Raw genomic sequence first — 72,089 nt, 5'->3', positions numbered from 1 at the left:
AAAGGCTTAAGATTTGGTATGTCCGCATATTTAATGGATTCTAATTGTTCATATTCAATGCCTGGATTAGCGAGGGCAGCCACCTTCATTAGATCTTGGCAATCTTTGCTGTCACAATTAAACATTTAGTTGACCACATCCTTCTGTACATGAACAGGCGCTAGAAATCCACATTTACTTTTTGCCACAACAAAGATTCCCTGTTTAAAACCAGATGTCTTGGAAAACGATATGAATTTATGCAAATTATATTGTGTTTTCAACAAAGGGTTCAACTTCGGAATCCAAATTTTGAAAATTTGGGGGGGCATGGCCCCTTTCACCCCCCTGCCTTCGCCTATGGCTACATATAGCCTACCCCTATTGACATGTGCAAGGAATGTTAAAAAATTTTTGCACAAACTACCTTTTCTTGAAATGATGTGGTGTTCAAAGTTTCACAAGATTCTGGGTACTTTGAACGGGAACTAAATTCCTTTCTGTGTTCAATATTGTTTTGCGTATCACACTGCTTTGAACAGAAAATTGTATTTTAAACACACAAGTCAACGAATACCCAATATTTGTATGTCAACTACCGGTGTACCAAAAAGCAGTATTTTGTATATCACTGACTATTTAGGCTATTCAGCAAAACAGATTTTTCTTGCCCTTTTTCCTGCAAAAACTTTAATTTTAATAACTTTGACAAAGTTAACTTGTCTGGCTAACTTTGATTCTATGCTGAGCCTTGCTACACTATGCCCCCCCCCCCCCCCCCCCCGGACTGGAGAGTAACCAACTTTTATGATTTAATTTAGGGTGCTTTTGCACGTAAACCATTAAATCACCACTTTGGCCCCCTAATTTGTGCACAAGGCACTCAATTACCTTTCCGGAGCCTTTTGCTACATTGCCCCCCCCCCCCCCCCCCAGGAGTAAAGAATAACAACTTTTATGCTGGAATTTAGTCGTTTAGAATGGTTTTAACAAACATTTTTGCGCGTAAACTATAAAATCACAATTTCGGGCCCCCAACAATCACAGTCCTGGACCCTCAAGGGTATGCCGTATCCCCCTCTCATTGGCCTTGAATCCATGTACATCTGTGGTGGCCGGCAGTGGCGCAAAGTGGTAGTGTCAGTTGGGCAAATGGGTGGCAGGTGTCGCCCAAACAGGTGACAGGTGTCGCATAAATTGTGGCGGATGCCATGCCAACCGGTGGCAGGTGGCACTGCCACAAATTTGTCACAACCCCTATTGCTCAAGAATGTCCAGAAATATTTGGGTTTAAATGATAGTCTTTGTCTTCCATGGAGCCCCAACGACGGAATTTACACCAGCTTTCTTGATCATCTGTGCTAACAGGGCAGTACTGATGTCTCTACTGGTTATCAGGCATATTTATAGTGTGGTACAAAAAAGCGAGAACCCACTGCCTCATTTTTTCCACATCCTTTTTCACACTTTCAGCATATGTGATTGAAACCTGTTTGTTTTGCCAGATTGCGTTTTGGTAGAGCTCACGAGATATCACTTTTTTTGGTCCAGACGTCAGTCTTCCTTTCCCTCCACCAAACACACTTTCCATCCTTTAGTCTGCCTTTGTTTGAAGTTTCAACTTTTTCCGAGGGCTCTAAACGTGTGTTTTCCAACATGTCCAATGCAGTCCAATTTTTCTACTTGATAATGTGGTCCATATACATTGTGAACTTCTGTGAAACTTTTCCTGTCACTATCACATACCATTTGAGTATACCTGAGGTTGTGTTTAGTAGTAGATATAGACCACATAATCTTAATCGATAATCGATAGAGGCCTCTATTTCCATGCTTGGACAATGGACATGAACTGCTGTATTTTTTTTTTTTAATTTGTCTGGTGTGTATCCAACCAAGCTTTGTATTCCACAGAACGTTTTGTCAACAGAAGCATACTTAGCACAGCTCTTGCAAATTTTATGCAGAATACAAGTGTCCAGTACCGTACTTTTCTGGTGTTCATTGGCATAATAACGTCTACACTACACCATGAGGCTGTGAACCCCCGTTTAGACCATGTGCCATCAAATCATACAGTTATACTTGTGTGCTGGCCTCCATCATGCAATTTTTTGCCGCAACTGTCGGCCCGCAAAAAACATTTGCAATCAAAGTTCAAATCGACATTAAGATGTGCGAATTGTAGTATGACCACTCTTCTCATCATAAAGATTTTCAAGCCTTCTCAGTCATCTAACAGTTTTTGCGAAATTAACATTGTCTCCTTGAAATAGAACATTCAGTATTTCAAATTCAGACAGTATGGGTTTCAAAAAGGTTAAAGTTCGTTTGTATGGTCGGCATACATGCGATACAGTTTAAATGACAAGTATTTGTCACATAATGCTGGTGCATCCTGGAAGAGGGCTTTAAGACTGTGCCACTGGTCCAATACACGCTTAATCGAATTGTTTCTTGCCAGCCAGTGAGTTCCAAACAAGGGGATAAGCTAAAGTGGCTGTTTACCATCATTAATTAGTTTATACATGTCCAGATAACTCTGGCGTCTCAAAGAAGAGCGGTGAAACCAGCTATAAGTTTCCCGCAGCATATAATCTATGTCGGAGGGCAGCTCTTCTGAAGCATAAAAACATGCAAAATGGAATGAATGACATACACATCTAAACAGTAAGAGATGTGGTAAGTCTTTTCATTAGAGCATAAAGGGAATTATGCTTGCCACAAATGTTTGATGCACCGTTTTTGCCTATTGCAACGCAATTATGAATTTGAATACCAACAGACTGTAATTGTTTTTTAAGATGATTGTATAAAACGTCTGCTGTTTGGTTGTGAATTCCACTAAGCCACAGAACTGAGAAAAACTTTGCAGAGCTAACTGAAATAACGGACACAACTACATATGTGTTTTATGCAGGCAACTTCAGTTGATTCACAAACAATAATTGAGAATTGTACATCCTGCATATCCAATTATCCATTACAAGTTCTTTCAATAATTCAACAAAGTTTTCATATTGTTGTCTCCATTTCATTTTGAATAGGCTGTAAAAACTTTTGTCTAAAGATTGAAGAATATGCGTTGTGTGAGGAGGCAGTTTGAATAAAACCATTTTGTGCTCAGCACAAAGTTTGGAGGTTTTCCAGTCTACGTCCGGGCTATGTCCGTCCACCAAGAGTACAACATACCCATGGAAACAAGATTGTGGTAATGATGGAATAAAAAATTGTTCCAACCAGAAATGAAATACTTTTTTAGTTATCTAACCATTCTTTGTAGCATATGCCTTATACCTCTGTTTGTTGAGTGGCATGAACGATAAACACTTGTTCAGCAGCAGTGGTCAATAAAAGATTGACTTTTTGGCTTTGACTGGTTATATGGATTGCATTTACTGATTATTGTATAGTCATCGTCATTATCTATTGGCGCATACGCATACCCAATTACCCAGACACCATAAACATAGTTTCTCTACATCAAATTTCTCAGCTTATGTTAGTTGTAACCAGAGCTTTGGAGCAGGCATAAATGTTAATTTGCTCCAGCTCCAGGGTTCTCTTATCATAAATTAGCTCCTGCTCCGGAGCTCATTGATACCACTGCTCCGGCTCCATTACGTCTAAAACTGAGGTTTAAGGAAGAACGCTTAATTTAGAATATCTAGCGTTTCAAAATAATCACGAATAAAACAACATAATCAATGAACACATTCATTTTCCATTCTTTGAAAAATGACCCTGGTGTCAAATCTTAAGTTTGTAGTTTTTTGGTTGTAAGGAAAGGATAGTGAAGAAACTTTGCCAGCTATTGGATGTATGATACATTTGGATACATATGATACATTTGGATGTGTATTGTGCAATGTCTACCAAGACAAGTTTCAGTTCAAGAAGGCGTTCAAGCATAAGGTATGTAATTACCCCACCATGTAGCTTGGTCAAGAAAAGTCCCGTTTTTAGTTTTTCTTTTCAAAATTGCATCAGTTTTCGGTGATCTTGCAGCTATCACAACCTGGCGAATTTTGCTGATCGGTGAAGCGACATGTCTCACTTTCAAGCCATCACGGATATATAGACAGCACATCGCATATGCGACATGCTTTTAAACTCTGAATGGTATGTAAAAGCCAAGGTAGTTTAGTTATTTCATATAAAATTGGGGTGTTCTCTAGTTCAACATCATCTTCATTTTAAGTGTAAGAGCTATACCATTATCCACAACCAATGAAATGAGATGTCGTTTGAGTTTTTCTTTTGTCATTAACGTATTAATTTTTTCACTGTTGAAGTATTTCGAAAGCATTTGTTTACTTGTGCCGCTGTCTTGAATATCTTTCTTCTTTGGTTGCTCTTCTTCAAGAGCAGTTTTGAAAATATCAGGGTGATGCGACTCTATGTGACGTTTTAAATTGAACATTTTTAATCCCAATTTGCTTGCACAAATGTTTCCATTTTTTTTCAATTTGACAAATATGACCCTCTCCATCCACTCTGTCAAAATAACTGACAACGGCAGATTTCTTGCTTTTCTTACTCATATAGTTAGTATAGTATTAAAATCTTTTAGTGCCCTAAAATTTAGTCTGAAATACTGAAGTTTAGATTAGCACTGAGTAGAAAATCTAATCACAATATGTACCAGTAACCTACTAAAAATAAAAGCGTGGTAGGCTTCTGGGCTACAGTATAAACTAACAAAGGTAATGTCCACCACTTTCTTGCTGCATCACTGGCTACAGGAACTACAGTACTTATAAAGCATAACTTACACCATGTCAATTTAAATACCTGGGTGAAACTATCAAATGGGTCAAGTCAGTACTATCAGTTGTAGCTATGAACATGTGATTGCTCTGCTATCAAAATCCCTAGAAACTTTGTAAGTTAGAAAAGGTGACGCCAAAGAGGCAACAATTCTTAATTTTGAGAAGGGTTGCTGTTAAATTATGTAAATGCAGCCAATAGTAGTAGCATCTTATGAAACACATCGAAACCGCAGATATCATTCAAACAACTGAGCTCTACTTGAATTTTATCTAGAGATCCGGCTCCCTTGAAAATGCACGGCTCCGGCTCCAAAGCCCTAGTTATAACTGAAGGAAAAGCGACACAAATGCTATTTTCTAAAGAGCAAACATACTCATCATCGGCGTATGAGCATAACGAGGGCCTGATGTTTTGTGGTTAGATACTCAATGATGCTGAGCTTGCTGGTCGTAATGTCCCCAGTGTTCAGCTGCAGAACAGTGGGTTGTCGGTATTTTTCGACAAAGGAGCTGCCTCGCCCTGAGAAGGGTGTTTCGCTATCCACCCTGCGCTGAACCCTGGCCTGGTTTGCTCGGGTGAGACAAGCTTTGCTTCGCATGTCTCTTTTCTGTCTTGAAGATATGACACATGTACATACTGAATCAACATAACACATCAATTCATGTTCTTATGCAAAAAGTGAACAGTATTAGTCACGAAAAGGACAGAGAAAAAGTTGTTTGGGCTGTTTGATCACAATTTACATCAGATTGTTCCAGATAGTCATGCTGAAACTGATCTTTGCTTTCAATAAGAAAATTGCCACTGCTTTCTCTCAGACTTAAGATCTTGTTGACTGCAATTCTTTTTGTGCTTTCATCATCGTCACCTAACATTGCAAGAAGGATATTTTTTTAGTGTGCAAAGTATGCATTTCTTTGCAATGACACTTTTGCAATATCTTTCACATTTCTGTTTGGAAATATTACTACTCTTTGCACCATATTGAAAAAGTTTACTGCATCACTTGAAATAGTTGGATTTTGGTTGATGTCAAACCATGATGAAAAATATACTTTAACAAATTTGGCAATGAGTTGCAAATGTTGTGATGATTTTTCTAGTGATGTATAATATTTTCTTAAGATACGGCAGCCTAGTGTTGTAAGCCAACGAGAATGACATGGCTGTCCAGCTTCAAGTAACTCCAAATCTTTGTCAACATGCCCTAACATAACTGCTCAGCATATGCGGTAAGCATAGTATTGGTCAGTGCTTAAATCTTCAAGAACATTATTTTGGCAATGATGGAAAGTTTCTACAAGATATAGATTTAAAACGTGCTAGCCTACTGGCCATTCAGAAACCTGACCTGCTATGGATTTGCCAATTGAGCCTGAGAAGGTATCTGGACTGTTCATTTAAATGCATAAACACATGGCGAGGTGGCAACTCATTTGCATGCAACAGACATATTGCCCATTGCAGTGGTCTGTGAAGTTGTTGCTTTATTTTGTAAATCACACCATTGTGAGAACTAGTCATGGCTGCTGTTCCATCACTACCAAATAGCTTTAATTGATCTTCCAGGGTAGTTCCATGTACTTCGTTATATAGTGTGCTGCATATGGCAGCATCAGTTCCATTGTCTGGAGATGTGTGAGTCAGGTAGAAATTACCAAGCTCTCCTAAAACTACGTAGTGCTCTTCCAATTCAATAGATTTGTAGTATTTGGCATTGGCATGTTTCATAACAAGAGTAGTGTCTTTTCTGCCATCTACATAAAGTCATAAAGGCTATCAACCAAATCAAACAGGTGGTTATCTTGTTGTTTTAAAGTTTGCGTTGCTTAAGCGTTCTCGTCGTAGCTTATTTCTATCGATGGTAAGAGTGTCATTTTCATCACTGATTAGGACATGGTCCTTCAAAACACTGCTTGCAATTGCTGCACGTATCATACCTGTATATTCACTATCTGATAACAATAAATGGTATGGTGGTTTTTCATTTGCAATGCTGGCATTCTTGGCAACTGATGTTGATGGTTCCTGGACATTACGTTTGGAGATTGCAGTTTGTTTTTGAACAAATTTTAAATCGGATTCAGTAAGTCTCTCTGGTTTATTCAAGCGTTTTGTCTTTTGTGATTCTTTATGATCTTCAAAGAAATGAAAATCAATGTCTGTCAGAATGCGAAGTTGATGTTTTACTTCTAATGCTCTTCGTTTACTTGGATGATGACAAAATATATCAAACAACTTATCCATTTTTCTCATAAAAGTTTCCACATCTGCTAAATATTCATCCTTTCTTGCTTTTTTAGGGTAATTTGCTAATGTTTGAAATCTACAAATTAACTCAAAAACTTTGTCTGTTGTTGTCGCACTTGTCATAGTATAAACGTTACACCAGTTCGAATGATTAATCAGTTCCTCTGCTATTTTCTTAGAAGTGTGCTTTTTGATCCATTTTTTTTCATGCAACATGCGTTTTATTATGCTCCGGTTGGTAGGAAGTTGCCCATCTGGAAATTTCTCTTTACCAACAAACACATAGTCCTTATGCAGAGTTTTTCTAAATACTGTTTTCATACTGTACATATAACCTAATATGATCCTGCAAATATTAGTGTTACTTTAGTTATTATAATAGTTGCCAAACAAACATACAGTTCAGGGGTCGACCTTAACTTTTTTTCGCACTGGCCAACCGGACCAGTGGCTCACCATTTGCACTGGTCCGCACGAGATCGCACTGGTCCGTCCCGTTTACTGATAAAAACAAGATTGTCGTGGAAAGCACGAGGCCAACCCAGGGAATACCACCTTAAAACGACAATAATGAATGGTGGCAATAACATGGAAATATACAATGGCAATAACAGTAACAACAGTTTATCTAGGCAAGACATTCAATCTACGTTGACGTTGAGTCTTCAATCTACTTGGGGCTCTTCTTCAATCTCTGAATCCGATGATGGGTCATAATCGGAATCTGATGACGGGACGATCACGGGTCATAACTTCAGGATGTTTTCTACATATTGCACAAAACATGATGTTTTCATCTTCTTCATAGCACAACCATGGGAACTGTTGTTTCCATGCAAGGTTAAATTTTCTCGACCGCTTTGTTCGATCATATGCCTGATTGCGTTTTTTCTTCTTTTGTGGGTCTTGCTCCGAGTGTACTCCCTTCCTCTTCGCGTCTGGCTTTGGAACTGTACTACCCGTAGTCGGTGTCAACCACCGCAACATTTTCTTCGTTCAGTAAAGCAAAATTTTGTAATAAAGAAAACTTTATTGAACAGAACGCGAATTCTTTAAGCAATCTTGCATAAACCTTAAGTACGGTATTCTTATTCAATAGTACCTAATTCAATAATAACAGTCAACAATCATTATTAATTTAACCTATTTATTAAGTTAATTTGATGCCTCATCACTCACATGCTCTCTAAACTTTAGCACAATCTTAACATTTTTATGCATCAAATCTCTTGAGAGTACTGTACTAGGCTACCAGAGCTCACGTGTTGTTGCGATTCCCCTTTTTCTTTCGATTTAACATCGTCACGTGATGTTGCGATTGCTTTTTTCTTGTTTGAATAGAAGCGCAAACGAGAACCATGCACTCTAAACAATCAAACGACAGTCATAATACAATGATATTTTCGCACTGGACAGTCGGGGAACTTGCACTAGACATTGGCCAGAGGACCAGCGCTAAGATCGAACCCTGCAGTTGCCAAAAAAATTCAGTTCAGTTGTGCCCTTCAACCTCTTCATCTGGTAAAGCATCTGATGAATGATCAGAGAGATGTGGAAGCTAACCATCAAAAGTTTTACTCTCTGACCAAGACAAATTTCTTCAGACCCGTTCCTTTCTTATTTTGTTTTGGCTTGGAAGTCTGCGACTGCTTCAGTCTGGTAGTATTATTCTGTTTTTTGCTTCTTGATTTTTTTCTTTGCTTTGCTACACTTTTAAAATAGCTTATTTGTTGTGTATCAGTTGGTATCATACTGGAACCAGGTTGCCCTTGTCTTGAATTAATTCAGCATTCAGTGCAGCACCGTAGTAGGATTTAAAAGGTCTGTACACTGCAACATCCAAAGGCTGCAATCTATGACTATAAGGTGGATGTATTGTCAGCAAGTGTACTTTTCCTTTGCCAGGTCAATAATAGGAATTGACAAGTGCGGCGTATGGTTATCAAAAATGAGTAGCGCAAGATTGTTGTTTGACGCATAAGAATATTTAACAAAATGCTGCCTTATAGACCTCTGCTGTCATCCAACTGGTCCGTGTCGCCAAACCAAAATTTCTCTGTCCCTAATTTTGCAAGAGTTGGCTATGTGTGAATATGTTATAGCAACACCTAACACTACAACTATCTGTGGAAAATGCAATGACAAGTTAGGCACTAGTTTTAGTGTGCACTGTGAAGTAACCTACTGGAAATGAAGTCAAACCAAAAGTCAGCAAGTTATTGGTTGATACTTTTACATAAAGACAAATCATGTAGTGTGTAACTTTAGCCCACAGTAGGCTACTTATGGGCATAAACAATCAACTTACATTCTGCAGTGTAAGGGTAACCAGTCTTAGGTTAGCTCTTTAACCAACGAGTACGAGTCTAAGAGATTAGATGCAAGTTCAAGTCCGAAATGTCTACCGTACCTGAAACTGTAGCCAACTTGAGATGGAATCAAGTTCATAGGCTACTCGTACTTGAGTGTAACTTATGACAATAATATGAACCTGGCTTAATATCTTTATAAACTTTATGCAAGCAGGCTGTTTTATTTATGACTAACAAATATAACATGCTGGGGTGCATTGGAACATGTTCCAATTCTAATGCAGACAAACCTTTTTGTTCCAATCTACCCCAAAGCAATTTTTAAAAATGGTAGTAGGTCACTTGTTTTCTAACCGATTGAGAAAACTGTTTCACATAAGCTTGCTTGTATCCCAAGGATATCTAAAGTAGGGGATACGATGGCTTTTATTACGCCTGACTATAGAAGAGCTTCTGGAGCTCCAAATTTTGGCGCTGTAAGTTCCATTCTTTCCCATTATTATTGGGATATTATCTATTCCCATTCCCATTATCTATTCCCATTATTAGTGGGATAAATGAACAATACAAGCAAAAAACATGCTTAAGTATGTTTAGCACTGGCATTGCTATCAAGCTTGCGTGATTCAGCATTTTTGCAGTTCAACCGTTTTAGTTCATTCTTGGCAAAGCAATTGAATGCCGTCAGGGCAATAAGTTCAAAGTTGTCATGCTTTCTGAAGCAGTGCTGACTAAGGTCAGCAATCGATGTTGAAGCAAGGCGCAATAGCACTTGGGAAAGATGGTACGTTGGTCTACAGCGGTTAAAAGTCTCATCTTTATCTCTATCAGAAGACACAGTAGTGTATGACTGAACAGCTAGAGCTGTAATGTCATAACAAAGTTTTGTTGGAGCTGATAGCCCCTCTCTTTTTGCATCATCAAAAAGATTCATGAATTATTATGGCAAATGCTTTTCAATCCGAATCTCACTCTCCTTTTTAGCCAGCAACAAAATTTTGCATTCTGCGTACTTCCTCCGCCGACAAATACTGCGACCAATGTCCGATATATACAATTACAAAATAGGTCACATTAGCATCAACCAATGACAGTTCATTCAAATCTTCAACTTGATTTGTCAACAAAAAGGCATGGAGCCATTCAATGCCAGCTCTATTATTTGTAGTCGACAGCTCAAGTGCTATACTTTCAAACAAAAATTTGGATGTTTCAACGAGCATCTTTTCTTGAAGCAAGCTCAACATTCTAATTTTTATCTCAGCAAGCATCAGTTGTCTCACCGACATATAGAAGTTTCCTCCGTTAGCTTGCCGGTACCATCTAAATCTCCCCTCAATTGGATCGGACATAAACTTGCTTGGCAAAGTGTACCTGCAAAGTGATATCTTAAGATACTATTGCAACAGGATTGCGCCTAAACTTTTAGCATTAGAAAAGCATGAAGACATTATCAACTATGACATTTGTTATGACAACGTAATTCTAATGTTTTGTGATGGACAAAATATAGTTATCACTTTGTTTTGGGCAACTCGATGCACCATTACGTAGGATTTCTTACAGGTAAGAAGAGCAGGAATTACTAGATATTATTTTATAAACAAGAAGAGAGTTAATTAGAAAACTTCAAACAAGTTTAAAAGTTAGTGAATGGTAAGTTGTAACACCTGTTCTGGTCATAATAAATCATACTTTAAATTAAGTAGGGGAGAATGAGGTAAGTTGAGCCAGTTATCGTGTGAAGTTGATTTGTGTGGAGACCTCTTGCTTTTTAGCAAAATTGAAAATGGTTACACAAACTTCAAGTCTGTAGCTGTATTTCAAAACTAAAAGATTTGTTTTGTGAAATGAGAATGTTGAAAAACAAAAGTTTATATTTTTTTACTTTTAGCTCAACTTACCTGCCATGCTTGATAAGTTGAGCCAGGGTATGAGGTAAGTTGATCCACATTGATGTAAGTTGATCTATAAGATTTTTATGCTAACTTTCCCATTGACAGCGCATGATAAATCAATCCAATGTATATTTACACACTAGTAACCGCTTGTTTTCACTTGCTTGTATAAAACTTCATGCAAAATACTTGACTGTGTACTTGACAAAATACAAAAACAATCACAACAAACGAGGTTAAAGAACACTACAGTTTCAAAAAACAATTGTTTTGAAAAAGCGATATCATGGGTCTGTTCGATAAACCCAGCTCTTTCACTCGATGTCCCAGTCTTCAAGAAGCATGGAAACAAGAACTGTTGTTGCCTGCGAAGTGTTTCATCAATGGTTGATGGAGAAGGGAGTTTTCTATGATATCTTCCAGTGGAAATGTGCAATCAACATCGCTTTTGAAAATAAATGACTGTTCATTTTGTTTGCTCAGAACTCTTTTTAAAAATTTACCTTCCACCTCATCACCTTACATGCAGTCAATTCAACAAAGGCGATTTTTTCCAGAGAATCTTAAAATCACAAACTCTTCCTCTCGGTACACTTGTCCTGTTGCATTAGTGGCATTCGATTCAAGTTTTTCTTCAGAAATTTCTCAGTATTTATTGAAGAGTAGTCGCTACAGTCATCATCACTGAGCACTTTCAAAATGTAAAGCCTTCCTTCGTTTTTTTTTGTTGCCTTGATTGAGTTGCCTTTGTTGCCTTGATTTTGCTTTGTTTTTTAGAATCTTTTTCCAAACGTTCAAAAGATGTTTTTTTCCAATGCTTCTTTATCTGGAGTGTTTGTCAGTATAGTCGTTCGTCCACGCTTTCGTGCAAATTTTGTCTTTTCTTTCTGAGCAGAGGCCTTCGGAAAAGGTATCAGTATCGAAGGAGATGTGTATACATCATTGATTGCACTGTGGCTACAGCGTGGAAAATGACCTTGAGCACTATCATGGTGAGGCGAATCAGCTGCTAAATGTCTCACCTAATTTGTAGGCGAATATGGCGTGGGATGATAGTGACTGCCATCAGCCAAATCTTCTTTAATCTGAGATAAAGAAGTATCTGAATCTGTGCCAATCTCTGGCACAAACGTAGTTGCTTCAGGTAATACAAAAGTTATTGAATTCTTTATAAGGCAAGGCCTATCTGTCAAGAGAGATGGGGAAAATCGGCTTCCGGAAATACTTCAACATTTAATGGGCATATCCCGGTCGATAAAAACCCTGAAAAGATGTTGCCTTGGTTCATCGCTGATAGAAACGCAGAGTTCACCAAAGCTGGGATATCGTAGATCCTTAAAGTTGATCCAGGATTATTTCGCATCCAACAGTTCATTGCTCCATTATAGTAAGACTTGAAAGGCCCATAAACGGTTTTATCTAAGGGTTGAAGACGATGGGATGTGTAAGGGGAAATTGTCAAGAGAATAACGCCTTCAAAGAAACACGAGCTCTATGATTATCCATAATCAGAAGGACTTTTTTCTCTTTAGTGCATCTTACTTGTTGAACGAAATGCTCTAGATGTTTGGCAAACAAATCTTCATTTATCCACCCACTTCTTGTAGCTGCTCCTATCGATCCGGTTGGTGCACCATTAATAAAGTGGTCGCCCACTTGTTTCTGCCCTGTTTCGCACAAAACATGTTCTGGGACTTGCACAGTCGTCACGAAAGTTTCATCAACGTTATAAATATCAGCTGGGCAAAACTAGTATCTAAAATGAAATATATGACGATAAATATTATCCTTGGTTTGTTGACAAATTTTTTATACAACATTACTACAATTTGTCGATGACCGACAAATTGGTCTAAGCCTAGAACTCAACAAACAACTGTAAGCTATAAACATCTCACTTGTCAAATAATGAGGTTAAATTGTTGAAAAATTCCGAAAATACATGCTTATTGAAAGCTGAACTCCATGCCAGCGGTGTGGCTTCTGGTCTATCGGACGGGTGATGCAGTTTTTCAAATCCTTCAAGCCATTCTTTCCCTAAAGAAAAAATATGAATGTAATGTGGCTGTGCTAACTGTAAGTTTTGCAACATAAATTATTTTAGTTTTGTTAGTTAGTGTTTCTAGTTTTTTAATTTTGGTGACTTTACTTGTGTTACCAGAAGGTGGATGCGCAGTCCTTGGAAATCGTTTATCCAAATCATCCGAGCTAATCGTGTAAGCTGTTTTCGCAATGTAAATTTGACGACAAACTTTCACAAAATGGCCCCATTTTCCACGGTTCAAGCAAGTCTTAGTTCAAGCTGTGCATAAGTCTTCTGTGAAAAGATTTACCACAAAAATAGCACAGCTTAGCGCCAAAACGAGCTCTCAACTTCAAACCTGGTGGATGTTGCTAAAGAACTTGTTTCTTCATGGTTTTGTAAACATGGTGCATCAACATTCAGTGACGACGTTGTTGGTTGAGTAGCAGCAATCAAAGGAATAGAGATGTTGTTGCCCATCGAGTTAGACTGAATCTGTGCCTTCTCTAAACTGTCAGTCAGTTCTACAGCACGTCGAAGAGTAATTGCGTCATATTCTAGAAGACGCTGCCTGATAGAAGGAGAAGTGAGACCATTGATGAAAGCATCTCGGGTTTGCTCATCTCGGACGTTGCAGCAGAAACTTTTTGAAATGAACATTCCTTTGCCAGCAAGGTTAGAGCTTTGTAATAGTCCAGTACATTCTCAGAAGAAGCTGGATGACGGCTGATTAAAAATGCCTAGCGTACACATTGTTCTTCTTTTTGATATATAACTCTTCAAGTGTAGTAACGATAGTATCATTTTACAGCTTCTTTCACATGAGGATATAATTCTGGCTTTGTTAAGTGCAGGTGAATGTTCAGTTCGAAGCTCGTCTAAAGTAGTGACAATCTACTACTGGTTGAAGCCAGTACTTAAATGCTCTAGAAGAGTCTAGATGCCTCAATAGAATTTGGGTCGACACTGAGGTGGTTTGGTCGAGGGATATGCCTATCCAATCTTGACTCTAAGTTTATTAAATTGAACTGACCATAACAAGCCCAAGAAAAACATACATTAATTAGGTTTTAATAATCTTAGAATTGACATAACACAGTTCTGAAAATAAGAAACAGAGAGATAAGAATTATCATCATCATCAGCCGGTCACGCCACTGCTGGCAGATGGCCTCCACAGTCCACATATGTTTCCACACCCACCATTCTGTCTTTTGGTGTTCTCATCCAGGTGATGCCAATCTTTTCTTCTATGTCATCTCGCCATCTTCTTTTTGGTCTCCCTCTAGTTCTTCTTGCATATCTTGGTGTCCATTCTGTGGTTATCTTGGCCCGTCTGCTGTCTGTCATTCTCGCTACATGTCCGGCCCATTGCCACTTTAGGTTTGTTGCTGTTTCTATGACATCTTTGATACGAGTTTTGTTTCTGATGACTTCATTTCTAATCTTGTCTTTTCTATTTATGTTTAATATTATTCTTTCCATGTTCCTTTGCGCTGCTGCCAGTTTTTTTGTTTGTTCTTTTGTAAGTGACCATGTTTCTGCTCCGTATGTTAATGTTAGCAATATTACTGTGTCCATGATTTTTCGTTTTAGGCTAATTGGAATGTTCTTGCTCTTTATAAAAGTGCTATATTGACCAAATCTTCTCCAGCCTGATGTTATCCTTTAAGTGATCTCAGTTTCGATGTCGTTTCCTGGTGTTATCATTTTTTCTAGATATTTGTAATGATCAACCTCCTCTATCTTTTCTCCATCTATCAAAATACCCGTGCTTGGTTATTTCTCTGCTATCTTGTTATTTAAATTTCTTTTTCTTTTGAGGGACCTTCGGCTTCTGATTGTTATTGCCTTTTTGTTTTGTTTCTTTCTCAAGTCTACATTTTTCTGGAGACATAACGTCAGCGATACATTCATTCAACGTCGGTTCGAAACGCTGAAGTAAGCGTTCCTTTAATTGATCATAGTCTGCCCCGGCGCTAATTAAATCTTGTACGTTAACAATGATATCGTAAGGTAGACACGATACAAGTTTGTCTGTTTTCAGACGTTGGCAATCAATTTGATATGTGGTAAATCAAAAAGTGTCGCAAAACTTTTTGCCAGGAGAGATTTTTATTCGAGTTGAGGGTTTGCGATGTTCGCTTTCAGGTCGAGGTTTTCTTTGGACTATAATATAGATCGAAAAAGGCTAAAAACTACAAATATATTATGAGATACACAACAAGAGATATTGTGACAATTGTAATTACAGAAATAAGGAAAACAAGTACTGTACTTACCAATGTTCTGACGTTTTCTTTTGTAAAACCTACTTACGTGTGGGGTCACCAATGTGGTTATTTTATTTTACGTGTAAAAATAGTTTTAGCAGTGTTTTAAAATGTCAATTGGCTGTCTAATGAAATTCCGTCTGTCTAACGGATATTCTAACTAATTTTACTATCTGACTCCATTAACTATTCCCACACAATTATTACGTATTCAAATTATAATTTTTAGTTATCAGAAGGTGTTCATATTATATTGCAGGTTTATGACAAAATTGAAATTAAACATTACAGGATAGTCATTAGTGAAACTACAGGACAGTGAAACATGATTACGAGTTATTACATTTTAACATTCCTTCAAATTGTTACATAAAAGTACACAATCAATTTGGTGTTTTGTAAGCGGAGCTGAACTGGTCTGACTGAGTGTTCATAAGGCGAATGTGAACACTTTTATTTTCTGTTCTCTTTTTTCTGTTTAAAGTAAGTTTGCTTAGATAGAAAAATACAAAATCTTTGGAAGATGACGTGTGGGTTAAAATGGTTCACTTGTTAGGAAGGAAAACTTATCTGACGCAATAATGGATCGCAACACTAACACTTTCCTTGTAGCAGTTTCTAAAAAGACGCTTGACGCCACATCTTCACAAGCATCATTTTAATTCATCCATGCCTCTTCCAGCCACTGATTCTTCTGTCAGCTCTGCACAGCTTAAATCCAATTCTGTTGCTGAATCTACTGGTGGTCGATCTGTAATGGCAGATGGAGCAAAATCGTCATCCGTAAAAACATCTGGGTTCAGTGGGCAGATTCCAGTGCTTCGAAAACCAGGTTTGATATTTTTCGTAGTGAACGCAAGCTCAAACGCTTGTTTCACGAGTTGAGCAATGAGCAATGCCATAAATGGAAAATGTTGCCACAGGGTTCTTCCCTTTCAGTTGCCTTTCAGTTGTCTAGAGATGAATAATACCTTTTTAATGGCCCATAGACTGTACGATCTAAGGGTTGCAGCTTGTGCGATGTATGAGGATGGATTGTCACCATCACGATTCCGTGTTTTCTCCCCATCAACAAAGCCATGAGAGAACCATGTGATGCATGATTGTCCGTGATCAAAAGGACAGGATTTTCGATACTGCATGTAGTGAAATGGATGAAGTGCTCTGAGGGATGGATGAAGATATTTTGTAAAGATTTCTTCATTTATCCATCCACTTTTTGCAGCACTTCCAGCAGAACCCAGTGGCGCCCCTGCTAGCATAGATTCCTTTACGAAGCGTGCCCTTAGGAAAATAAAGTAAGGTGGGACTGTGTTTCCAATTGGCACTTATTGTTCCAATCATTGTAACGACACCGTACCAACTTGTTTAGCTCCTTTCAAGGCAATCACTTTAATTAGAGTTTGAGTCGTAAAACATCCTGTCTCATTCATATTGTAACTTATATGTTTTCTGGTGAAAAGTGATATCTCTTCATGACATCAGAGATGTTTTTAAAGAAAACACTAACGGTGGTGCGAATAAATGATGTTGCTCACGTCCAAGTTGTTACTTCAGGTGATCTTAATGCCAAATTATGGCGTTTCATAAATGACCACAACCACTCTCTTCCTGCCTTCTTGTTGTCAGACCAGTTTTTGGGAACGGTGACTTGGTTTTGCTCAGCAAATTCGTAAGCTAGCATTTTTATTTTATCTATAGATAGACCGTGAGGTTGCTTTGCCAAATTAATGCAGTGTTCCACCAAATCTTTCTCCATTTCATCAGTGAAATTTTTTTCTGTGATTTGCATATCCCATTTTACCTTGCCTGATGAGTCTTTGGAAACCTTTTTTAAATACTGCCGAAACGTTGTTTGGTCGATTCCAAACTGCTTTGCAGCATTCCGTCCAGATGTACCAGCACGTATAGCATTTGAAGCTTGTTCAAACACTTGTATTGGAATTTCTCTAGTAGCTTTGCGTATCTTCATTCCCATAATTGAGCAGCAATACAATAGGTTTATAGTATTAGAATTTAGATTTTGCTTACTCTAAAAAAAGTTCTCTGTAAGCTCAACACACTGATCTGCTATTATAAATGAATAAAAACTATTTAGCCTTTAATTCTCACAAAACAAGTATGCCATGTTCTTCTGTTGCCTGCTGTAGGGTTAATTGAGTCTTGGCGACCGCTTGGTCATAAGTCAACTAACCTTTCAGTGCCTTGATCAGAAAAAAATGTCCGCCACTAATTTTCTGCTGAGAAAAGAGCAATTAAGTTATGGAGAATGTGCGTCATACTTAAGCTAGGTATAGTATAACCTGTCAAAAATATTATTTCATACATTCATCGACATTACGAGATACAGTATAACCTTACGTACTACACCTATCAAATTTAACTTTGTTTAGTCAAAAACATACTTTCTGGCATAACTCGCCAACCTTGCAGTCAGACATGTGAACTTTTTATGGTTGTCACTAAATGATGTAATCAATGGAATAACTTTCGTGCTTTTACGCATGGCTGGTTAGATATCGGCGGTGAGTCAACTAACCTGACCTTCCCCTACACAAAAATGCAGAATTTTCATAATTACAACGACTGATGTGAGACTAATTTGTTCTCAAAGCAAAGACTTCCAGAGTTTCCATTTTTGTTTAAAATGCGTTGTCCAATTATACCCCAAGTCCAATTGTGCCCTACTCTCCCCTAGGTCGAAGTGAAGTTAGCCTAGTGCGAACATCTATGCAACTGTGTCGAGATCAACTTCCAGACTATAAAAACAGCAAGCAAAAAAGTTAAAATATTGCAACACTGAGGTTTGCAGGTTAACCCAAACGAGAAAATTTGCTGTGAACTGGCTAACGGTTGACGCCATACGCGTGAACTGTGAATCTTGCCTTGAGCAAACTAGTGCGTGCGCAATTTGTATGAGTTGTTGAATCAATTGTTGGCTTGTTTTCTATATTTTTCTGTTCTAGCATTTTGAAACCAAAGTATTTTTAGAAGAACTCGTACTTTATTTTTAAGTCCTATAAGGCCTACTGGGTGCTGAGTTGCCTTCGCTTATCTTAATTCTAGCGAAACACGCAGACCTAAATATCATACCAATGAAGCATAAAATGTTTTACGTCGCATTTTTGTTAAAGGGACTGCGACGGTGCTGAATTCATTTTACGAAGTAACGTTTCTCAAACACGTCTTAATGTGCACATTTTTTTTGTTTATATTCGTTTCTAGATTCCTCCTTTATTATAGCAAGTTTAGTTTTCATTCCATGACAAAAAATTAAATCACACTGAAACGCAACGTACGTTTTTTGTTTTGTCACATGTATGTATGTCTGCATTACTGCATTTACAATACATCCTATTTGCCAATGTCAAGTGGCCTAACCTTTTGTTGTATTTTTGACTTTTTGTTCCATGTTATTTGTGACAGGAAAAATACCATGTCCGCCCTGATAGCTCAGTTGGTTAGCGTGTAACTTCGTGAACGAAGAATCTTCAAGATTAAGCGGCGTTGGTTCGACTTTCTGGGTGTACGCTTGAGCAACGCATTCTCAAGACTGCTCTCCATTCGGTGGCACCTAAAAATGGATCGTATAATTCCCCGGCAACAACAATTCAACTACGTATCAGAAACTTTAGTCTGTTAATCTCGGTAACCGGCCCAGCGTCAAAAGCCTCTACAAGTAGGCTATGCGAAACTACCAGGAATAACCTATCAAACAGTAGGGTGTCCACTTTTAGGCGACTTTTCAGGAAAATTAGGTTTGGGTCAAATTCTGACTGGATTTTCGTCACTGACTTCAAACATAACGTTATTTTTTATTATGACGTCATCTTGATGTGCCAGCTAGCGGATTTTTGCTAATTTGGCCTAATCACAAATATGGCAAGAGCTAGAGAGTTGGAACTTACGCCAAAATGACCAGTTAGTTTTTCATATTGTATTGACAACAAATAGGAAACCGTCCCTTCTGGTCATTTTGGCGCAAGTTCCAACTCTCTAGCGCTTACCATATTCGTGATAAGACCAAAATAGCAAAAATCCGCTAGCTGACACATCAAGATGACGTCATAATGAAAAATAACGTCATTTTTAAAATCAATGACGAAAATCCAGTCAGAATTTGACCCGAACCTAAGTTTCCTGAAAAGTCGCCTAAAAGTGGGACACCCTACTATTAAGGCGTTGTTAGTCTGTGGCACGAAATAGCTTAATCCGTTTTCTGGATTTAGGATCGGTACCACAAACCTAAGTTTCTGGTAGAACACAAGGGTCGACTTGCCTTCGCTGAGCAACCCAACATCGAAGCTCTTGCATATAAGGCAACGTCGACCAAAGGGTGTGAGGACTAGTCTCCCTCCCCCGCACTGGTGACCCCGACGTTCCTTAACAACGAAGGGCACTTTGCGTGTTTCGTGCAAACCCAACCCTTAGACACTGGTAGCCTAGGGTATTATGTGGCACGACACAGCTTTAATCTGCTTTCGGGATTTTCTCTATTTTGGTACCACAAACCTATGTTGTTTCTGGTAGAACACAAGAGTCGACTTGCCTTCGCTGAGCAACCCAACATCCGGAGCTCTCGCATATAAGGCAACGTAAAAAAAAAAAATAAGGCAACGTTTGCGCGAGAAAAAAAAATAAGGCAACGTCGACCAAAGGGTGTGAGGACTAGTCACCCTCCCCCGCAAATCCGAGGATATAAAGAATGATTCCAATTTCCAACCATTAAAAATCGAGGTGGTGTGTTTTATTACTGGGATACAATTTTTTTCAAGGAGTGGCTCCGTGGGGATGGCCAGCCTCCAATTTACAATACCGAAGCCTAATCATTTGCATTTAGTTGAATGTGCCAAAGACATAGGCTACAAAACAGAAGAACTTTATCTGATGGGGACACAAGAACGTGTCGAAAACGTTCGAAAGTTTTGTTTAGTTATGTTGTATTTACTTTGTGTGATAAAAACAAAATATATTACACCCATTGAAGTTATTTTGTAGGCTACTATAGGCTATGCAGTGTTGTAGCCTACGCGTCAATGAAATAAATTGTCAGCGTCAGCGCGAATTGCCTAAAAACTTTACGGCGTAAAGTACTGCGTCAGCTCTTAAAAAAATTGTCAGTGTTCGCGCAAATTTCCAGCGCTATTTTAGCCAGGGTCTCACAAAACGGAAGTATTTTAACCAAGTGTAGGCTGACAATAGCTAGCCTATAAATAAAGAGAAGGTTTTATGTTTTGAGACTGTAGCTATTGTAATTAGCTTTAGCTTATTATAGTTGTTTCCTTGTAGAAACACAAGCATTTCAAAACGTTTGTCTGACAATCTGCTGCGTTTGGGACGCATAATGTCCATTCCAAGCGAAAACATGCGTTTCACAGCAGCGCTGGATGGTATTGGTGTGTTGTATTTCAAAAACAAGTCTTGAAAACGTTTACTCGGAAAGGTATCATTGTTCCCAGCGTGCTGTGATGGCTTAGCATAATTATATAAATCTTATTTTATTTGTAAATCTTATTTGTAACATTTTCTTTTTTTATTTTCCCTTTATATCTTAAATTTTTCTGAAGGTGTTGCGACCGTGCCAAATTTCTTGCAAATCAATAACTTACTTCGGTCTCAAGCACGTTTTAACGTTCGCGTTTTGTCGCTTCTATCCTTTTCTCGACCTTTGCTATGATGACGTGTATTGTTTTGATATGATGGTCAGAAATAAAAACAACTGAACTTAACGAGGTCTACTGCACCAACATCGCTCTTTTCAGGAGTTTAGAGCTCTTGAAATAAAGTATCTTCAACCTCTGCGATGACACTCATTGATTTTTCGCTTTCTGTCTCTGATTCCTTGTTCTTGATACTGTTCACGATATGAGTGATCACCCTTTGGCGAACTTCTTCCGCTTGTATTCCAGGTAGCCATTCCAACCAACGCGAAAGCGGGTAATTCGGATAAGTCGCGCTGGCCAGAATAGGCTACATTGTGAAACGAGATTTTCCATGAAAACAAAAAATGACGCTTAGCGCGTGACGCTTAAAATCGGCAAAATAATTGACGGCGCTATCACTTCCGTCAATTAAAAAATAAACTGACGGCGCTAGCCTCAGTGTCAACGTACAACACTGACTATATGTCTGTGGTACAACAAAGGGAACTCTCTACCAAGCCTTTAGTTCATGTGCTGATGTGATTTTGCAATTTTGTTGGCAAATTCTTGATTAGGCTAAACCTTGATGACAAATATCCTCAGACCTTTGTCGATCTATCTGGAGATTGTCATATCACATAAATTATAGCATTTTTGTTCAACGCAAATTAAATTAAAGAAATTTCGGTAGAAAGGTAAAGGTGAGTCCCATACTTGAATCCAAGCATCGGGGATGAGAAGATAAGTTCCTCATTATACTAAGCCATCGGCACTAACGAGAGTAGGGTCAGTGTTGGGCGCGATAACTCATTTTTCAGTTAAGCGATAATCGATAAACGAAAAATGCCTAAAGCGATAACGATAAATCAAAAAAAAGTTAAGCGATAACGATAAATTATCGCCGATAATGTCCGATAACGATAATTTTTTTTTTCTTGATTAGCGCTGCCCCATCCCATGCAGAACTGTTTTTATCAACATGACGAAAAATCGAACATAATATAGCCTACTGTAAAGGGACAAAACTTTTTGCAAGTTATGCATGAATAGAATCGCAAAAGCAGCAGTAGGTATCGAATCTTCAACCTCTTGATTCAGAATCAAACCACTGAGGTAACCGCCGTGCTTATAATTATACCTTCAGATACCAGTTGGATGCTTTTATCAATTGAGTTACACTGCCGCTTACGTGCAGTAGGCAAAATAATTAAATTTTGTTTGTTTGTGTGTTTTGTTTGTTTATCTTTATCCTGCATTGCGGGAAAGCGGACTTGAGCGCTATGCATCGGTGTACGCCTTCCGACATACACCTGACCCACGCTGCAGCCGACTGCAATGTCTGTTTCCGGTTGTCTACTATACTTATGACTTAAATTTGGTACTACCCATTACTCGAAATCGATCACTAGGTAGAGGCAATTATCGTTAAGTTTCTTGCCCAGAGAAACAACAGCAAGTGTGGGTGGCTGGAGTCGAACATGCAGGCTCTCGACTGCGAGCCCAACGCGCTAACCACTCGGCCACGGCTGCCGATAAAATGAAATGAATCGAAGGCAAATCAAATGAAAATACCATAAAACATTCCAAACTTTGTATTTTGCTTTCTGCTTCAAGGGCTGTTTACAGCAAAGTCAGCAATAGGCTAATTGAAAAAATTCCAAAAAGCGCAAAATGCTTGAAAATTTATCAGTAATCTTAAGCGTTATTGGTAGTAAAATGTGCATACACTGTGAAATCCATCAAGCTTGTGAAATTTGATAACGGATTTGCCTAGCGTCTTATATAGCCTATAGGACGGCTTTTTCTCAAAAAGTACAAACACAATTAGGAAAAAAATAATTGTGATATGTTTTTTAGGTCATAATTATGCAATATTTAAATTTTCCGAAATTTTTTTTAAGTCCTACCTACTTTCACTTTCGGCACAAATAGGTTAACTTTTTAAGTTAAATGGCACTTACGCATTTGGTTATTATTTTTGGATTAAAGTTATATCGCCAAGCTAGAAAAAAATCGATCTTACAGTCTATAACCGATCTAGTGTTGTTATTGTGTGTGAATTTTGTCTTTTAAACTGAGTTTGTGACGTAACCGCACGTCTCAAGGCAAGTTCTTGCTATTTTAGTTAATCTACTCATCTAAAGATTTAATGCACTTAAAACAGTAAGATTCATGTTTTGATGAGAGAGATTTTATTTTTTTACGACAAATACTAAAAACTAACACTTCCAACGAAAAAAGAAAACACAAGAATAAAATAGTTGATCGTGAGGTGGCGCGAAAGACCATGTTTCCGATGTAAAAGCGGCCTCGTATTGCGACACTTTCACAAGCCACTTGCCAATTTCTGTCGCTTCGCTTCAAAGGAATCTGTACCGCCTGTGCGCTTACATTTTAGTTGTAAAATTCACTCGCGATTGCCGATTGCAGCAAAACAACAAGAGACTTGTTGCATGCATTCTATTGCATTGCAATTTGCAACTCTAAAAATTATTGTGTTGTCAGGGCCGTCGCTGCAGGGGGGCGTGCCCTCTCTCCTGACAACGACCTGTGCATACACATTTCAGGCACTGAAGAAGAACTGGTTTTAATTTTAGTTTCATTAACTAGGTGGCTAGTAAAAATATTACTCAGTTCAGTTCATTTATTTATTTGTCACAAACACAAACATGAAAAGAATACAAAGTATACAATAATAATCGGTTGTGTGTCATATGACGAGGAGACTGCGAAAAGACCAAACGGTCATCTAGTCAGCAGCCACCTCAAGCTTGGTGATGTAGGCCTAAATAACATATATACAGTAAATACACAAACACACATACAAAAAAAGAAAATCAAGCATTTGGTGATACAGATACACATGTTTTCATTATGCAAAAGAGAAAAAAAAAAAAAAGCAAACAAACTAAGCAGGTACTTTTCATGGTCTTTCTACTTGTGCGTTGATCCGAAATAAAATTTATCGGCGATTAATTATTATCGGCGATAATCAAATATTGCCTTTGGCGATAACGATAAACGATAACTGAAAAAATAATTGAGCGATAACGATAAGCGATAAAAATTTATCGCCGATAAATATCGCCGATAATGCCCATCACTGAGTAGGGTGGCCAGTTCCTTTCTCTCGGCCGCCTTTACTTCAGCAATTACCCCCACCCAATTTATTACACCCTGGGTAGAGGTGAGCGGTGTTTGTCAACAACCAGCATAAGCCGGAAGTCGAACCAGGATTGCGTGATTGGAAAGCGAGCTCCTTACCCGCTGCGCCATCCCATCGAAATTTCAGTATAAATTGAAAATAGTTTAGCTTAATTTGCACCAGTAGAAACCATCACGTTATTTAACTAGAAAATATACTAAAATAATACTTTTTACAATATTGAATTGCAATCTTATCTCACCTTAATTTAGCATGTGTCCTGCGTCGCGGTCTTCCCTTAAACTTTTCTAAAATTGCTCAACATCTTCTAAGTTAGAATCGTAGGCTTATTTAATATAAATTTGTTTTGTAGGAAACTAACGATGGAAATGTGTATGTAGTAAGCTACTGCAATTAAGGAGAAGCTTTACGATGTCAATGTCGCAGTTTTGCAGCAGTGTCAACAAATCTACTTGTTTGGTAACACTTTTGAAATATTAGGCTAAGCTGTTTTTCTTAAGTCTTAACAATGCAATTGCAGCAGCATTGAGCGCATAGTGCAGGCCCTTAGGGGAATCTTTAGGCTAAACGTGTTACACGTTGTTTTTTTGCATATTTTTGCAGTTGGTTAACCCAACTTTGATTTTAGTGGGTGCCGCAACTTTTTGGGTCACGTGATCACCCCCAAATCGGGGATTTCCCCAGAAATCACGTTTCAGCTCTTTTTACGTCATTTTTGTGCAATTACATATTTGATTTTTGCAAATTTTAACTTAAAAAGCACATACAAATAAGTGAGACAAAATAATTTGATTGATGACGTCATTATGACGTCATCACATATTTTTTTTGCTTTTTTAACCTATTTTGGTCATTTGCTGTTGGTTTTAGTTGGAATACCGGTTCCTAAAACCATTTCACAATTCCTAAAAGTAGTTTCGTCATAATTGTATCCTTTATGACGTCATCATTACATTATTAAGACTAGACATCTTGAAATTCAGGAACCAAAGGGAAGTTTATTCCGAAAAAAACGATCAAATACTCTCATTATTGGCCTAAGTTTTGCAAATGCTTAAAATTTTACAATTGCAAGCAATAACAATAATTCCAATACAGTATGACGCAATAACGACGTCATCAAGGGTATAACCAGAAGAGCAGCTACCAGGGGTGAATTTCCCTTTTAGTCATGCTACTTTAAAATTTAAAATAATATGTAGCCTAATTATGATCTACAAATCAAATTAATACACGACACCAGATGAAGCAATGTCAGAGTCTTAACACTGTCAATTCGAGATGAAAAAACTAACGGTTTTCGATGTTAAATTCCTACCATACGTAATTTGATGTTAAAAAAATTCGTACGACAAGTTTTCTCAAGTTACAACATAGAATTTAGAAAGTCAAAAGCATTTCTTGAATGATCAGTGTGGATTGGAGATGAAACGTCAATGTGGATTGAAGATGAAACATCAGAGAGGATTGGAGATTTTGTGGTCGAATTGCATGTTTCGTACTCGCATGAACAAAGGCTTGTGCATTTTATGGATTTTTTCTTACATTTATCGAGAGCCACAAGTAGACTGACAACTACAATGATGTACTTGATGTAGCCTATCATTTCGTGAATCGATGATGCGGATTGAGTTGAGGTCCAAAACGGAACAAGCTGATTTGCATTATTATGTTTCCAACACCAAGCTAAAGGAGAAGGTAGTTGCTGAACGTTTACGAGGCTTGATTTCCATATTTCAGCTTGATATATGGCTCTGCGTGTATGTTGCATCAGAGCAGCTGACGTTGGTGGCAGCTTTTCAATAGTGCAACCATTGGTAAACATCATATAACGGCATTCGTCTACATCCGTGATAGTAGGACCATTGCCATAAAGAGCTATGCTATGACATACTTTTGTATGTCATTTATAGAATTAGTAGAGCTTGAAAAATTCAGAGAGTTAAATAAGCCACACATTTCGGTAAGATTAAGCATCCAACAATCCCAAGCCTTTTTTTTTCCAAAGACGAAACAGTATCACAGATTGTGATAGCATAAAACAATGGTAAAAAAGCGCAAATCATCAGAGATTGAGGTAAAGATGAAACAATGTCATGGATTGGAATGAAGCGAGTTTTTTCCCCAACTCCAAATTCAACCCATAGTTTACAAAGTTCTAACTTGTCAAAACACGAAATTGTAATACTTACCACATCAGTATCTACTGTTTTGACTATGGCATCGGATTTTCCATGTTTCACATGGAGAAACATACGGGTGTCTGCCTCTTCGTGATCACACGGGGAAATCTCAGACATGTCCAATGTTTGATTGCTTATAGCTGTATCTAACGATGTAACAACAATCGTAGACAAGTTTGGATCGACTGAAGTTATCACAGCTTGTTGAACCAGTTGATATAACGCAGTTTTGTTGCTGTCATTTCTCAAAAACTCAGACCAGTTGAGAGGAAGACGAGTATCACTTGTGACAGCCACGTAACATCCAGACTCTCGCTTGTTTCTGGCAGAAGATAAGCCTCAAATAGCTACCGCCATCACAGAACATTCCAGCAGTGTGATGTCAGGCGATTATGAAGTAGTGAAAGAATCTGCCTCGAACACCGATCACTACGTCCTTGATGGAGGGTTCTTGTTGCATCGAGTGCCATAGAAACTGGAGACAGTTATGGGTCTATTGCACAGTCGTATGCAGATTTTACCATTCGTCATTATCACTTAGCAACGGTGGTCTTTGATGGATATGGCGGTCCGTCGATCAAAGACAATACCCATCAAAGACGCGGCATGAACGTCCACCCGGTTGTTCACTTTACTGTAGACACCGAGTTTATTGGAAAGAAGAAGCAGTTCTTGTCTCGAGCTTCCAACAAAGAAAGATTAATTTCTCTAATTTCTGCTCAACTGAGGTTTAGAAGCTGCAATGTGATCAACGCACCAGGTGATGCAGATGTAGACATCGTCAAGACGGCAGATGGACTGCTCTCATCGACATAGCACGACTTTAATTGGTGAAGACACAGACCTTTTAATATTGTTACTAGGCCTATACACTATGCTGACACTGAGCCAGACATTAAAGACCTTTACTTCCGCCACCGCCAAAGCTTACGCAACCAAGATACACGACATCAACAAACTTAAAGCAATCATCGAACCAGACATATGCTCACAGCTCCTCTTCATTCATGCATTCACCGGTTGTGGTTCAACGTCAAGGATATTTGGTATCGGGAAGAAGACGCTTTCAAGAAACTAGTGAAAGGTCAACCAATTGACCAATAATTAATTAATCAAAGAATGTGCAAATTGCTTTATTCTCCCAAATCAGACAGACCACATCAAACAAAGCTATGACCGTTATGTTTGGCAACGATGGCAGTAGTAACCTAGAAACACAGTGCTACAATACATTGGTCAAGAAAATTAAAACAGCTAAGTCTTTTGTTCACCCTGAACGTTTTCCACCTGCAGTCCTACATCATCCTTTACCAAATTCCACTGCCTCAAAGTTTACTACCAGATTATGGTCAGGGTGGGTAGGCTACTGACGATGGTATGGATGCTTTAGACTGGGGATGAAAAGTAGACAATAATCAGATAGTTCCAATCATGACGGACATGAAAGCTGCCCCGGACAACCTACCAAAAAGGATACACTGAAATTGCGAATCGTGTCCACCTCACTACAGTTGCCGGAGATATGTGCTACTGCTACCATACCATGCTGGATGTGGACCATGACAAACTGGTTCATGTGTCCATACAGCAATCACATAATTACAGACGATGACATCGAGAGTGACAGCGATGAGCATTAATAATACTTGATCCATTTGCTCTCTTTACGCTGATTATGTCAAGAGTCTACATGACCACATCATATAAAATCTTTATGCATGCTCAGTTTACCCAAATATACATAGAAATTTACCGGGTTTTTTAATAAACAATACATTGCTATTGTACATTTTTGATTGTTTTAACAGCCATCTTGGATTGCCATATTGAATTTATAGGCTATCAGATAATCTAACAATTCTGAAAATGGTCTCATTGACTTTACAAGGTATAAAAACCTAGATATAGACACCAAAACTAGCCTACATGTTTTGGTCATATGATGACCGAGTTATGGTCAATTTACTGTTATTTTAATGGTTTGGCGGCCATCTTGGATTGCCATATTGAATTTATAGGCTATCAGATCATTTAAAAATTCTGAGAATAGTCTCATTGACTTCATAGGGTATAAAAACCTAGATATAGACACCAAAACTACATGTTTTGGTCATATGATGACCGAACGTCCGAGCTATAGTCAATTTAGCCTACTATGTTATTTTAATGGTTTGGCGGCCATCTTGGATTGCCATATTGAATTTATAGGCTATCAGATAATTTAACAATTCTGAGAATGGTCTCATTGACTTCACAGGGTATAAAAACCTAGATATAAGTGGTTAACGTCCGAGTGGACTAACGTCCGAGTGGTTAGCGCGTTGAGCTCGCAGTCGAGAGCCTGCATGTTCGACTCCAGCCACCCGCACTTGCTGTTGTTTCCCTGGGCAAGAAACTTTACGATAATTGCCTCTACCCAGTCAGGGATATCTAGAACAATGGGATTGCTGACTTTGCAAATTTCGATAAAGCGATGGACACTAGAAGGGTCAGCGCTGTTAACGCCCCAAAATGAAAAAGGCGAAAGCGCGTGTCAATTACGCTGTTGAGAAGTCGCCTTTTCTAGATATCCCTGCTGTGAAGCTAAAATAAGGTCTTGAAAGTGGGCACTCCTAGGCATCTTCCCTAGCAACGCCCATAGCAACAACTAATGGCTGGCCTTGTCTATAACTTAAGATCATCATTTTAAAGCAAACTTTTTCTGTTAGTCATCCAAGACTATTGAGTATTGAACACAGCTTTAGTTTTCATATTTAATTGATTATTGCATCACTTTTGGGCAAGTTTTAATCATCAAAAATAGGAAATAAAAAAATAACATGAAAGAAGTAAGAAAATTCAATTTCGTGGTATTGCTAAACAAAGAAAGTTGGATAAGGTTGGTTGTAAGTCTAACAATGGTGGTAGACTTGATGAACCTTTACTGTAACACAAGTGTAACCTTTCCTGTAACACCAGAAAGCCATCCAACAACAGCTAGAAGATCAAAGCCCTTTTTGCCAACTTTCTACTTCAGTAAAAAAAAATAGGAAAACAAGACAGTGGCAAAACCTCTGCATATTCAGAAATCTGCCAAATACTCGACAAGTTTTGACTTGACAAATCAAGAAAAAGAAGCTTCGACACATCCAAGGCCAGGAGAAAAACATTAAAAGCACTTAAGAAAAAATTACAAACCCAAGCAGAGGCAAAAAAAGGGTCTACTTATGATAAAGGAGGCTTTAAGGTGTTGAAAATGTTTATTGTTGTTTTTCGTAAAATGTGATTTTTGACCAAGTAGCCTACCAAATTTTAATCCCAAATATCTCTATCATTTATTTTCCAATCGCTTTCAAATTTTTAACAATATCAGACAAAGTAAACATGCAAAGCCTCTGGTCAAAGAATTTTGGAAATTTTGTCCATGATGCTGTCGGCACCCATTTGTTTCATGTCCGAGGATCAAAAATTTTTGAAAAAATGCAACAATTCGAATAACTTTTTATTTTCTCAAAATATCTTCATTTCCTGTTTCCTTCCATAGAGCTTCAGTCTTGATACTTATAAACATTCTGTTAAAATTTGATTCAAATCCAGTAAGTGGTATTAAAAATATTTGTGTTTAAAATTTGTGTATTTTTCACCACTTGGTGGCGGTTTGGGAAAAAACGGCCACATTTTCAAATTTTCTTTCGCTTTTTTAAATTATTTCATCTTCAAGCATCATTTTAAAAACAACAAATGGGTTGTATGTTGAGAAATCCGCATTTAAGTTTGTGCAGTAATGATGCAGTAACCCTCCTATTGTCCACTTCAAAACAGAGTCAGCAATCCCGTTGTTCTAGATATCCCTGTACCCAGTGATCGATTTCGAGTAATGGGTAGTACCAAATTTAAGTCATAAGTAGAGTAGACAACCGGAAACAGACATTGCAGTCGGCTGCAGCGTGGGTCAGGTGTACGTCGGAAGGCGTACACCGATGCATAGCGCTCAAGTCCGCTTTCCCGCAATGCAGGATAAAGATAATAAAACAAACAAAACAAACAAAACAAACAAAACAAACAAAACAAACAAAAACAAACAAAAACTACATGTTTTGGTCATGTGATGACCGAGTTATGGTCAATTTACTGTTATTTCAATGGTTTGGCGGCCATCTTGGAAGCCATTTTGAAAACAACCATTTTCCGGAAGTTGGATTCCTTAAGATTTTGAATATGTTAGTACTGACACCCAATACTAATCAAATCAGTTGAAAAACCTTTTGTTGCAATTTTTTTGGGGTCAAACCATGACCCTTCCTATAGTTATTGCCTACCTACAATACTAACCTATAAGAAAAACATCTGGAAAAAAATCACATAACAAAATTACGACATCATTCATGATGCAATGCTGACGTCATATTTGAAGGGGTAATTATTTTAGCATTGGTAACTTATTGTACCGTAACCAAAAAAGTAACACCAACAACAAACAAGAGACTACAATAAGAAAAAAACAAGCAAAAAATTAATATATGACGTCACAATGACGTTATTAATAACATAATTTTGTGTGATTTTTATCTCGTGTATTTTGTAGTGACAGTGAGTCCAAATGTAAAAAAATAACGTATCTAATTGCATAAAAATGCCATGAAAAGAGCTCAAAATTGATTTGGAGGGAATCCCCGATTTGGAGGTGATCACGTGACCCAAAAAGTTGCGGCACCCACTAAAATTGAAGTTAGATTCATCAACTACAAAAAAATGCAAAAAAACAACGTGTAACACGTTTAGCCTAAAGATGCTCATTTTTGCCCCTAAGGGCCTGCACTAGGAGTGTAGCCTAACTTGAGACTCCACTCCAGATCGATTTTGAAAAATTTCATTATTTTAGACTCCGAATTCATTCCTCCAAAATTTAATTTTGAGTTACCGGCAGGGGCGGGTCTACCGGTTGGGCCTGATTGGTACAGGCCCACTCAGATTAACAGTGGGCCCACCTAAAATCAGATTCATGAAAAAAAACATATTAATGGTGAACACTAGAACAACCAAGTGTCACTGAAATGTCTGTGGCATCACTGTTTCACAGCATGATATACCACTTTTACATTTGTACCACTATACGGTAGGCCTACGACTACGATAGCACTTTAATTTTTGTATGCTGGCCTGCCGTGGCATTATTGGTGAAGACCCACCAAAATATTTCCTAGCCCCACCCATAAATTACGTTCTGAATCCGCCACTGGTTACCGGTAGCACGATAGATCCAGTGTTGTACGCGTCAATGAAATAAATTGACGGAGTCAGCGTTAGCGCAAATTGCCTAAAAACTTTACGGCGTAAAGTACTGCGTAAGCTCTTAAAGAAATTGACGGCGTCAGCGCTAACTTCAAGCGTTATTTTAGCCAGGGTCTCACAAAACGGAAGTAGGCTATTCGACTTCTAACGAGTTTGGTTTTGAACCTGTTTCGAACTGCGAAAGACGATTTCGTCTTTTCTCGACTCAAATTAACCCAGGATACGATAAACAAACTTGAAACTGCATAATTGGATAGACGAACAGCTGCCACAGAAAAATATTGTTCATTGCTATCAGTCTGAAAGTCAAAACGTCAAACAAAATTTAACTCTCATTGTGAAACGAAATTTTCCATGCAAACGAAAAATGACGCATAGCGCGTGACGCTTAAAATCGGTAAAATAGTTGACGGCGCTATCACTTCCGTCAACTAAAAAATCAACTGACGGCGCTAGCCTCAGCGTCAACAAAAAGTTGACGCGTCAACGTAGCCTACAACACTGGATAGATCTATAGCTTAACTAGCCAATGCGTAGGCCTAGCCTATAACACGAACTAACTCAGGGGTGTAAAAAAATTTGTCATCTTTAATTCCGGTACGGTACCACGTTAGTGGTTTTGGTAGGCGCATACTTATAAGCATTTCCACTTGGTCGAAAATTTGATTCAACTAGCGCAAAAGTCAAGGAGCCGCCCAACATTATAATCTTTATTCCGAATCCACTCTACTCCGAAACTTTTGTGAAAAATGAAACTCCCAACGCGTTTCATTTTCTGAAAATCGTACCGACTCTACTCCATGCCCAACTCTAGTCTACTTTGCAGTGAGCTAGGTAGGCCTACAACAAGTAGGCGAGGCTATAGGCTACAGTTGTTGAATTAACAAGTAAGCCTAACTATGAAAATGCGGTGAAAATCTAGGCCTGATTTTGTTGAGAGAGAAAAAGTTTTGGTCCTTGTTTTTGGTATCCTTCCGATATCATCAATATGTTTCTGTGATGCGTCGCTTTGTTGCTAAACAGGTAGTGTTACCTGTTTCCTACTTTTTGATCAATCGAAAATAAAGTTAATTTTATAGCTTTGGAAAAGAAATAATTTTTGAATACCATAGATAGATAATTGATAGCAACTTGATAGTATTGAATTGTATACTTCATAAACAATAGGCTACATAAAATAAAAGATAACTACAAAATTCGAACGTTATCGCTTTATCGGCAAAACTTTTTGCCATCATCAGGAAAATAACTTAATTCATCTAAACAAAAACAACAAATATTCGTGAAATGTTGATAATAAATGACTAAAATTGTAATATGCACTGAGCTACGTATAAAAACAATTGAAGAACAAACACAAATGGTGTTAACGATCTGTAGCCTACATCTGTACAAAACTATGCGGGAGTTGTGGTCATCAGACAAGATAGCAAGCGGTACAACGTTGACGGTTAAGGCAATTAAGGAAAATCACTAAACAAAGTTAATTATTGTTTTCAACATCTTGTGGTAGCATAGTTTGCAGTCACGAAAACCTCGCAAGAAAGTATTTGTGATCAGGCTGAAATGCCCTGTGAACAGATTTTCTACATCTTTCGTTTTGTTAGAATGTAAATTTGTTTGGCAACGCTCAAAATTTTTCTAAATTCACGTGTGATTTGGATTTCCGAATTTAACATTATTAACACTTTTAATAGTGCAGCATTATGCAGCCGCAGGTTGCGACTTGCACAAATGCAGAAAAGAAAGAATCCAAGAAAAGTGGACGCTGTCAAGATTGCAGGCTAGAGGCTCGATGATATTGATGTGTCCATTGCATTTATTCCAGCCTGAAAAATAGAATTGGATTGTGTGATGGAGAGCGACCAGCTCAGTGGCCGAGTGGTTTCGCCTTCGGCTCTGGTGCTGGTAGATCTGAGATCGATTCCACGTTGGGTCAAAGCAAAGACTTTAAAAAAAAGGGTACCGATTGTGTTCTTTCTTGTGTAACGCAGTGAGAATAAATCGCGTAATAATGTGATAACATCGTAAAACCAGATAGCCTATAAAATTAAACATGAGCCCTGTCGCTAAAAGACCTTAGCTGTTGTAGAGCGACAATAAATAAAACCATAACATTATTATTATGTGATGGAGAACTAGTCTTCAAGTTCAGTTGCAAAGAATTTTAGATATAGAATCGTAGCTGAACAACCCAATGTGTGCTGTGAACTTACCTAGCCTACATAAAAAAGAGTTAACTTTTTGCGTATTTTATAAGTTTGCTATGCAAGTTGGTGAACATGTTAAATGTATATAGCCAATAATAATAGTATAATATATGGTAAGTTATGCAGACATTGATTTTTACTGAAGTACTGTAAGATAATTTCAGCAATTGCAATAATTTGAGGGGTGATAATTCCCCAATTATTCTGAAATTTTTTAAAGTATTTGATTTTCAGCCTAAACAATTATAATTACACTGTTTGTTGACCCACAATCCCACGGCCACATGTCAGTCTGTTGTGTAACATTTCTCGCAACGTTTAGTTTGGCTGTAACCAAATTGCGTGTGGTCTCACGAATTACCCATAAGCCACGTTGAATTACCCATAAGTGACATTGAATGGATGCGGGTGCAACCTAGTTCGTACCCTGAACAGTTCGGACCCTCAGTTCGTACCCTGAAAAGATCGAGAGAAAAAATTAGAAAAAGCCGAAGTCGCTGATCGCAGTTTAATAGCACAAAGCCGAAGTCGCTGATCGGAGTTTCCGCAAACAAACTCGAGGGTTAGCGGAAACCGCGGAACTGCGGAAAAATATTTGCGGAAACTGCGATCAGCGAGGGTTAGAGCAGAGCATAGATTACTCGATGGTTAGGGTTAGCCGAAACTGCGGTTAGTAAAACTGCTGAAAAATGTTTGCGGGAACTGCGATCAGCGAGGGTTAGGGTTAGAGCATAGATTGCTCTATAATTAGGGTAAAGGTTAGCGGAAACTGCGGAAAAATGTTTTCGGAAACTGCGATCAGCGAGGGTTAGGGTTAGAGCATAGATTAATCTATGGTTAGAGTTAGGGTGAAGGTTAGCGGAAACTGCGGTTAGCGGAATCTACGGAAAATGTTTGCGGAAACTGCGATCAGCGAGGGTTAGGGTTAGAGCATAGATTAGCTTATGGTTAAGGTTAGCGGAAACTGCGATCAGCGACTTCGGCTTTGTGCTATCTTTCTCTCAATCTTTTCAGGGGGAAAGTTTTAAAATGTTTGCGGAAACTGCGATCAGCGACTTCCGCTTTTTTTAATTTTTTCTTTCGATCTTTTTAGGGTACGAACTGAGGGTCCGAACTGTTCAGGGTACGAACTAGGTTGCATCCAGTGGATGCAACCTATTTCGTCCCCTGAAAAGATCGAAAGAAAAAATAGATCAAAGTTGAAGTCGATGATTGGAGTTTCCGCAAACATTTTAAAATTTTATTCTTGAATTAATCATTGAATCAGATGTTTGCTAAAAAGAAAAAAAAAGCAATAAACATTTCGGTTCGACTTTGACAAAAAGTTCAACATCTGTCAACACTGTTTTCAAGAGACGACATTGATGTGGGGACAACATCGGCATGGAACGACATCGGGGGGACGACGTGTTCAGGTGACGACATCTGCGATATCCAGTTTGTAGGATATAGGCTACAATACATTCTACATACCATATGGTCCCTTGAAAGCAGTGTTGCCAGATGTTCAACTTTTTTTGTCCATTTAAATGTAGGTAAAAATTATGGTTGTTCAAAAAGAACTTTTTCAAGTCGAAACAAAATTTTTGCCACCTTTTCCTTTTTTTAGCAAACATCTGAAAAAAAACAAGTATATAATCTAGAAATTAATTTTTATTTTTGAAATGTAATCAAATAAAATCAGAGACTTTTAAAAATGATACCGGGTTGCCTACCAAATTGATTGTTTTTTTGTTTGTTTTTGAACTGATCCCGCAAGTTGATGCCTACCGTACCAAACTGAAAGAATAACTTAACAAACATCACAATAAATCTTTAAAATGTAAAAGCCTACTTTCGCATATCTCCTTTTGTGGCCTACGCTTCAGCAAAAAAAGCGTGTTCCCATGGAATATCAAGTCTTTTCGGCAGAGTTATTCATAATCACTCAGTGGGAATGACGTGGGCATTGACAGTTGACACTCGAGCTAAAATCCAACAGCCCGCTGCATATGAAGCTTTTTCTGGCAGCGTAAATAATTACGCCCGCCATTGTATGATGAGATGACATCGGGAGTACGCCATCGGCAGGGGGCGACATCATCAGGGGGCGACATTATCGCCACCCTAGTCTTTTTAGTCTTTCATCGTGATGTAGGTCATGGAGACATCGGACAAAGTTTTATTTCCTAACGCTGTATACTTTCTAAGGATGCAATGTTGTATTTGAGGTATAGCATAGTCTGCTACGTAGCCGAGTGGTGAGAACGTCTCCGTGATGTTCGAAAGGACATGGGTTTGAAACCGCTCCAGAGCACGCGGCTGCCGGCTGTGTCTCGGCGGCTATATACATCAGGATTCGACCTTAACTTTTTTTCGCACTGGCCAACCAGACCAGTGGCTCACCATTTGCACTGGTCCACACGAGATCGCACTGGTCCGTCCCGTTTACTGATATAAACAAGATTGTCGTGGGAAGCATGAGGCCAACCCAGGGAAAACCACCTTAAAAAGACAATAATGAATGGTGGCAATAATATGGAAATATACATGGTGTTCAACTGTTCATAAAGTCTCTTTTAATTTAAAAAAAATTATTTAAAAGTGAAATGATGAGATCTCGCAATGAGGTTTGTTTTATGTTAATCAGTATTTCATAAAGTTTTTATTGACACATTAAATACACTTCTAAACATTATTTTATTTAATACACTTTTATATGGGCACCATTAGTTGGCCCAAAATGGCCGAATTACTCGATTGCACATGATTCCACACCAAACATTCACTTTGCACTATCTTGCTGAAGTTCTCTAGTCACTTTTCTGATCCCCAAATTCTTACATTGTTTTGTTTAACTTTCCTGACATGAAAAGTTGCCTTATCACTGAAACAAACTCGCTTGAGGAATGCTTCATTCTCAAAAATTCGTTGGAACATGTTTACTGCGAAATCTTTTCGTTTGGGCATGTTGTTTGGCTGAAGTGCCTGTAACATTTGCACTTTGTAAGCAAACAATCATAACTTTTTGTGTAGGACTTTGTGCACTGTTGTATGACATACGTGGTAGATCCAATTGCCTGGCAGCAGTACGGATGGACTTGATTGGAGAACGTTCAAAGGCTTGCCTTACACGCTCAATGTTTTCTTCAGATGTTCTTGGTCGCCCACTCCTCCTTGCATCAAACACTGTCCCTGTCTCTATAAATTTCTTGTGCCATAAACGAATTGAAGGACGTGATGGTGGGTCTCTTCCATACTTAGCCTACTTCTGTAGTTTCGCTGCTGAACTAGAGCTCGATTGATATCACTTTTTCAGGCCGATACCGGTATTCATGAAATTTTTAGGCCGATGCCGATATATATCGGCCGATATATATCAACTACGAAAAATTTGTTACCAACAAAGTTATTAAGCAACAAACCATTCCAAGAAAGTTTATGCATTGGTTGCTGTAATGGAAAAATCATTCTTAACACTAATCACAAAAAAAATACCAAACAAAAAAGAAACAGCGAAATGCAATATTGTTTTGTTTTCAATTCAATATTCAAAGTAGAGGGCTTTTTAAAATTTCAGCAAAGTCACTCTGAAAGGCTTTCATCGGACCAACGACGTGCGCTTGAAGAGTCAAAGCGCCGTGTAGCTGCTTAATACGCCGCATAACTGATTAACTTCCACCGAACGAGGTCGTGTGGCTTCTTGCGTCACAATGCTCTGGGCACGAATCGGAAAACTTCTACAATGACGCTACTATTTTCTTCTGTGCAAAGTTTCACTAGGCTTTTTTTTTTTGGGGTTTATTTTTGCAACTTCTACCATGACGCTACTATTTTCTTCTGTGCAAAGTTTCACTAGATTTTTTTCTTTGGGTTTATTTTTGCATGTCATGTGAGCGAAAGTTAATTTTCTCGGGCTTTTTCTTTGTTATTGTAATACCAAAACTTGACAAATTTTGCTGCATCTTGCTGTGAGTGTGATAGCCTACTTGTATAATGTAATTTTGTAACGAATCTTGCCTTATCAATATCACTCGGAGATCAAAGCCAGACATTGTGACATAAGACTTGAAATAAGTTGCGCGTGTTTAGTGTAGAAGTACACCAGTACTCTCATCAATTCTTAGCGAAAAATTCACCTTTGTTACACTGATTCAATGTCATCAATCGTTGAAGCAACGTAAAACTCGAATGTCTTCCTGCTTGAATGGAAGCTAAGGGATACAGTATTAATATTTTCTAGATGCGCGCACTAGAATGGGCGGGAAATTATATTCTCGCAACAATTGTTTGTACTATGCAAGCACGTTTGAGCAACTTGCGTTTTTTCTAAAGGCATGTATGGCTGGTTTTGAGTGTGCTTTTGCTGGAAAAATAGCCGATACAATATATCGGCTACACCTGATATCGGCCGATACTTATCGGCTGACCGATATATTGGTCGAGCTCTAGTCTGAACATCTGATTTTGTCTCAATGAACCAGGATACACATTGCGCTTTTTCTTGAGCAGTAGTCATTTTATGGGGGTTTGATTCATATAACTCAATCATTAAACACAAGAAATTTTGTCTGAAACAATAAATTTTAGTGTCAATAAAAACGGAATGGCCCGTTTCGGTGAGTCCGATTCGGTGAGTCCGATTCGGTGAGTTCAATCCCTTAACGGGGGATTTTTTTAATTTTTTTTTTAAATTATCGGATACCGTAGCCTAATTATCATTGCCGTTTTAGGGTTAGGGGTTTGGGGTTAGGGTTAGGGGTTAGAGGTTAGGAACTCACCGAATCGGACTAACCGAATCGGACTCACCGAATCGGACTCACCGAATAGTAGCAGACCCCAATAAAAACTTTATGAAATACTGATTAGCATAAAACAAACCTCATTGCGATATCTCATCAAAATGTTTCATTTTTTAATAATTTTTTTAAATTGTAAAGAGACTTTATGGACACCTTGTACATTGTACAATGACAATAACAGTAACAACAGTTTATCTAGGCAAGACAGTCAATCTACGTTGAGTCTTCAATCTACTTGGGGTTCTTCAATTTCTGAATCCGATGATGGGTCATAATCGGAATCTGATGACGGGACGATCACGGGGTCATAATTGGAATCCGATGTATGTTTGTCTGGCCTTGTAAACACATAGGCAGTGTCGGACCTTCTTGACCTCACAGACATAGGCGCCGACTTTTCGAAAAACCTTGAGGGGTGAGAAAGGTGATGACGTCATAACCATAACGCTATTTTACTCAATTAAAATAGTCTTTGATTAAGCTTACTGTATTGTTTATATTGACACCTAGGTTCGAAACCAAATTTATTAGAACCGCTGCTTGAAACGATTAGTTTTACGCATGTGCCTAGTCGTAAAAATTTTGATATTGTTAGCTCATTGCACAGTTGGAAAACATGCCGATTCGTTTCCTTTTCGTACGAGTGAATAACAACGATCTAGACCAGGGGCGGGCAACTTCTCCAGTCGGCGGGCCTGATATGAGAAAATGAAGTACTTGGCGGGCCGGATTTATGAATAGCTACATTAATCGCGTATTTATCTACCTAGACAAGGAATAAATCGTATTTAATGTAATGTAAACTTTAAGTTTAAAGCATAGAGACCAAAAACAGTATTTAATGAATTTATTAACAATTAACGTAATGCACTTCAATAGCTGCTGAAGTCAATGAGACATCTGTGGTCGATCAAATTTACCGTTCTCTGGCTGCATGTCGGACATAGAAACCCTCAGTAAAGACTGCACGTGAACATCAGTGAGATTGGATTGCAGCTTTGTCTCTGTTCCTGGTCGAAAATGTTTGCTCACAAATGTATGTAGACCCGAACAGAGCAAGTAGTTTCATGGCCATCTTTCTCAGGTTGGCAAGCTTGGACTCATTCAGTGACTCATAAAATTTATCAATGCCGTTAGATTGGGATATCTCTTTCAGGGTAGAGTCACACTGCAAATCAATCAATTCCAGCTGTACGGCATCCGGCACCTTTTCAAACTCAGGCGCAAAGGGTGATGACAAGATATCAAACTCAGCAGAAAGTTTCTGAAAGTCTGCAAAACGACGACCAAATTCATTGCCTAGTGCAGATGTCATATTGGTGTACTTCTCAATTGTCATCATCTGGGGTGCCATAGTTTCGAGTGTTGGAAAGTGCGTTGTGATATTCTCATTGAGCTGGCGATAAAACAGTTTTAGCTTCACCCTGAATGCCTTCATTGTTGAGTACATTTCGTGAGCAAAAGTGCCCTTCCCTTGAAGTCTGGTGTTCAATTCTTACAAAAGACAAAGAAAAAGAATGGAAGGGCCCGTTTATGACAGTACATGACATGCTTGTCACTCGACTAAATACCGAAAACAAAGAATCAAAGAACATAAAGAATAATAATAACTGTCACTATTATTTGACGTAGTAAGCAAGCAGTGGGGTATTGCGGCAGAGTGTGGCCGCGGGCCATCATCATTTAAAGACCGGAAACTGTCTGCGGGCCGCTCAAAATCCCGTCGCGGGCCGGATCCGGCCCGCGGGCCGTATGTTGCCCGTCCCTGATCTAGACAGTGAAGTTATTGAAATAAAAGGCAAAAAATCATGATCTCAAGGAGATTGGAAACCCGCTTTCAGTTTTATTAACCTCATTTTGCAAATTACTTACCTTCAAAGCGTGAACAACGGCGAAGTGTTTTCTCTTCTGTTTTTTATCGAAAGTCTTTATAACTTAGTCTTTTATCGAATACCGTATATACTCGATTATAGGTCGAGATGTTTGTAAGTGATTTTCACCTCAAAAAGACAGGTTCAACTTATACACGGAACAAGCTTTTGTCTCCAGCTTGGCAGTTTTCAAAATGAATGCATTTTTGCTGCGGAAAAATCATTGCCGACGTAGATTACGGAGTGTGAAATGTTGTCGGTCGAAGTAAAAGTTTTGAATACGTTTATTTGCAATGATTCAAACTTAATTTTCAAGTTGAATGATTTCTTGTCAATTCTAAACTTTATTCACTTGTTGAGCAATAGGCAAAGCTCACGAGACAAAACACCAGGAAGAGCTGTTTTAAGAGATCAATTTATTTTTATTTTTGCGTGTAGGATAGGTAATCCTTCTTATTACGTAACATACCATGATCGTTGAAGTCGATGTCAAACCATAGCGGCCGCATAAAACAATGATGTCAGGTTGGCTAGGTGATTATAGCAGTAAAAGACGTTAATGCAAGCAATATCTGCGACCAAGACCATTAAACACCTTTTGTTTTATCGGCTTTCGATTTAATTCTCATAACTAGGGCAAGTTTTTGTTGCTCTAAAAACATGAAAAAGTTGCACTTAATTTTAACAAAAGTTGCAGTAAAAAGTTGCATTTATTTATTTACCTTTTTACCATTCATTTACTTCGAAAGACTAGACACAACCTGTTTCCGTTTATGCGGGCTTGGCCAAAAGCCAAGTCATACTTCCACTTCTAATTTAGTTCGGGCGCTGTCGTGCTTGGCTGAGGTTGTTGAACTTCTAGGCTCTAGCTTGCAAGCAAACTGTTGCGTCATAGATAACATTGAGATGCAGCTAATCCATCACATAGCTTTTGTTGTGCAAATCAAAGAGAATAGAACCATACTGTACTAGAAACAGTTTTATAGCATGTTTTTTAAATCACTCCTTTACATTTTGCTCAATACTTGATAAAAGTTGCAGTAAAAAGTTGCATGAAAAATAGAAAAAAGTTGCAATATAAAATTCCTACAAACAGCTTAAAACATCATAGTACATAAATTCTGAGTATTTAGGAAGCTGCCGGAAGCTGTAAAAAAAAGTTGCAAAAACTTGCCCTACTCATAACATAATGAACAAAACAATGCGTTCTGTTCAATCTTAATTGATCTCACAGCGGGAAGACCTCGTTGAAAATAGCGCGTCTAATTTAGCTGGTTTACTTAATATTGCCGTGAATAGTTATGTGACTATTCCAGCAGCGTAAGTTACTCTGCGCTCTACTTTGAAATTTCCTCACCGTATGTCAATGCCAATAGATGAACCATCAAATGATAGTGTCGGTATTAGGCTATTCGACTTATACATGGGAGAAGGAAATACAGTCACCGATTTCAGCTCAAAAGTAGGGGTTCGGCTTATACACGAGATCGACCTATACTCGAGTATATATATACGGTAGTGCAGGAGTGTATATGGATGAGTCGATGAGTATATATAGTTCTTATTGAAGCAAAACACGGATGACAGTTTTGAAAAATGCATTTTGTCTTGAAGCTGTTCACGTAATTGTTCGTTGTGTCGTAGTTTCAACTCGAGTTTGCTAAGTTTGCTAACATCGATTTCATGTTTGAAGTCACAAAAAATCAGAAACGTGGCAATGAGGTTATTCTTCCGTGGTTTTGCCACCTCTTTTCGTTCATTAACATGTTGGTAGGTCTATATCAATTTTCGTAGTTACTATCTTGCGATGTAAAAATGGCAATTTCTGCTGGTCAGGATAACTAGGCTACGGTACCCGATAATTTCCTTTCAATCCAAACTGTAGGTCACACATTTGTTGATCCAAACTAATCATTTTAACTATTCAAAAGTACAAACTTATAGACATTAAACATGATTTTTTTTTTGCAACATTTTCTTTTTTTTATTTTCCCTTCACATCTTAAATTTTTCTGAAGGTATTGCGACCGTACCAAATTTCTTTCAACTCAATAACTTACTTCGGTCACAAGCACGTTTTAACGTTCGTGTTTTGTCGCTTCTACCTTAAAAACAACTGAACGGACATGACGAATTCAAGCACGTTTTAGCGTTTGCGTTTTGTCGCTTCTACCTTTGCTATGTTGATGTGTATTGTTTTTGATATGATAGTCAGAAATAAAAACAACTGAACTGACATGACAAATTTTAATTTAATAGTTCAAACAGTTTATTTTTATTCCTTTTTGCACGTTCAGCGACGTTAAAACGATGTGAAAACAGTTAGGCTACGGTACCAGATAATTCCCTTTCAAAAAGAAAATTTCAAAAACTCGCCGAAAAAGGCTTTTGCCGAATAGGGAACTTGCCGAATCGGACTAGCCGAATCGGATTAGCCGAATCGGATTAGCCGAATCGGATTAGCCGAATCAGACTAGCCGAATCGGATTCGCCGAATCGGACTCGCCGAAATGGGCCATTCCGTAGGGAAAGAGCCGGAATGGCTCGTTTCGGCTAGTCCGATTCGGCTAGTTCTCTATTCAGGTACAGTTTTTCTCGACTAGTTCCCTATTCGGCAAATTTTTGAAAATCCAACCATAATCCTTAAGTAAATCCAACAAACCAGCCAAAAAAGACTGCAGCCGAATCGGACTAGCAGAATAGTAGCAGACCCGGAAAGAGCATACATGATAAATATAATAACCATCCTACTTTTCATAAAAAAGTTACAAACTTCCAAATATGGCACAAAATTTGTTTTTGGTGAAGAAAAGAGCTACTTTGAGGCTTGATTACTCCACTATGCTGCAAATTAATTGCATTTTGACAAGGCCATCATGTAATATAGCTAAAAGTGAATCATTTTACCAAAAGTAAACTTTATATAATCTTCGGAGAAAAATGTATGGTTAATTGAAAATGATCTAAAAAACCGAATGCGGAAAAGTTTAGAGGGTACCTAAAACTTTAAAGCATCATATTTCTAAAACTGTAATAGATATTATACTGAGCTAAAATTTGTAAGGCATGGCTAAGTCATGCCATATAACATTTTGACCAAGTTTGAGCAAAATCGAAGAGGGTCAAACTGATAGGTCTTGGACTCTTGGCATGGAATGACCCTGCTGTAACCCCTTGGACAGCATTGGTAAATAAATCTGTTTTGCTTGTATGGTAATTTTTCGTTACAGATTTCTAAGAAGTTACCAGAAAATATTTCATTAGCCTAATCTATGTAGGATTGTAAATTGAAGAAAATGATTGAAAATGATGTGGTCTTGAAGGAAGGGCACACATATACAGTCACTTTAACAGAAGTCGATTTTAATCATGGTAAGTTTTACTGCACAGTTTGAAGTTAAGATAATAATGTAAACGCATTGTCTGTTGTTGCTGTACTTTTAAACAGATAAACACATATTATGTGTGGTATAGCTCAGAAAATATATAATGCAAAAGACTTATTTTAACTTAATGTTTAATAATTTGATTAATTTCAGTTGCAAATTGATCAACCCTGATCACTTTAATTGAAATCACTGCAAAGAAAGAATTGGCCACTCCCACTTGTGGGGAAAAATCAAATTGAAATTATGATAATGAGGTTCTGGCAGTCCAAAGATCCAGCAATGGATTCCAGGTCCAAAATCCATTTTTATGTTTCACTGATACAGTCCAAGATAATATGTAGGCTACGTTGTATGTTAAATGAAAGAGTATAGGTCAATGCAAATAGGTCATGTAAAGAGTTTACTTTTTATGTAGTAAGAGAATGTAAAGGCAGACCAAATGTGGTAGCCTATAGGTTTGATCTAAAAGAAATATATTTGCAATAACTGGCCAAGTTCAACTTCGGTACAGTAGCTTATTACTCGGCAAGCAAAAATCGTCACTTTTACATTATTTCAACGTATAGTGACATTGAAATTGTCTAGAAAGGGGAACTCTTGCTGACCAGGCATAAGTTGAAATTGAGAAATCTTTACACAAGCCCTTCGATTGGTTTCAGGAACCCAGAAAGTTAGCCTAATAGTTCATGTTTACATTGATTCTATGTTTCAATACGTTGATTCACTTAGGTAGCCTATCAATTTTAACATAGATTTTACGTCTGAGAATAGGTTGATTCAATGTAAAAAAATGATTTGCTAACTGGAGCAGCGTGTTTGACCATGCAATGTAGGATTTGCCGATCAGTTGCAACGCCGGTTTGCACCAGAATATCAAAGTGCGTTCCTTTAGTTTGGCAACGCTATTTTTCATTACCATGGCAACAAGAGGAAGAGGAAAACTCCTATTTTTTCAAAACGCTGGCAGTTAAAGCGTTTGAACTAGTTTATGTTTCATTTCAGAGTAACGGTATTCAACTATTCATGGTGCAGGCCAGAACCAAAGCCTGCTTCTGGCCACATATTTTTGCTTCGTGAGCCTCAGGTTGCACACTCCTGATATAAACTAAGATTTGCCACATCAATATCAATCATGTCACTGGTCATGTGGTTTTAAGCAAACATGCTGTATGTATATAGTACACTACACAGTGCACAGGTGAATTATTTCATTTTTTTGCTCATCAGATTGTGAACTTGTTATCTGGGCACAAGCTGGTGAAGATGCAGATAAAAATCTTGAGAGCGTTGCAGAAAAGTTACAAGATGCAGTTCCAGAAAGAAAACAGCTTCCAAAATTTGAACCAGGTTGAACTTTAACCTTTTACAGTTTGTGTATTGACAACTTACGGATGTGTTTAGCCTGTTATTTTGTTATTATTATTGTTAAGTAAAAGCAATGCTTGAAAAAGAAAACTGTCAGAAATTAATACTGGAATCGGATCTCCAGTGTTTACTCTAAGTCTGTTTCTTGCTTGTAGCTAGCTGTGATGCAGCATTATCGACACAATCACAGATTAAAGTTGTTAACAGCAATGTAATGGATTTTTTTATTTTTTGTGTGGAAGAGCATTGTGAAAAATTCTGATGTTTTTCAGGAACTCTTTGCATGTGTCAATACACTGAAGACCAAGAGTGGTACCGAGCTTGCATAGAGTCTCAAACTGCATCTGGAAAGTGGAAAGCTCGTTTTATTGACTATGGCAATTGTCAGGTTACTCTTGCTATATGCAATATGCATGCACGATTGCTCGTAAAGTAGAATTGCATCTTTGTAAAACAAATTGTAATATAAGTTTGAGAACTGAATAAACATTAAACATGTATAAATAGGACTTAAAAGTTTTGATTTTAAATTATTTCCTCATTTTGATTGATAATGTTGCTGTAAGGTACAATGGTACATGACATTATGACATGGTCCAAATTGAGCTATCCGTTTGTCAATATACCCCAAAGACACGAGGCTTGGTTATTTCTTATCTGGTGTTGAGGTTGCGCTGTTTAGAGATATCACTTACAGTGCTGGTATAGTGGTATCATAGGCTAGCAAAGTGAAATTTCAAAATGACGCTTGTCACTGTTCGCTAATGAAGTCGGTGTCATGATATTGTCGAAGTTTGCGTTTTGTCACTTATACTCTCTTCTTGAATGAAGTCTTGAAAGAATGTAAACATAATAAGTTGGAAATAATTATGAGAGACTTTCGTGCGAAAGTCAGCAAAATTGATATCGATCAAAAGTGTATAGGAATATTTGGACTGCAGTCAACAAAATGAGAGAGGGACAACCTTAACTAAATGGTGCCAAGAAAATAAACTATGCATAAGGGTCATTGTATTATAATACAGTCACACTGTGTAACCCATCCTCTCAGAATTTCTTCATTTTTTAATATGTTAGTTGTTAGAGCTACTGGGAAAAGATGAAGATCGGCATTTACACTGTCAAAATCCATCAAGCGGTTTTAAAGATATCGACAGTTACATTTTTGCCACTAGAGGCGCTGTTTTCGGATCACAAAAACAAAAATGGCTTATAATTCTTATTTTATAAGATGCAAAAATAATGAAAATATGTATTCTTATAGTTTTTGGGGCAAGGAATTCAAATATGTTATTACATTTGTGAAAAAGGCAAAGGGAAACACTTTATTTTATTGAACAAAAGTTTTGGGGTGCTTCATTTCAATGCCCCATATCTCAAATCTGCAAAAAGATTTTTTCCCCCAACCAATGCTAAGCTGTCAAGAAAAGCTACCTGCTTCATGTGCAAAAGTATGATAAATACGTTTTGTTTCAAACTTTTGCAATTGACAAAAATGTTTCATTGCTATATTCACAATGTTTTCAATCAATAGACTGGAAGTGTAATACATGGCGATCACATTTTATTCTATTTGAATTAAGGCACTAATGATGCTCTACAGCAGTGTTTCTCAACCTTTTTTGGCCCAACGCTCCCTTCATGAATTGGCAAAATTTTACCGCCCCCCCAACAACAACGATTAATTATGAAAAGCGAATATAAAACAAAAAATGCTAACTACAAAAAGTACTCTATGCCAAGCAAAAAGCCAAGCAGAGCGAATTACATCAAATATAGGCTAGTTACCAGTCTCTAAAACCCTTACAGCCTGTTTTACCCTAAAAAGGGGACCACCAGAAGGTCCTTATTCAGATAGAATTCTATTTCTATTAGAGTAAGGACCTTTTGATGATTCCATTTTAGGGTGAAACAGGCTGTAAGGGTTTTAGAGACTAGTAACTATATTTGATAAAAAGCAAATATATATTTGCGAGCATGAAAACAGTAGGACTATAGGCCTACTGGTAGTCAGTGTGAACCTTGGGTTTGGTGAGAAAGTGCCAGTTTCTCCATATCCGGTGTAAAGCTCGTGAGAAACATTGGAAGATCACCTCTTATGGATATGTCAAGTGGGTTGGTATGTAGCAAAAAAACGCAGCTGAATCCCTTTTCCACCAGGTATGAAGTAGGAAATGCTACCACGACAATACAAGCTCTTTGACGAAATCGTTACGCTAGGTGGTAGATGGGTTAAACCAGAATGCACCCTAATAATCAAAATGCCCCCCTTAATCCGAAGTAATCATACCGCCCCCCTGAAAAACCAAAACACCCCCCGGGGGGCGGTACCGCCCCCGTTGAGAACTACTGCTCTACAGTGTCTACTTCATCTTATATTCAACAGAGCATGGCCTTCTTTTCTGATGACCTGAATCATAATACAAGTTTTGTGTTTGCAATGCAAGAAGAATTGGCTCACTATTAGTATTTGAAACAAAACTATCCATTCATTCAACCCATTGAGTATGTACTTTCAGATGGGTGTGCTGGGCAATACAAAAAAACTTCAAAATTTTTTCAAGTCTGACCTATCATCAACAGGTCTTTGGATTTTCTGCAAATTGGAATTTCTTCGTTACAAGTCATGACAAGACTTCTTGTGATGGACTTGGTGGGGCAATTAAGCGAAAACTTTTCCACAAAAGTTTAGCTCAGCCATGCCAAAATCAAATTCTGACAGCGAAAAATGCTTACAGTTATTGCAAATCAACTATGCCTTAAATCAGTTTTTATTTTTTGTCCAAAGAAAAGCTCATTGATATTCGACTGGCTTCAAATATAAGATACATTCATAGCCACACAATACCAGGCACCAGAAGCTATCATTTGTTTTCCTCATAATGCATTGCAAGCATCAGGTTTAAATTTACAGCAGAGGATCATTTGTTTGCAGGTTGTTTCAAATTTTATGATAGCCATCAGCAAACTGACTTGAATGATACAGCAGCTGATGAAGAACTTTTAGTCAAGTTCATGCATCCCAGTGGGCCACATCAAACGTTTCAATGGCTAAAACGTGATGATATTTTATATGTTTCTAATACAAAAGTTATATCAAAAGTTGCTGCACCGAGCATTAGCAGAACTGGACGTGTTTATCAAATTACTGATGCAGAGTTTGCGTTTTATCTTAGTGGAAGCTGTAATTTTCTATTCATCATCATTGAGTGCCCTCTCTTTATTTGAGGGTTGGCTGCCACTGTACTATTTAGCGAGAAATCTTTGTCAAACTATTGAATCAGGGTTGATTTCTGGTTTTGACCACTAAGCGGTTTAAACCTGGTTTTAACCGGTGAAAGCTAGGTTTAAACCGGTCAAAACCCAGAATAATATTTCGTTGTTGATTTGTCATGCCTTTTAAGTTTAAGCCTACACTACTGTTTATCGAACACCATACAAAACAAAAACCAACAGAGAAGCGTCATCATTTTTTGTGGTAATGAACACTTTTTAGTGATTTTTGAAATTGTAATGTTTTGTGTTCAAATCATTGTTGGTCTGTCTTTGCTTCTTTTGTGCTATTTCTATAGACTAATGCATTTTACTTGCATTGTGAGTCCGAACTGCTTCAGTGATTTTCTTTTGAATATTTGTAACAGATTTTTTTAGTTGAATTTGGATGATACTTTATCATCAGTGACAATTTCTCCCATGAAATTTTAAACATTTGACTAGTTCCAGAGCTTGAATGCCATCAATCCGTTTCTCCTTTGACTGTGATTTTAAATTAATATTGTCTTGTATTTTTTAAAGATCTATGTGTTTTGACTGTCATTAAATACTAGACAATGCAATGAGACATGGTGCATGCCGTTATACATGTGCCCACACATTTTTTGCTAAATGTTTCGAAAAAATAAACTACAGTTCTGTTTTTACTCGTTACAATTACAACAGTGCAACTATCCCCTGTGATGCTTATGAAGCAGCTGGGTATCAGATTATTTGTGGGAAGCTAGACTTACACTTAGAGTATGCCAGGTTGTTCTAATATTTATTGGTATTTTGCTTCTGTTTGGTGTCAGAAATTTTGCTATCCCAGTAATGTAAAGCGATGCCTTTAAACAGTGACCACAAGAAATGACCGTCTTGTGTCATTCCGGTTTGTGGCATTTGAACCACTTCATAAAGTCTTGCTCTGGTTACAATACGGGTGTAGCAACTGTTTCATTGTTCAGCCTTTTCAATTAAACTTATATTTACAGGTTTTCGATCAGGATTCTCTTTATCAACTTCCAACACAACTATGCCAGTTGCCCGCTGTAACCACAAAATTTGTTCTTGATGACTCCATACAACCTGTTCATTCTGCTGGTTTGTGGACATCTGCAGTGATTAAGCCGATTGTTGACGCTTTCATGTACAACAAAATTGAGATAAACGTGACCAAAGCATGCAGTGGACAATCGTTTGAAATCCGCTCACCATCTATCAATTCACTTCTTGTACAAAATGGGTTGGCTAGTTTTGAGACAGCGTATCCACGCTCCTTTTTTCCAGTCGGAGAAAAATTTCAAGCTTACGTGTCTAATGCCAGCAAGGAGGGCACTTTGTACTTGCAAGAGTTGGAATCTTCTAAAAAGTTGGATGAGCTCATGAATTTTTTGTCGGAGCATTACAGCATGCCAGAAAATTTAGTACATGTTCCATCAGAAGAATTGGTAGTTGGAAATTTAGTTGCTGCGGTATACAGTCAAGATCACGGATATTATCGGGCACAGATAACAAATGCAATTGATGATTCATATACTGTTTGCTACATTGATTATGGAAATTCTGAGCAACAAGAAAAGGCATCGCTTTTTGTTCTTCCCAACAAATTCCGCGATTTAAACTACCAGGCTGTTCCATGTGAACTGCATGACGTGCATGTTCCAGAGGAACATTACTCTAAACAACTTCAATCTGTTTTACTCGATAAACTGTATGAGCAACTTGTGGACATTGAAATAGTGGGTCATGGTGAAAAATTGTCAATTTGCGGTTCATACCAAGGCGAACGCTTAGGTTCTTCACTTGTGGTTGGTGGTTTTGCTAAAGTTCGACATGCACAGAGTAACCACTCTTTCAAATATATGGAAATCGAAGAAGGTTCTACGGATGACATGCTGATATCCCATGTTACTTCAAATGGCATCTTCTATCTAACTAAACTTAGCGAAGCCTGTGCAATTGATAAGCTAACAATTGAACTTGCTGCATATTGTTCTTCTGCTCAACGACTAACAAACGTTGCAAATGAAATGCCTTGTTGTGCTTTGTTCGACCTGGATGACAACTGGTACAGAGCTGTTGTGAAAAGCTGCGACCAGAGTCAAGTAGTTGTGTATTATGTAGACTTTGGAAACACTGCCACCTGTGATAAAGATTCATTGCGATGCATTTCAGAAAGTTTATTGAGTTTAAATTGCCAGGCTATTAAATGTTCTATTTTACGAGCTTTGCATGATGATGAAATTAAGATGCTTGGTGATCTTGTTGGAGAAGTCGTTAAGGTGAAATTTCTCAAAAAGGACGAACCGAATTCTTACACAGTCAAAGTGATTCATGATGGGAAAACACTTTTTTTATCTTCTGCAGGAAATTCTGTTGTTACAAGTAATCAAGAACTTGAAAGCAAGGAAAAAGTAATGCTTCAACCACAGATTAAGCTGGGAACAGTGAATCTTGTTCAAATTACTTATATTGAATCTATCAACAAAATTTGGGGTCGTTTGAAGTCAAATGATGAGCAGTTTCAACAAATGTGTGAAAAGTTGGATACTCACTGCAACGTATTTTCTGGAGATACTTTGAAATCAGTTCAATCATCAATTATGCTTGAGAGCGTGTGTGCCGTTTCAGATTTAAGCAGTGGCAAGTGGTTTCGTGCTAAGATACGTTCGATGCCATCCAAGCTAATGTATTCTGTCATTTTAGTTGATGTTGGGGAAACCAAAAATGTTTCTGTAGATGATATAAAGATGATAAATGACCATGATTTAATTGAATATCCTGCACAAGCCTTGTCGTTATCTTTGCAAAACTCCATTGGTGCAATTGACGATGAACAATTTGCAAAATTGTGCAGCTTCCTTCAAGACAACACATTTCCAGCAAAATTCGTGAATCACTATGAGGGTAGTGGCAGCTATGAAGTTGAATTGGTTGATGCCAATGAAAAATTAATTTCTTGTGTTGACAACATGAACATAAATGGATCTTCATCGCCTAAAAGCATGAGCGGGTCCCCAGCTATAAAAGAAACATTTGAGCTTGTTGCTGTTTGCTTCGTTGAAGATCCTGATTGCATGTGGATTCAACAGCTTTCCAGTGACCGTCAGCTTTTTCAACTTTTAAAGGACATGAATTTGTTTTATAGTAATTTGCCTTCAAACGTTCTTTGCTTTCATCAACCGCAATTTGACAGCATGTGTTCCGTGAAAATTAAGGAAGAAGATAAGGAAAGTTGGTACAGAGGGAGAGTACTTTGCTTGTATGGTGACGTGATCGAAGTGAAACTGATTGATTTCGGTAACGAAGTTAGAACTACACTGAAGAACATCAAAGTGCTTTCTTCTCAGTTTGAAAACATTGCTCCTCATGCGCTTCGTTGTAAACTATTCAACGTTAAACCTACTTCTGAGCAATGGAGTGTTGCTGCAATTCACCGTTTGTTTAAGCTCACGAAAGAAGCCAAGACAATTAAAGCAAGGTTTATGGAAAAGCAGGGCTTGAGTCATGTTGTTGATTTGCTTGTAGACCTTGATGGTAAAGAAATGCGAGTTAGTGATAATTTGGTTGAGTTAAATCATGCTGTGTGGATAGATCAACCTGTGTTCAATGGAAAAACTTCACCAGCTCCATCTAGCAGTCATACCAGCAACATAGATCGATTGTCAGTGACCAGTAGCAGAAGTTCAAGAAGTGGTCTGCATCGACTGTTTTATCAAAGCCCCGGTGTGGCGTTGGTTGGTGCTGAAATTAAAGTACTTGCCGCTGAAGTTGAGTCTCCAGATGATTTTTTCATTACGATTGATGACCCTAGCTATCGCAATCGCTACATACAGCTGGCTAAAGAAGTCAATGCATCTTGCTCAACATTTTACCCAGATATACGAGAAGAGGAATTGTATGTCGGCATGCCTTGTTGTGTGTTTTATGACAAAACAAAACAGTGGTGTAGAGGAGCCGTTTTAAATTTTCAAGACCTTGAAAAACTGCAAGTTTGTCTTGTTGATTATGGTTGTATGTTACAGTGTAAGCTGAGCAGTGTACAGTCGATCTCGTCTCAGTTTGTAACTGAAGCTCCGCCTGCAGCTCTGCGATGTACATTGCGAGGAATAGTTGAAGCTAACGGTTCTGCTTGGTCTTTGCAAGCTCTGAGCTTAACTCAGAATTTCTTTCGAGTAAATCAACAAAATTTGACTTGTACAATGCACGGTTGTGCTAGTGATGACATTGGAACTTATTTTATGTGTAGCATTTATGCGTCTCAAAACAGTTTAGCGGACGAGCTTGTGAATGCTGGAGTTGGTGTCAAATCGAAAACAATGGGACAACTCTCTCCACCTTTGAAATTGAAGTCTTTTGTTTTTTCAAATTCGAGTTTTGTCAAAGGAAAAGACTTGAAGTTCTACGTCAGCCATGTTGTAGATTTTAATTTGTTTTATTGTCAACTTGCTTTACAAATTCCTGTCATTAATTCCATGCTTCATGAATTGCAGCAACATTGCATTAGAGGAGATCGTTCTGTTGTAACTCCAGAAATGTTGACACAAGATTGTGTTTGTTTTGCCAAGTTAGATGGAAAGCAGTGGAATCGAGCTCATTTTATTTCGTCTGCGTCTAATGGAATCGTGAAGGTAATGTTTGTTGATCATGGCAACACCGGAGAAGTGAGTTTAAGAGATGTTCAAAAGTTTTCAAATGACAAGTTTTTCTTGCTTCCAATCCAAGCATTGCCATGTTGTTTGGAAGGTGTGCATGCACCTCTTAGCGACACAAAGCGTAGAGAAGTAATTTCACAAAAAATGCAAAAGTTGCTTTCCAAGCAAATCTTACATGGAGTTGTTACTGGTTCAACGAATGGAAAATTGCACTTGGATTTATTCTGTGATGGAAAAAGAATTAATGACTTGGTTACAATGGAAGAGGCTGATTTAAATCAGCTGTCTTCTGTCAACACACTTGCCAGTGTTCCTTCACATCCTCTTCCCAGTGGTGAACTTCCAACACACGTTTCATCAGCGAGAGCAAACTTGAGTGAGCATGACCTCTCCGAAAATGCAGTTTTTGACGTTTACTCAACAACATCCGAAACTCTCATTGATCCTGCTAATGTTTGGAAAGGAGAGCGCCCTGTCTTTATCAGTCATGTGGCATCTAGTGATAGGATTTTTCTGCAAGATCAAGATACTTTAGCAAGCTTGGAAAAACTGATGTTCGAAATAAATGATGATGTAAAACTTGAGACAGTTGTTCATCCCACAGTAAACTCATTTTGTTTTGCACGTTATGATGTAGATGATCAATTGTACCGTGCCGTGATTGAAAAGGTGATTTCTGAACCTAAAAGTCTTGATAGATTCCTGGTTAAATTTGTTGACTACGGAAACACGTCGATTGTTGAGTCTTCTGATCTTAAAGCATTGACAACAAATTTCACAGTGCTTCCACAAGTCGCGCTACCTTGTGTATTGAACTTTTTGCCGGAAACGTTGACATCAGACGAAATCTTTGTAAAGCTTAAAGAGCTATCAATTTCTGAAAGTGAAAGTTTGTTGGCATCACTTGAATTTCATCAGCGCAGTGGACATTGCAGTGCTGACGTCAAAGTTGTATCGAAAGGAAAAGGAACTGTTTCACTGTATATGTATTTGTTGGGAAATTCAGTTTCACCCGAAAAAGAAACCACTATTGTTCAATCAGCTGTTTCACCAAAGTATACCGCAATAGACAGTATTGTGAATCGGGACAATTGCGAAGTATATATATCACATGTTGAGAACCCTGGTCATTTTTATTGCCAGCTTTCAGATAGTTGTGGCGACTTGGATAAAATGATGAGTGAAATTGAAGTTTACTATGGCTTGGATCGTGAGGAAGACCATATACAATCGCTGCAGGCTCTTTCTGTCGGTTTGCCATGTATAGCAAAGTATCAGCAAGATGGCAAGTGGTATAGAGCGTCAGTTAAAAGTTTGGGTTGTAGTGACAAAATCACAGTCAGGTTTGTCGACTATGGAAATGTAGAGACACTGTCGGTCAGTGAAGTGCGAAAAATCAGCCTTGACTTTTGTGTATTACCAGTACAAGCTATTCATTGCCATGCAGCATGCGTTAACAATGACGCATCAGCTTGGACTGTGGATGAAGTTGACGCATTTGATGACCGTGTAGCAGAACTTCAATTACAAGCATCATTTTCTAAAGTTGTTGATGAGAAAGAACATATTTTTGAAGTCACGTTAAAACTGCCTGATGGATCGCTCCTGAACAACGATTATTCGAAGTGTTCGACTTCAGATTTAGTTAAAACTGACAAATGCGGAAGTCCTGCGAATGCTATCAATGAACAATCCAAGATTTCTTCTGCTCAGACAACTACCTCATCCCTTTGTCATTTTTCATCTGACGATATCACTTTAACTGTTCCGAATATTCAAGAAGGAACAGTGAAGGATTGCTATGTGAGCTTTGCAAAAACTTCAACCAATTTTTATGTGCAATTAGCTGAGTCTGAAACTGACATTGATTCTTTGTATGCATTAGCTTCTGAAGATGCTTTATCCAACCAGTCTGGTAGATTTGATGCTTCCGTTGGGAAGTACTGTGTTGCCCAAAGTCCTAGTGATGGAGAATGGTATCGAGGAAAGATAACAGAAGCTGGAGAAAAAGCAACCGTCTTCTTCGTTGATTATGGTGATTCTGCCACTGTGGAATGGAAAAACGTCAAGCCAATGACCAAACAAACGGCCAGTTTGCCCATTCAAGGGATCTGCTGTCATTTGTCAAACCTTTCAGATTTTTCTCAAGATTATGTTAATTCGTTGTCAGATGCATTTTCAAGATCAGTTATGGATAAATTACTGACTGCCAAATTTTTAACAAGAAGGACTGACATGCAATGGGAAGTGAGCTTGACTGTAGACGGTCTTGATGTTGCTGAGAAACTACGTGGCACTCTATCGAGTAGTGTTGAAAACGATCAGTCTGCACCAGTAACAAGCTTCAGTTCTTCTGTTCCTACGAAGGTTGATGAGCCACCAGTGAATTCTGCAAGTATTCAAAAGCTCGGCAGCGGCAACGAAACGAAGACTGTACGACCTGGAGTGATACGAAAAGGAGAAGTAGTCTATGTGGCCAGCCTAAGTAGCTTCTACATTAAAATTGCCAGTGTGGGGTCAGCTTTCTCACTGCGGCAGTCGTCTACCACTACTGCGTGTGAAGATCAAAAGTCAGATGGCCTGAAGATATTTTTGGCAAAGCACCTTGAAGAGAATAACTGGCAAGATACTGTGATTGTGAAAACGAAAAATGGAGACCACAATGTTCTTTTTATTGATGACTTAAATGTGGTCAAGCGGGAGGAAGTTTATGAAATAAGAGATGCTGAAAATTCACCATCCAGTTCTTCAAGGATTTTCCACTGCAGATTACCTGATTTGAAATGTTCAGAAAGTGTCTCGAAGATGCAGTACTTCAACAATCATGTGTTAAGAAAAGAAGTTTTCATAACTTTTCTAGAGTTTCATCCCGGTTCTCTTTCATGGATTGTTGATCTCGCATTGGTTAATAATGACATAGATGTTGCATTGCAAGGCGATGTGCTGCAACTTGCGTTTGATAATAGAAATGCAGCGCAAGAGCACACTTCTGAAGAGCTTTCCCAACACGTGATAGCCACTTCAGATGTATCAGAAAATTCCAAACTTAGTCTTCATACGATTGTCAAACCCCAATTAAAAGACAAATGCACAGTTGAAGACTGTCTTGCTTACTTCACGTTTGTGTGTAACGAAGTGAAAGGTTTACTGCACAATTCTACACCATCAGAGGATGTCATAAAAGTTATTGATGATACTCTTTTCAACATCAAAATGCACAGTAAATCTGGTTTGAAGATTTATGCCGGGGGAGATAGCAGCAGCAGCTTTTATCAGAATATTGATGACCACAAACGCTCTTCATCAGTCATGCTTTCGGTTGTTGGTCCTCCCAAAAAACCAAGACTTGGTAATGTCGAGAAAGCTTCTGTTAAAAACGAGATGATTCATCAAGATATCGAGCCACATAGTCCTTGTGAGGATGAACAGGTAGGAAAGCTTTGTTTATGTTTATTATTCTGTATTGTATATTATGGATTTATTCATTCATCTCGTTTGTTAAAAATTAGCTGGCTATAAAATCATATCTTGTTTTCATAACCTTCACTATGCTTTGTTACCTCTAAACTCCATTCACGCTTCTCACCATTTTATCATATACTACTTGAAAAGTTGTATAATTATGATTGCTGAGTTTTTATTTGGCAAAAAATTGAGTATTTAGACCAGGGATTTCCAACATTTTTTACATCGGGGGCCCCCTTTGAAAATTCAATGGCCCCTCTATTTTTTCAACCATTTGAAAAAATTAAGAAACGTCATTTTAATTACAAAACTTGTTTATACAGTAACCGGTAGTTAGAATGATAAAATGATATAAATACAACACACAATAAACATGATAGTACATTAATTACTTATTACTGTACATATGCAGTTAATGTGATGGTTGAGCTTGTTTTTGCTCTGACAATGTCTTAATTGCTGGTGGAAAGAGGGTCATTCCATTATATTTCTTAATTCAGGTCATGAAAAAACCAATACTCTTGGAAATGTTTCATATTTTGGCAGTAAGTTTACAATCATTAACTGAGCACACCAAAAAATTTTTTTGAAATTGACCAAGTAGTTTAGAAGTTGTGGGGGTTTGAAATTTACCACCGGGGCATCGTGCCCCCCCCAAAATTCAAATGTTGCTAATATCTTGTAATTTATAGCTAAAAAAACAACCAAAATATGTAGAATGCCATTTTGGGGGGCAAGGAATCTGAATTTCCAGTCAAAATTGGTGAAAAGATATCATTCATAGATGAAAACAACGTTTCAAAAATTTTGGGGGGGATAACTTTGGGGGGTGCTTTGGCCATGTAGCCATGACCAAATTCAAAACTTTTTTTTCTGAAATTATTTACCTGTTTATGTTATGTCTTTATGATGAGTTATTTTAGTTGTTCCATGTGTTTTTTGAGAGGGACTGCAGTTTAAAACTGATACTCAGTTTGGCAAAATTCCAATTTCTTTGACATGAAGTTTTGGCATTTTTGAAACAGCAAATTGTAATGTCTGTCATCTGACAGTGATTTGTTTCAATCCATATAATCAAAAAAGTTAAAAGTATAATTAACTCCCATAGGTACAGCTTAGAAATTATTGAGTGAGCATCAAGTAATAAAAAATGCACCAAATTGCACATCAGTCTAGTTAAAAGGTTTTTCAAGTTTGTTCAGTTCTTGCGAGCTAAAAGTGTAACTTCTACCATAGGATGTAGAAGGTGGAGTTAGTTTCAAAAGTGCAGAAGTGGGTGGCATCCAGCATATATCGTCTTTTCAAAACCAAACTGTTTAACTCCTTTCCTGCTGAATAATAAAAACACATAGCCAGGCAGTTTTCTACTTCAATGAAAAGTTAGTTCAGAAATGATAAGGGTGCAGGCAGGTGCTGGTTTGATAAGAAATGGTAGTAAAATCTTGATCAGACTAGCTGTGTGATATCAGCTGAATAATAAAACATTGGTAGTACGACACATAAAACAATTCTTAAAGAAATAGACCATAATATGGCTGCAAATATTGTGACAAAGCATCAGTTAGGTTTCAATTATTTTCATTTTTTTGATATGTATGGGTTGATATTTTCTAAGTTGAATATTTTGGTTTATGCAAAACTTACATCAATCAAATTTCGTGAAAATATTATACTTCAATTGCTTTGTTTAAAAAAAAATTTTTTTTTTTTTGAGATCTTTTTCTCAGCGCTCCGAAATATTCCCCCAAACTTAGCGTATCAAAAATAAATTAAGAAAAACTTTAAACCTAAATTACCATTTGAAATGTTCATCTTAGGATATTTTTGATTGCAATTTAAATTAGGGGCGGATCTACCGGGTGGGCCTGATTGGTACAGGCCCACCCAGATTGACAGTGGGCCCACCCAAAATCAGATTTATGAAAAAAAAACATATTAATGTTTAATGCTAGAACAACCAAGTGGCACTGAATTGTCTGCGGCATCACTATTTCACAGCATTTGTAAGAGATATTCGGTAACACTAAGTTTTTGTGTGCTGAGCCGCCGTAGCATTATTGGTGAAGGCCCACCAAGATATTTCTTAGGCCTATCCATAAATTACGTTTTGAGTCCGCCACTGATTTAAATGAATTCCTTGGATCTTAAATTGGTAAAATGCATGTTTTCAGTGCGAAAATCGTTCAAGGTAACGAGTTATTGTCAAAAAATGAAGGCGCAAAATGCAAAAATAGCTGTGGTCAGCTTCCAAAATCCTACTAGTGGCCGAAAATTTAAAGTGCTCTATCTCGGCCCCCAATGAAGATACTTCAAAAAATTTTTTTGCTATCTTTATCATTTTTTAGTATGTATATACAAAATAGGTCAAAATAAGCAAAATCTGTGACTAGTGGTTACAAAATTTGAAAAAATCTGATGATTATAAATGGAATGCCCCACTGTACAATGTTAAAAAAGCACTTAAAATAAAAAAATTTTAGAAAGAATTTTGACCACCAGTCCAGGCAAGGAACAATATGGAACAACAAAATTGGAGTGTGTTTATCAAAATATAAGTCCAACTTAACATCCCCCCCAAAAAAAATGTTTTTTTTTCTTCGGCTACATGGGCAAATTTCTTCCCAAAATATACACCTCAAAAAATATTTACAATCAAATTACTCTAAAACTGCATGTTTTTCTTATATTCTGTTTGCAAATTTGGATTCCTCATCCTCCAAAATGGTATTCTACATATTTTCATCAACTTCCTACTTTCAGTATAACAGATATAATATTGGGGCATTTTTACTTTTTGGAGCTGAAATACTGCCACCGTGCGGTTAAAATTGAAAATGGTGTAACTTTAAAACCCCTCGACCAATTTCAAAAAAAAATTGTTTGTTGAGCTCAGTGGGTTGCCATCTCTCACATATGTCAAAATCAACCGAATCGGAGAGTATGGGTGACATTTCCTCTAATTTTGACCTGAAATATAATGGAATGACCCAAGAGCAAGCCGTATGTCATATTGAAATGTACTAGTATTTTTATTAAATTTTATTTTATTTGTTTTGTTATATAGTGTTGGAGTGGACTTAGAGATGATAAATTAAAAAAATCATTATTCAAATTTTTTCATGGCCCCCTTGAAAAAGGCTCATGGCCCCTAGGTTGGGAACCCCTGATTTAAACTAAGATATTATTGAAGGCGCCTCAGCTGTGATACGTACAGGCCTTGAGTCCATGACGACATCTTTTATTTCATTACTGACTTTGCCAGCAATTCATCATGTGTTTGAATTTATGTTCAGTATTTAAGGTTTACCTTTTATACAATTTTTACTTTCAAATTGTCAAATATGGTTGGGTACAACTTTGCTAGCTTTTTAATAGGCTATTGGTTTCATGATACAAAAACACTACTTTCATCTAGCATCTTGGCACATATGAACTTACTGAAGAGGAAAAGCAACCGATCGACCTTGAAACTGTCGTCCATGAAGGGTTTGTTATGAATTATCTTTGAACAATTTGCATTTGTTATTTGTATGGCATTGGGTAGCATGATATGTTTATGAAGTACATAGCACTGTAATGCTCATGGTAGTCGTTTTACTAGTGAGGGGGGAGATTAATCAGCTTTTTATTCGAATTCAACTTAAGCCCTGATTTTAGGATATAGCAGTAGGGTATGTTCTAAGTTCCTTGGTAAAAAAATTTGAAATTTTCGTCCAAAACCCCATCCCCACCCAAAAATTACTTTTCGTTTAAAATTGCCTTGTATGGACGTCAATTTTGGTGTATGCCATTTGAAGTTCAAATATTGCTTGCTACTGTGCTAAAAAACTAAGTGTTTTAGTTACAAGACAACAGCAAACACTTCTTCTGATCTTAAGCTTCATCGTAAAACACGGTAAAGTGATCATTTGGCCTTGTGTGCATGACTGTGCGCAAAAGCGTGACATAAATACAAACAGTTTGTGTGAAACTGGTTATATTTAAGCCTGTCTTAAATTGATCAAAACCTATCTCCAAGAATTATTTTTCAAAAAATAAAGTTCACTGATAAAACGTCTTGACTTCTCTCTAAAAAAAGTTACTTTGGATTTTCGATTTAAGCCTCCATTCTGAGATACTCGGCTCAATCTCTTTTCATCTTGCTGTCTATTTTGTCTGCTAGTTTCAGTTTAATTTACGGAAATCGACTTTCCCTTGGTTACTATGCTTCTACTATAACAACCAATTGAAAACCTCAGGCTGACGACTGCTGCTCAAGATGCTTCAATGGCAATATTGAGTGTAAAGTTGTTGTAGCCTTGTAGGTCTAATTGATAGTGGTTGACAAGAGGTGGTTGTAGAGAAATCTCTATCAAAAGGACAGTACATAATGCACCAATACTGTGGAGTAAACTTTCAAAAAGTATTTCCTTAAATCCTCTCACAATGCACTCCAGGTAACATTCATGAATCAACTGTTTTTCTGGAAATCTACCCTATCCCCCCGATTGTTTATAGCCCACAAGCCAAGTATGGAGCGCTTTGGCTCCACAGAATTTGGTTAACTGGTACAGTGTGCACTGGTGGAAAGCATGTTGTGAAAATCAGAATACGCTTATGTCTTGATGTAATTTGCTTTTAAATTATTTTCGTATTCAGACAAAACCTGTTAATCTCATAGTTAATTTTCTAAGATTCTTTATGCCTTTAATCAAATAAAACTTTTAATTGATAATTGAATTTCAATCCTTATGCGATTAACACGGTTTACATTTTAAATAACTGGTATGTGATTAACTTGATTCGTCTACGGTATGATTTTTTAAATTTATTTGCCAGCACGAGGAGGCATTACAATACATGTTGTATTCACTTGATGGTATGAATTGCACATACCGTAGTTTTTAATTTTAAAATTTCCCAGCATTTTTTATTTTACAAACAAGTATTGAACTATTAATTTTGTAGATGCATGGAACAACCCTTGAAAAATCATATGGAAGATCCGATTGAGGATAAGCACAAAGAGAGCAATCAATCTGACAAAGAAACGTCTGAAAATGAAGACCTCTGTACCGAGTCTTTGATCAGTGTTGCAGATGAAATTCTAGACTTGGTGTTCAAAGAAGCATGGCACGAAGTTCCTCCTGAGCCAATAAAAGACGATTCAACCGATAGCCTTTCTTCACCAACCGCAAGAATGATTTTTGATTCGGATCACGCGGTTGTTCCTTGTAACAGCGCTGACAAATTGGATTCTTGCAAAGAACATGCACTTTCTTTTGTTCCGTTTAGCGAAAGTCAAATCGAACTTGTACACAGTGAAAATGAATTACAAAAAACAGTAAACACAAACAACACTGATGACTCATCTCTTTTAGATGCATGTTTTGTTGCTGGACGTGAGGATGTCTGTGAATTACCATCAGAAACAAATCTTCAAAATGATGTCACACGTGATAATTTTGAATCTTCATTAGTAAATGAGAACTCAGATAACAATGAAAGCCTTTATGCAGAAGACGATGCAACAAATGAGAGAAATGACTTAGAACAACATAGTACAACCGTTGGAGATGAGGCTGAAGTCTTTTCGAATGATGATGAATATGGTGGACAGGATATTGCATCTGAAGTTGATGATGGATGTGTGGGGCAGGATGTTGCATCCGAAGTTGTGGATGAATGTGTTGGACGGAATGTTGCAACGAAAGTTGATGATGAATGCGTTGGACAGGATGTTGCAACGAAACTTGATGATCAATGCGTTGGACAGGATGTTGCAACGAAAGTTGATGATGAATGTGTTGGACAGGATGTTGCAACAAAAGTTGATGATGAATTTGTTGGACAGGATGTTGCAACGAAAGTTGATGATGAATGTGTTGGACAGGATGTTGCAACGAAAGTTGATGATGAATTTGTTGGACAGGATGTTGCAACGAAACTTGATGATCAATGCGTTGGACAGGATGTTGCAACGAAAGTTGATGATGAATGTGTTGGACAGGATGTTGCAACGAAACTTGATGATCAATGCGTTGGACAGGATGTTGCAACGAAAGTTGATGATGAATGTGTTGGACAGGATGTTGCAACGAAACTTGATGATCAATGCGTTGGACAGGATGTTGCAACGAAAGTTGATGATGAATGTGTTGGACAGGATGTTGCAACGAAAGTTGATGATGAATGTGTTGGACAGGATGTTGCAACGAAAGTTGATGATGAATTTGTTGGACAGGATGTTGCAACGAAACTTGATGATCAATGCGTTGGACAGGATGTTGCAACGAAAGTTGATGATGAATGTGTTGGACAGGATGTTGCAACGAAAGTTGATGATGAATGTGTTGGACAGGATGTTGCAACGAAAGTTGATGATGAATTTGTTGGACAGGATGTTGCAACGAAAGTTGATGATGAATGTGTTGGACAGGATGTTGCAACGAAACTTGATGATCAATGCGTTGGACAGGATGTTGCAACGAAAGTTGATGATGAATGTGTTGGACAGGATGTTGCAACGAAAGTTGATGATGAATGTGTTGGACAGGATGTTGCAACGAAAGTTGATGATGAATTTGTTGGACAGGATGTTGCAACGAAAGTTGATGATGAATGTGTTGGACAGGATGTTGCCATGAAAGTTGATGATGAATGTGTTGGACAGGATGTTGCAACGAAAGTTGAAGATGAATGTGTTGGACAGGATGTTGCAACGAAAGTTGATGATGGATGTGTTGGGCAGGATGTTGCAACAGAAATTGATGATGGATGTGTTGAACATAATGTTGATGATGGAGATGTTGCGACAGAAGAAGATAAACCTATAAATAGCCTTTGTGTAAGTCTTGAGGATGACCAGATTAGCAACGTTGCACTCGATATGAAAAGGAGCAATGCAACAGTGCCATTTAATGATGTGGAAATACCATGTGACGAAAGTGAAGTTGAGAAAATCAATGGAACAGATGAGATTGGTGAGCAAACGCAAGACCTCGTAGAACGTGAAGCAAATGATGAAACAGAAATAACTGAAACCAGCCTAGATCAAACTGAAACAAGTTCAGATGAAGTTTCGGATGGTACATGTGCGGCTGACAAACAGGCGTTGGGAAACGCGATGGAATGCATTGACAAATCTGGTCAAGAGCCCTCACTTTTGTCTGACACTGTTGAGATCAATCCCGACAATGAAGAAAGGACATTAGAAGAAGAAAATGGCGAGGAAGAGGCGATGCAGAACATGTCTTCTAAAAGTGGTAATTATTGGTTATTATAGTGTTTTCATATGTTTGCTTATGTTTTTAGGATATGTGACATCGATTAGTTGTGTTTGTGTGCTTGAACTGTTACGCTCGAATTTAGCCCTATGACGTAATTGACACATGCTTATTCAGCACTTAAGCAGCGTCAAACATTTTTATATTATGTAATTTATCAGAGTCCAGCACTTTTCTTGTTGGTTGGGATTCTTTTCACGATGATATCAATCAATCCATGTCTTCAGATAAATCAGAAGCTACAAATTTAGAATCATTAGATTTTGAGCAAAAAGGTGAACTTTAAAGCTACTAATTTAAATACCTACCTGTTCAAGTAATGATGCTCAAGTTTGTATCATGAGCGCTGGATTCCTCTGTGCGTTATGGCCTGTTAGAACACCACGTCAGCTAGCATCTTGTTCGGAAGGTTACGAAACTGCTTTGATTAGCTTACTATAGGCGAGAGCATTCAGTGACTGAATGTGAGCGCTTTCATGCTTGATCTTCATGATTGTAACTTCTATTGAAAGGCTGGGATCAGAAACTATCTCAGCAAGCACTTACGGTGATTCAAAACTGCTTTGAAAACTGTGATTCGTGTGTGCGTGAACACTGAACACTGCGAACAGCTCTTTCCAATTACAATGAGGATCCAATCTGCCTGTAATAGTACTGACGATAAGCAAAAGCAACTATTGGTTGTCACTGAAAACTGAACATCCTTGATAATGTCTTCATTGAAGTCTACATTGGTTTGTTTACATAACTACTTTTATTGAAAGGTGATGGATATGCAACTGCTTCAGACGAAGTGGTCAACGACAGTTTGAACTTTTCTGGGCTCAGTACTCCTGTTCCTGCTCAATTTGATCACGGTAAGCCACTGTGTGTTAGGGTAACAACAGTGTAATTCAGTAAGTTGTGAAAGTGAAATTTCTTTGCATTTAGAGCAGTTCAAAACTTTGCTAAAATCTAGACCAGAGGTGACGAACCTTTTTGCGGTCGCGGGCCACTTTGTCAATTACACATGAGTTATCGGGCCACACAACTTTTTAATCGTAACCTACTATGAAATCTTTTAGAAGCGACTCAAGATATTATTCATGAAAAGTAACAAACGGCAGATGATAGTAATAAAACCCACACAGTTAAAATTATCTTACGCAGAATCGCACCATACAACACTAAAAAATATAAACAAATCAACTTGAGCTAAAAAAATCTGAAACTCTGAAAGTTAATGTTTAAGGTAAGAAAATAGCAAAGGAAAGGTGTACCAGTGAATGCATAAAACAGCGTTAAGATTGGTTGGTTGGTTTTGAATCTTTATCCTCGGACTGGGAAAGCCTTGATCGGTTACTCTTGGTTATTCCTGGTAGTTTTGCATACTTGTAGAGGTTCTTGACGCAGGACCGGTTACCAAGATTGGTAGAGTGAAGTTTCCGATTGTTGAAGTGTTGTCGCCAGGGAATTATTCCATTCACTAGGTGCCGCTGAATGGAGAGCAATCCTGAAAAGTGTTGCTCAAGCGCACACCCCGAGAGTCGCATCAGCGCCGCGTGATCTTGAGGCGGGCGCGCAACCACTGAGCTAACGGGGCGGACCGTTAGAGATGTCTTTTGTGCATGAGCGATTGTCAAATTGTTTTGCGGGCCGCACAAAATTCTTTGACGGGCCGCAGGTTCGTCACCTCTGATCTAGACCAACCAGATGTAAAAAATAGATAAACATCACTGCAAAGTAAACCATAATTGAAAATCTCTACCCCTGTATGATAAAAAATATCGATTTCTATTTGCTGTGAATGTACTTTCGCAGATCTGATAGATTGGATGATGGGCTTAGAATAAACTCTGGACCACCAAAAGACTTCTCGCTTTTTTGTTTTGTAACTTATCAAGTTATCAATGTTCACGCTGAAGTTGCATTCAAGAAACTTATGTTATGGCACTGATATAAATTTGGTTGTATCAAAATAGCGAAGATCAATCGCCCTTGGAACGTATTAACGGCGTGTGCGGATGTAGAACGAGTTTATTGATGGATTGAGTCTTGGGTTGGGTACAGTCCTGGGAATTCGTATACTTGTAGACTGTGGACTTGTAGAGGCTTTGAACTACTAATGTAGGCCAGATCGAGATTGGCAGAGTGTACTGCTTGTTGCTGAAGCGTTGTTGTTAGTGAGTTATTCCATCCACTTGGTGTCGCTGAATTGAGAGCAGTCCTTGGAATGCGTCGCTCAAGCGCACACCCCGAGAGTTGAACCAGCGCCGCTTGATCTTGAAGTTTCTTCGTTTATGACGTCAGGCGCTTAACCAACTAAGCTATCGAGCAGATATTAAAGTGATAACTTGTTTTGTATTCTCGTAGCACTCTTGTTTGCTAGCTTTGTCTCGTTTTGTGGTCAATTCAAGTGATCCTACAGCTTTCATTGAAACGCTGTTTTAATGATCATGTGCTTATTTTTAGACAATTTTCCAAAGACGATGCATTTAGCAGACACGAGTGCAACACCTTCCATATACAGCACACCTGTCGGATGTTCTCGAGGTACACTTGTGCTGACTACTGTAACAATCATTTGGACAGTTTTGTAATTTTCGTTTTCAACTGCTCTACTTTTTATGAAATGTTTCTCTCATTTTTTTCAGGTGACCCCGAAACCGTTTCTTCTATCTCATCTTCACATTCAGACGCATTTGAAGATGCATGTGAAGAATCCTCATCGCATCCTCAATTATCTCCAAACGTCTCCGACGAAGACTCAAGTTACGCCGAAGGCCTTGACTGCTAAAAGTTGTTTATCCAGGCATTGACATTTCTTTCTGAAAATATTATCGATGAGATATCTTTGTTTGTTTGTGCATCACTGCCGAGTTGCATTATTTTATGTAAGTTTTCAAAAATGAAAGACCTTTACATTGAACTTGGTATACAACGATACATGGAACTTTTGAAGTAATCAAGAACATGACATTTGTGAAACCACTGTAGAAACTGTCCGATTTATCAATTTTCTTTTCTTTATTTTAATATTTGTGAGAACATTTGGTTTGTAGCAGCATCCATATAAAGTTTGAATAAATGGGACAAGGTAAGCTGAGCAGCTCTTATTTGCATCTAATTTTGTTGATTCTTTTAATTTTTGTTTGCAAAATCGCACGTTCCGTTTCTTCTGCATTCTGAAAAAAAAAACTGGTGCACAATGGAAATCCCGCAGTCATCGGATCAATACAAAAATGGCTCAACTGACTTTAGTTTTTAGTTTTTCACAACGAGGGTTCGTTGTGTTTTCTTGTTCATTTGTGCGACAAATTTATAGAATTAACATGCAGAACTAAAGCCTCAGCTTAACGAGTGCAGGCATGCTTTCCACCCTCAAGTAACTGCTTAATTCTTTATAACTTTTTGCTGCTGAAGCTTTTATGGTGCTTTTGTATATTAGCGATTGTGTTTTAGGTTGTTGCTTCTGCTTTTCTTACTGCCATTTGACCTGCATTGCCACGTTTACAAAAATCGTATTGAAGTGTCCACGATGGTTGATAAGCCAATAAACCAGTATTTTTCTTTAGATCCTTTTGTCGTGATGTATTTTTTTGTATATCAAGCTTGGAAAATGTAGGCTATATGCTTTGCAAATGTAAGCTTTTACCCCGACATACTGTCATAAGCAAATACTGACTTAAACCATCAGTTTCTACTTAAGCCATGGCTACCTGAAGGTAACCATGGTTAGCCTAGACCGATTCGTCTCTTGTTGCATCGCAGATCCGTTGTTATGGCGAAGACAAGACTGTTGAAGACACGTGTGCTTTGGCCTCGAACTCGTCCACTTTCAAAGTGTAGGCTAGGCTCTATTTTTCAATAGCGTAAGTTTTGCGAAAGTCATTTCAAAACTACATTCGTTTCTTTTTTAACCTCCTGTTAAAATTCCTCTTCTGCATCTCATGCTTATTAAGATTATTCAGATAATATGAAACCAAGGAACTTTCAGAAATAATTAATTAAACTTAGCGTACAATAGGTTGAGTTTCGTTTTGAGCATCATGATCGTTGCTAACTTCGCAATGTAGATAAGTCACTAACGACCTGTTTTAGCCTGGTACTGCAAGTTTGGTGTGGCAGTAGCTGTTTGCAATAGTTTTCGGAACACAGTTCCCCAGCCAAACAAAAGAATTGCATGAAACAACCACACAATGACGTCAACACCACTCGTCATAGCACATGACTAGGGATCTGTGTTTCGAAAGCTAGTGCAAACCGCTACTAGGCCTAGGGGAAGGGAAGGTAATTTGATACGGAAGGTAATTTGATACACCCCCTCCACAGAAATGTACAAAAAATATTAGTCAAAAATATTGTCATTAGGTGGAAGATCTGTGAAAATAATGCCTACAAAAATTGCACCATGCACCTAACTCGTGCTTTTATGGCATAAAATTATAAAAGTGTGTTTTTTGAGTATTTTCATAAAATTTTTAACTCATGATTATTTTCGTCTGGAAAATTAAAGAAAAGTTCCTGAAAGATGAAACCAAACTCATTTGATAGTTCATTGATAAGGCTTCAAGGGCATGTCACGTTTTTTCTGCAATGTGCATCCAAGCATACAAAAATCAGAATTTTATAACTTTTTTTGAAAAAGGTAAATTGATACATGTGGAGAAGGTAAATTGATACAGTATATTAAAGTCTTTTTTGTGACTGTAATGAATATTGTCATTGATCTAGTTGATTTAAATAAGTTATTCTTTTTAACAAGACCTGCTACTTTGGGAAACAATTATTATGTAGGCTTTCGTAGGCCTACACGCTATCTGCTGTCAAAAAATGAGAAAAGCGCAAAGCACCCCCATTGAATAAGAACTCCAGCCAATAATCCTTCCCATGTCCATCCCGCTGCAGAAGCTTCGCCGCACACATGAGCCTCAACAGTCATCTTTGCACCCAAGCACGCCAACCACATATTAAATTTTCATTTATTGCTTTGCTGTCAAAGGGGATTTCTGTATTAGTTTTACTGTATCAAATTACCTTCCGGGTGTATCAATTTACCTTCCGTGGAAGGTAAATTGATACATTTGAGTGACGTTTTTAAAATTTCAATTAAAAAAAAAGTAACAAAAATAGAAAAGTGAAAATGTTTTTAAAAAGTGTGTAAGGGATCAAACTTTTATTTCAGCTTAAAATCAATAGTTTGTGTCACGTAATTTTCAGTTAACAGGCAAAAATGTTAAAAGTGTATCAAATTACCTTCCCTTCCCCTACTACGTGAACTCGCAGCATCAGGCTGAAATAGTCGTTAGTATCTACACATTGTTAAGCTACAGTAGTTTGTTGAACGTGGTCTGGTTGCTCATATAGCCCACTGCGGTTTGCAAAGTACAGTATTACGTCAGCGAAACAAATATCAAACTTGGCTAAGCCTGGACAAGAAAAACATTTGAGAGCGAGGTTATGCACCTGGTAGGTTAAAGCAGGCGCGGATCTAAGAGTTTTTTTTGGGGGGCCAGAAAATTTGAAAATGAATTAAAAAGTAATAAAAAGATAAAACAGATATGAACAATCAGTGGCGTAGCCAGGAATTTGGGGGGTTTTGACGGCCGGTGAGCGAAGCCCGACGGCGTGTTCGCCAAAGGCGACACCCAGCGGCGGGGGGTCTGGGGGGCCTCCCCCAAAAAATTTTGAAAAATTGCTTTGAATTTGGTGCATTCTGAAAGCATTTTCAACAAAAATATGGGTATAAATATTCTTGTAAAATGGTGCTGTCCGGTGACATAGCAAAAGGATAAGATCATGTTTTCTTCGGCATTTTTTCGGTAGTAAAGCTCAGTCTCTATGTTTTTTTGTTGCTAATTCCTGGCTGAGATGTTTGGTATTGGCAAAACTCGCTCTTTTAATGCAGTTTTGCTTAAAATTAGGCAAACTTTGTTTTAGAGACTGAAAGCATCATTCTCAATATCGTGACGTCACACGCGTGCCAAAGGGGGGATTGTAAGTCCGCTGTGGGACTTATATCAGCTGTTTCGAAGCATATCAAACCATTCAACAATTTCTCACAAAGTTTCGGGGGGCCCCTTGGGCCCCCCCCCCATAGATCCGCGCCTGGGTTAAAGCAATGTTTTATCTAACCTTTATTGAGCCACGAAACACTTTATGAAATAAAATAATCTTGTGGAACACCAAAATTTCGTAATGATGCTATAAAATAAACAACACTACAATAATTTAATAACTACAATAACAACCGCCTCAATAGCTCAGTTGGTTAGCGCGTGACTTTTGGAACGAAGAAGCTTCAAGAACAAGCTGCGCTGGTTCGACTCTGGGGGTGTGCGCTTGAGCAACGCTGAGGACTGCTCTCTATTTAGCAGCATCTAGGCCTAATGGATGGAATAGTTCCACAGCAACAAGACTTCAACAATCGAAAACTTCACTCTGTCAATCTCCGGGCCGCAACTTTCTAAAAGGTACCATTAAAAAATCCCCTTTGAGCAACAAAGGAAAAAGGCAAATAATAGCTAAATTAATTCATCGGTTGCCACTGGCTGACTTGGCGCAGAGGGTTAGGGCGGTTAATCATTGCATTGACGTGGGTTTAATTCCCACCACTGCTATGCTCTTTTTCTTCCGTAATTACCAAACAAAGTTCGAAGGGGATTTTTTAATGGTACCTTTTCGAAACTTGCCTCCGGGCCTGCGTCAGTGATTCAAAGCCTCTACGAGTATGCGAAACTGCCAGGATTAAGCTTTGCAAGAAGCTTTCCCCGTCCGAGGACAAAGATTTAATCAATTTATTCACTTTTACTTTTTTGTTTGCATGAACACAAAGTTCATACTCTGGCAGGAAGACAAACACGAAGCTCTTGTGATCTTTCAGATAAACTAATAAATTTCTTGCGGAACACCAGTAAGAGTGTGGCATTGCATGGAAATCACTGGGCTAGAATAGCATAGGTTTGACCAGTTTGACTAGAGTTTGCCGTATGAATGTGGCACGAGCAGGGGCGCCGGAACGATTTTTGACTGGGGGGGCAGGATTACGAAAAAAGAGCACTTTTGTTTACTAAAAGGCCATTTTTTTTTCAAATTTTTAGATATGATATAGCGATAATGCTAATTTATCAGCTCACTATGTATTGAGTAATGATAGCCTACAAGTGTCCGGTATACAAAGAAGGGCATCATGCTATGTTATATTGTTATAATGATGTAACCTTCTGTCAAGCCTTAAAGCAGCCGGCGGCCATGGCCGCTAAGTAGTGCTTGAATGACCGCCGGTGCTACCTTCTCAATCGGCCAAGTTTGGCCGCCGGTCTTTTCTAGCCAATTATTTAATTTCGCAATAGAATGATTGTGGATTAATTGTCGAAAATATGTAGTATCAAAGAGTGACGCAAATTAGGTCAGCGCATCACAATCGCCATTGTTGTATTGTGCGAGAATATTTGCTATTGTATGGAGTATATCCAGCTGTAAGTCTTGTTTGTAACTCCCGACGTTTATTTTATCAAACTGTTATTCCGAAGTGCTAATATACATCGGCTGGCAACATTGTCGTTTTTATATCGATTCGATGTTGTGGGACATTGAATCGTTGTTAAAAGGGAGAACTAGGTTAGTTGACATCCGAGGGGAAAACATTTTTTGATCATATTTTGCAAAAATTATGCTTCTTTTAGTTATCTCCTTCGCATCATTGAAATACTTATTAATTACCTTGCCGTCATCGTCAACACATGTCGAACGTTGTTTTTCGTTGCTAAAAAGAATTCTAGGGGAGTAGCGAACTTCTTTAAAATCAGCCACATTGGAGACATTCGTGCAAGTGTCGTTAGATGGTCCCGCAGTACTGGATTACAATCCCGATAAAGCAGTTATTGCGTGGTGCAACGATTCTATTGTAGGACGTCGCCTAGGCCCAGACTTCAACAACGCTAAGTGATAATTTAGCATCGTTGCAAGTTTAATCCTATTTACTTGTGCTATCGTTACTTTTATTTTGTATTTTGGTCTCCAGGCACGCAGATTTGGCCGCCGAGAAGGATCTCCCGGTAGGCCACGATGGCTGCCAAAAAAAA

General features: G+C 38.0%; 2 protein-coding genes across 2 annotated transcripts; one reads left to right on the top strand and one right to left on the bottom strand.

The window, feature by feature from the left end:
- Positions 1-39,737: 39,737 nt before the first annotated feature.
- LOC145765626 (general transcription factor II-I repeat domain-containing protein 2-like) lies at positions 39,738-40,115 on the bottom strand. Its single transcript, XM_082577462.1, has one exon. It carries the CDS (start codon positions 40,113-40,115, stop codon positions 39,738-39,740), a length of 378 nt encoding a protein of 125 aa, XP_082433588.1.
- Positions 40,116-43,928: 3,813 nt separating this feature from the next.
- LOC145765618 (uncharacterized) lies at positions 43,929-67,579 on the top strand. The gene is made up of 10 exons (XM_082577454.1): positions 43,929-44,004; positions 45,249-45,368; positions 45,659-45,774; positions 49,634-56,725; positions 60,177-60,247; positions 61,709-64,005; positions 64,188-64,301; positions 64,791-64,883; positions 66,478-66,558; positions 66,660-67,579. Exons 1-10 carry the CDS (start codon positions 43,929-43,931, stop codon positions 66,800-66,802), a joined length of 10,203 nt encoding a protein of 3,400 aa, XP_082433580.1. The 3' UTR covers positions 66,803-67,579.
- Positions 67,580-72,089: the final 4,510 nt, after the last annotated feature.

The sequence above is a fragment of the Aplidium turbinatum genome, chromosome 1 (genome assembly GCF_918807975.1).
Source record: "Aplidium turbinatum chromosome 1, kaAplTurb1.1, whole genome shotgun sequence".
NCBI lineage: Eukaryota > Metazoa > Chordata > Ascidiacea > Aplousobranchia > Polyclinidae > Aplidium > Aplidium turbinatum.
The sequence above is the reverse complement of the archived record's forward strand: the minus strand, read 5'-3'. Positions and strand labels throughout refer to the sequence as shown.

Coding starts and splice junctions, on each gene's coding strand:
- LOC145765626 (XM_082577462.1), bottom strand. CDS start 40,115: ATGGCACCCCAGATGATGACAATTGAGAAGTACACCAATATGACATCT.
- LOC145765618 (XM_082577454.1), top strand. CDS start 43,929: ATGATTGAAAATGATGTGGTCTTGAAGGAAGGGCACACATATACAGTC. Junction 44,005..45,248: donor AGAAGTCGATTTTAATCATG/GTAAGTTTTACT, acceptor TTTGCTCATCAG/ATTGTGAACTTGTTATCTGG. Junction 64,006..64,187: donor GAACATGTCTTCTAAAAGTG/GTAATTATTGGT, acceptor GTAATTTATCAG/AGTCCAGCACTTTTCTTGTT.